The sequence below is a fragment of the Dendropsophus ebraccatus genome, chromosome 1, assembly GCF_027789765.1.
Source record: "Dendropsophus ebraccatus isolate aDenEbr1 chromosome 1, aDenEbr1.pat, whole genome shotgun sequence".
Classification (NCBI taxonomy): domain Eukaryota; kingdom Metazoa; phylum Chordata; class Amphibia; order Anura; family Hylidae; genus Dendropsophus; species Dendropsophus ebraccatus.
In genome coordinates, this window is record NC_091454.1 from 201,538,403 (window position 1) to 201,610,491 (window position 72,089).

At 43.2% G+C, this 72,089-nt stretch overlaps 1 protein-coding gene across 1 annotated transcript; it reads right to left on the bottom strand.

Annotated features, from left to right (window-relative positions):
• Positions 1 to 18,947: 18,947 nt before the first annotated feature.
• On the bottom strand, positions 18,948 to 60,618 carry GFRA2 (GDNF family receptor alpha 2). Its single transcript, XM_069944345.1, has 9 exons — positions 60,228 to 60,618; positions 29,893 to 30,186; positions 27,515 to 27,598; positions 25,965 to 26,304; positions 24,771 to 24,880; positions 24,545 to 24,685; positions 23,107 to 23,282; positions 22,953 to 23,000; positions 18,948 to 19,635 (listed from the first exon to the last, which is right to left on the bottom strand). Exons 1-9 carry the CDS (start codon positions 60,283 to 60,285, stop codon positions 19,513 to 19,515), a joined length of 1,374 nt encoding a protein of 457 aa, XP_069800446.1. The 5' UTR covers positions 60,286 to 60,618; the 3' UTR covers positions 18,948 to 19,512.
• Positions 60,619 to 72,089: the final 11,471 nt, after the last annotated feature.

Consider the following 72,089-nt stretch of genomic DNA (forward strand, 5'->3'; position numbering starts at 1 on the left):
TTTCTGGCAATTTTAACTTTATGTGTGAATGATCTTTTTGTAGTTTAGGTGTTTTTGTGTGCTGAACTTTTTTTTTACCCCTCTGCCATCACATGACCAAGCTGCTGGACCACAAAAGGTGACAGAAAGGCCTGAAAAAAAGCCATACAGTACGTACAGCAATGGTGTTTTTGAGGCAACCATCCCATTGAAGTCTATAGGAGAAAAAAACACCACAGTTTGCCAACAAAATGCCACAAACAGCATGCTGCGTTTTGAAAAAAAAAAATGCCACAGAGCCTCAAAAACACTAGAAAGGAGAAAAAAACACCATCCCAAATAAAACACTATGGGGGAGACTTATAAAATATGGTGTAAAGTGAAACTGGCTCAGTTGCCCCTAGCAACCAATCAGATTCCACTTTTCATTTCTCACAGACTCTTTGGAGAATGAAAGGTGGAATCTGATTGGTTGCTAGGGGCAACTGAGCCAGTTTCACCTTACACCATGTTTGATAAATCTCCCCCTATGTGTGTAAGTTAAATCATAAACTTCCGTTGACTTCCAGCTAACATCTGGCCACTGAAGTTTTTGCAAAAAAAAAAGCCATGGTGTTTTTATTTGTGTTTTTCCAGGATTTTCCAGGCAGTGTGAAGCCAGCCTAACTACAGTATCTGCCCTCATCATGTGTTTCCCAATCTAATCCCATCTCATCTCCTTTGATGAACTACAAATCTCATCAGACATATACAGACAGAATTGTGCAGCATTTCATAATCCAAAAATATTATATATATAATATTATCTGTAAAAAAAAGCAAAAATAAAACAACATACGTGCCCTTCAATTCCCCCAATAACAATAATCTCATCATACACTGGGCTTTGTCTGCACTTGAAGTAAATCTATAAGCTGTAATTCATGTTTCAGACTGCTGACATTGTTAGATAGCTGTTAGGTCTAAGAGACACATGGTACCCTTCATATATCAGTCTGTGCTTCCAAAAGGAAGACAAATGCTTCTATTCTCAGTTCCAAGTGTCAAAGAGGTGTTCACAATCTCCTTACTTTATGCAATCTGGAATGCATCATTGCATTTTAAAAAATCACATTAAAAAAACCATAATAAATATGTGTTTATTATAAAAATCTTATTGAATTCATATGTGATTTTCTAGTTATATGTTTAGTTTTAATAGTGTAAGATTTCTAGTAAAAGGGCACACAAACTGCACACAGTAATACGTCCCCCATACCTGGCACTTGAAATCCTTAAAGTGTGTGAATCCCTTTAATTAAATTGCACAAGGATATACATCTAATGTGATCAGTGCAGGGTAATGTTCCCTGTCACCACACAGCATCATTTACTGTCATGTTGTCACCAAGTGTTTGCCCAGGGCTCTGACAGACTACATACCACCCGGATAGAACCATAATCTCCGGAACTGTCTATCTTCATTCCCTCCATTGCCATCTGGACTCCCACCATCCAACTTCACAGACAGCAATATTACAAGCCTGTTACTCATCTTCCCTTTGACATGGTTTTCCAAGGCTAAACATTTGATAGCCTATTATTATGCTGCGTTTGCACGAAACGATAATTGGCCCGATCGTACAATTAACGATGTTGGAGTAACAATTTTTTTTTCATAACGATCAGCGTTTAGACGGTACGATATAGCGTATGGAAAATTCATTTCGCGATCGCTTAAGCCTATCTCACACATTGGTTAAATTGGCGAACGACTGTTCACACGGAACGATCTGCAAATTTTTTGCGAACGATCAACGACAATTTGAGAACATGTTCAAAGATCAAAATGAACGATTTGTCGCTCGTCGTTCGATCGTTCGCTGCGTTTACACGTACGATTATCGTTCGAATTCGATCGTTATCGTGCAAATTCACACAATAATCATTCAGTGTAAACGCAGCATTACTATGGGTCATTATTGTGTTATCAGTGGGGCCAGACCCCTAGGATCCCCCTGTTCATCATTGTGTAGTTTCCCACCACAGGTTGTTCCCTAAGTCTTTATACCACCCAGGTAAAGTAACTCTCTCAGGTGTCAAACCAAGTGATGTCAGCTGTGATTTACACTACAGCCACTAGGTGTCTCACTCCCCCTGTGCAAAGCTGCAGTATATGTGTAAAGGTTTTACTATGTTTATGTGTTTATCCAATCACAGGTACCTCATCACTATACTTCTACCCTCTCTATTCCCCCTCACTTCCTGTCACACCACCCTATATAGGATACAGGTTTCTTGTCAGGAGGGCAATTAAGTCTAGTCTAGAGAGTGTATGCGAGACAGACCAAACCTAAAAGTTCCTGCTGCAGTCACTAAGCGGGCCTGGCTTAGGCCAGAGCCCTTGACAGGGACTATACCTTTCTTCTGTATGCTGAGACAGACAGCTAGTATGCTGAACACTAGAGGTAGGGTAACAGACACTAGGGTCACCCTTGTCTACGCCGTGGATTTCCTCCAGACAGTCACCCCCAAAAGAAAGGAAGAGGGACTGATCCCCAGTAAAGCAAAAGTGCACTAAGCTTAAGCTGACACTATGCTCAACTACGTAGGGTAACCTTCACTAGTTAGCTCTATCTAGAGAAAAAGACCTGGGACTCATTGTAACGCCCGGAGTAGTGGATCCACTGGACCGGCACCAGCGATGGCACAAACCTCACCAGGGAGCGGAGTCTAAGGGGCCGCTGGTTTTCACCAGAGCCCGCCGCAAGGCGGGATGGACTTGCTGCGGCAGGCGACCCCCAGGTCGCTACCCCTGGCTTGGTTGCTGGTGTCGGCAGGCGAGGCGTGGCAGGAGATGGCACAGGCAATGGTCTGCAGGTGAGAGCGCACGTGACAGGCTGGACACGGGAACAGGCGGAGTGACAGGGAAACAGGAACCAGGAACAGGGACTTGGGACCAGGTAACGGACAGGACTCAGGAACAGGGACTTGGGACCAGGTAACGGACAGGACACAGGAACAACAGGGAGCTGGGCCAAACGCTATGGGAAGCATGTAGAGGCTCCAACACAGGGGACAGGGCATGCTGGGATTTATAGGGGAGTGATTAGGTGCAACTACCAATTAGGAGCGCACTGCCCCTTTAAATCTGAGACAGCCGGCGCGCGCGCGCCCGAGGAGGCGGGGACGCGCGCGCCGGCCGGCACAGCGGGAGACAGGAGCGTGGAGAGGTGAGGCGCCCCCCGGGGCCGAGGTGATAGCAGCGCCGGGTCCCCGACTATGGACACCGGCTGCTGCATGGGGCAGGAAGCGGTCGCGGCGGCGGCCCCGAACGCGGGACGCCCCCGCGGCCGTGACAGTACCCCCCCCCTTTGGCCTCCCCCTCTTTCTTGCCTGCAGATGGCACAGGAAGCCACAAAGTCTTTGACATCTTGAAACAGACTAGGCCACCAGTAGTGGCGAGAGATCCGTTGGCCGGTCCTACGGACTCCAGGGTGCCCGGCCTCCAACGAGGAATGACCCCACTTCAAAATACCTCTTCGAAGCGCAGGGTGAACATGAGTCTTTCCGGGGGGTACTCTCTGAAGCGAGGAGGTGACGACTGGTGCTAGGCGATCAGGCGGTAAAACATGGCACGGGACTGCGGGTCTGTGGACGAGGACCTTCTGTAAGTTCTCCCGGTGGTGAGAGGACACGACCTTAGTCTTGGGTACGGAGAGAGGGTACACCTCGGCAGAGAAGGCATCCGCCGAGTCTTGGTCTTCTGCCGGTAGGTCGGGTAGAGGCTTGGCTGGGACAGGAAACGACATAGTACACTTGGTCTGAGGTGACCTGAGACACTGGTTGGAACAGTCCTGACCCCAACTGAGAATCTCCCCGGTTCTCCAGTCCAGTTGAGGGGCATGTTCTTGCAGCCACGGGAGTCCCAGGAGGACCGCGGGGGAAGAATGGGGCAGGACGTAGAAGGATATCTCTTCTTGATGTAAAGGACCCACCTGGAGGACTAAAGGTGCGGTCTGGTAGTACACACGGTCGGTAAGAATTTCGCCTGTGACCGAGGAGATAGACAGGGGCCTGGCTAGTCGGGTCACGGGTAGCCGCCATCTTTGGACCAATGTTGCCGCAATAAAACTGCCTGCTGACCCAGAATCGAGGAAGGCAGTAGTCTGATGATTTCGTCCTGAGAGAGTCCGGATGGAAACTGGCATAGACAGACTTGGAATGGTGGCATTCACACCTAGGGACACCTGTCCCACCGGACCTAGGTGCGAGCATTTTCCGGATGTTTGGGGACGTAGGGGACATCCCAGCCGGAAGTGATCGGAACCACCGCAATAGAGACAGAGATTCTGCTCCAGGCGCCGGATTCTTTCATCAGGCGTCAGGTGAGCCCGTTCCACCTGCATAGGAATCTCAGGAGAGGGTTGGGACATCGAAAGGTCAGGATTCTGGAAAACCGGCGCCAGCTGGGGATGGCGACGGGAACGGGTTAGTAAATGTTCATGCCGAACCTCCTCCTCCCTCTCCGAAAAACGAGTATCAACTCGGGTGGCCAGTAGAATGAGTTCGTTCAGGGAGGTAGGCAGGTCTCGGGCAGCGAGCACGTCTCTCACACGACTAGACAGGCCCTTCTTGAAGGTGGCCAATAGGGCGGCCTCGTTCCAGTCCAATTCGGCTGCCAGGGTGCGGAACTGGATGGCGTAGTCACCAACAGAGGAGCTGCCTTGAGAGAGGTTGAGGAGAGCAGTCTCGGCTGAAGAAGCACGGGCAGGTTCCTCAAAGACGGAGCGAAACTCGAATAGGAAGGCCCGGAGATTGGCAGCAACTGGATCATCACGGTCCCACAGTGGCGTGGCCCAGGCCAGGGCTCTACCTTCTAATAGGCTGATGATGAAAGCCACTTTAGAGCGCTCGGTGGAAAACTGACTACTCAAAAGTTCAATGTGCATGGTGCACTGAGTCAAGAATCCTCTGCACAACTTAGAGTCCCCAGAGTACTTGCTTGGGAGGGCCAGTCGGAGTGAAGAAGAAGCGTCAGGAGGTGGTGTGCGCTGGGCAGTAGTCTGCTGCTGTAAGGCGGCAGTGAGTTGCTGGATCTGCTGTGACTGCTTCTGGATTTGTTGCGCCTGCTGAGTGACCACTCTGGCGACATCACGGAGATCAGGCACCTCGCCGGGATCCATGGTTGGAGCCTACTGTAACGCCCGGAGTAGTGGATCCACTGGACCGGCACCAGCGATGGCACAAACCTCACCAGGGAGCGGAGTCTAAGGGGCCGCTGGTTTTCACCAGAGCCCGCCGCAAGGCGGGATGGACTTGCTGCGGCAGGCGACCCCCAGGTCGCTACCCCTGGCTTGGTTGCTGGTGTCGGCAGGCGAGGCGTGGCAGGAGATGGCACAGGCAATGGTCTGCAGGTGAGAGCGCACGTGACAGGCTGGACACGGGAACAGGCGGAGTGACAGGGAAACAGGAACCAGGAACAGGGACTTGGGACCAGGTAACGGACAGGACTCAGGAACAGGGACTTGGGACCAGGTAACGGACAGGACACAGGAACAACAGGGAGCTGGGCCAAACGCTATGGGAAGCATGTAGAGGCTCCAACACAGGGGACAGGGCATGCTGGGATTTATAGGGGAGTGATTAGGTGCAACTACCAATTAGGAGCGCACTGCCCCTTTAAATCTGAGACAGCCGGCGCGCGCGCGCCCGAGGAGGCGGGGACGCGCGCGCCGGCCGGCACAGCGGGAGACAGGAGCGTGGAGAGGTGAGGCGCCCCCCGGGGCCGAGGTGATAGCAGCGCCGGGTCCCCGACTATGGACACCGACTGCTGCATGGGGCAGGAAGCGGTCGCGGCGGCGGCCCGGAACGCGGGACGCCGCCGCGGCCGTGACACTCATACTACCTCACAAGGCGGTCTCCAATGTGTAGGCAGAAGTTGGTGGGTACTACCACTCCTGGCCACCGTGACAAGTTGCCCCAAAACACCAAAGCCCACCAGCTGCACCCAAAACCTGCAATCAGCACCCTAAGCCACGGCAAATGGGAGTTCCATTACACCAGGGCAATATTTTAGTCCCCATGAGTATTTTTATCTATCTGCATACTACAGGTGTTATTTCATCCCAGTCTCTATCAAAGCAGAGACTGTTCACTGCCCATGCTATGATAGGGCACAGCTGTTTAGAGTACGTTGTTCTTGCCTCTTGTGAACTTGCAGCTTCCTGGACAGTCCGCACAGCCACTAACTATCATCATAGGTCAGTGCAAGGATGCTGGATTTCATAGTCGGAATCTGTGGGTGACTGGGTATCTGGAACATTCCTTACTGGCTCAGTATGTGCACAGAGGTTACTCTAGTGATATAGATGACTACGGGATAGTATAACTACTCTGTGGTTTTCAACCAAACCACTTACCCCATATAAATACACTGACTCAGGACTTTGGTGGAGAGGCCACCGAGGCCCCTGTATTAAATACCATTGTTAGATACAGACAGTAAATTATACAACATAAACAGCCATGTAATAAACATTTCACAGAAACATTTGTAACCAGATTCCAGAGTGTTCAGAATAATCAGCAAGAGGGGACGTGGAGGCATCTCAGTCCGCATTGTTATTAACCTTGAAAACTCAACGAGTCTCCTACTTTACCATCGTCCTGAGGAACCTAATCTGAGGGCATCATATTTGGAGACCTAGATCGTCCTTGCCCACAGGGAATTTACTGATCTTCTCAACAAAGTGCCTTAAAGGGACTTATCTTCACCCCAAAAGCCCTAAACTACAGTAATAAGTAAATAGATTAAATTTATCTCTACACATTTGTAAACTGCCCCGCTTAAGTAGATCTCTCTATAATATTGCAAGAAAATTAAATCTCTGGTTAAAAAGGTGGACGGAAAATGTTCCATGTTTGTACTACTTTAAAAGTGGTCCTGCCTTCATGAGCATGTCCTTTTATACCCTTTTAATTACATTGTCCACCTTGTAACGTTTCTGAACAAGACTTGCTGCCAAATGGCGCCATTGTCCTGATCCTGCACCTTCTCATCTCCATGCTGGTCCTGGGGGCTGCTGGTTTCAACCAGAGTCCATGTGCCTTTGCTTCCTTCTGATCCTTGTTGCAATTACACCTCTGGCCATGAAGGTGTGCGCTGGCACCTATTTAAAGTCTTTCCACCTGTACCCCCTTGCCTGAGCATTCTTGAATTCTTGCATTCTGCAATTTTGATGTATCCTGACCTGTGCCTGTTCTTCAGATTACATTTTTTGTTTGACCCCTCTCTGTCTCTTGTGTCTTTAGTGGTATCCGTAATACATTGGTTGAGTCAATGGGTAAACGTGCATACTGTGTATTTTTTTAGGAGAAGTATTTGCCAACAATCCACGTTGCCTTGGCCAGGGTATTTTTACACGAGGATAAGGTACATGCAACAACTCTGGTTTTGACCCTATAACTCCTGGCAGCCATTACTGGTGATCAGCTTCTTTGCTCTCACATATGAACATGTTGATCCCATAAGTATATACTGAAATACACCTTAGAGCAGCGTTTCACTGGGGTGCCGGGAGAACCCGCCAGGGGTGCCGCAGGATCCCGGTGGGAAATGTGCACTGTCTCTTTAATCATCCCGAGAAGCTGCGGCCGCGCATTCCCTCCCATAGGCTGCCGGCACTTCATACCAGCAGCCTATAGGACGCCGGGACGTGACCTCTCCGGCAGGCGTGATAATGTGACGCCATCACGCCTGCCGGAGGTCCCGTCCCGCAAGATGGAGCCCGAAGAGGAGGAGAGCTGCTTCCTGCAGCCATACAGCGCAATTAGGTGAGTAGGATGTTTTTTTTTTTTTTAGGGACACCTCTGGGGGCATTATTAGTTCATAGGGGGCACCTCTGGGGGCATTTTTAGTTCATGGGGGCACCTCTGGGGGAATTATTAGCTCATGGGGGCACCTCTGGGGGCATTATTAGTATATGGGGGCATTTTTAGTTCATGGGGGCACCTCTGGGGGAATTATTAGCTCATAGGGGCACCTCTGGGGGCATTATTAGTTCATGGGGGGCACCTCTGGGGGCATTATTAGTTCATGGGGGCACCTCTGGGGGCATTATTAGCTCATGGGGGCACCTCTGGGGGCATTATTAGTTCATGGGGGCACCTCTGGGGGCATTATTAGTTCATGGGGGCACCTCTGGGGCATTATTAGTTCATGGGCGCACCTCTGTGGGCATTATTAGCTCATGGGGCACCTCTGGGGGCATTATTAGTTCATGGGGGAACCTCTGGGGGCATTATTAGCTCATGAGGGCACCTCTGGGGGCATTATTAGTTCATGGGGGCACCTCTGGGGGCATTATTAGCTCATGGGGGCACCTCTGGGGGCATTATTAGCTCATGGGGGCACCTCTGGGGGCATTATTAGTTCATGGGGGCACCTCTGGGGGCATTATTAGTTCATGGGGGCACCTCTGGGGGCATTATTAGTTCATGGGGGCACCTCTGGGGGCATTATTATTGTATGGGGGCACCTCTGGGGGCATTATTAGCTCATGGGGGCACAGCAGGGGATCCTACATACAGGGGGCATCCCACATTCCTACTCGCTTTACTGCACATAACACCAAACAGCGCAGTTACTTTGGGAGCCGACAGGAGGGAGAAAAGGAAGGAAGTTTCTAGAAATGTGAGGAGCCTAAATTGTTTGTCTCGCAGGTTCTGAAAAGATGAAACATATCTGGAAGGAATCATCATGGAGGTCTGGGCCGGATGGAGAGGAAAAGGGAAAGTGACGCCTCAGATCACCTGTGAGTCACTGTATGACCGTTTTCCTATTTTGTAGAACATTATTTAGTAGGGGTGCCCCGAGCTAATTTTTTTTTCCAAGGGGTGCCCCGGGGTGGAAAAGGTTCGGAAGCACTGCTTTAGAGTAATGATACGTTTTCCAATCAGCATCAGACAACTTCTTCTTTTCCCCCCTAAATCTCCAGCAACATTTGATTCCCCTCTTGGTATCGAACTCTCCATCCATTAATTCTGATCCGATCCAGCAGATCCCAGGAGCATAGGTACTCTTAGTGTTACCAGATACGAGCTGTGTCAGTAACTCTGTTATGTAGAGTCTAAACATTGCCAGAAATAGCCGTATTCCTGGGTTTTAGCAGTGACATGGCGGCTGTGCGCACACAATGGGGGACAGTGTTAGTGTCACTCCGCAGATCAGATGTCAGCAGTTCCCAGCAGTGGAGAAGAGCAGATCAGTGCTAACATAGTTATAGGGAGGGGGTGATACGGAGAATGCTAGAAGTTAAAGGGTTTAATTATATAGGGACTGAAAGGTGATTGCAGAGGTATCCGCTCTCTCCCCCACTGTGTGTGCAGACAAGCTGCGCTCTATAGATCATTTCGATGTTTTTTATATTTTTTTACATTATTAATTCAGACCTTGTCCATATGAATAGTAAGAACATGTTGTATATACTTAACAGAGGGGAGGGAGTTTCCCACTTAGGACCTTACCTTAAGGGGTACTCCGACATCTTAAAAAGAAAATGAGCATGCTGCAGAAGCATATAGCATTGCTTATCTCTCTAGCCCTGTTCTGAAACCATAAAAAAAAATTTGGGGTAATAATTCTGCGCTTCCTGGTTGTACAATTACTTAGTTGTGCAATTCCCAGAATGCATTGCTTTCCCTCAGCTTCCTATGACAGCCCTTTCTACCTAGTCCCCTAGCACAGGCCTTCTGCTCAGAGCTGTTGCAGACTATTGCACAGTCAGTGAGGCTGCAGCACCTTCTGCATTTATTCCTTGTCTACTCTCTCTCTGTGGCATCATTCAGCATAAGCAGTGTACTGTAAAATACTCTTTCTAAATGCAACAGGAAAGCAGTGATGTAAGCTATAGAGGCGGGCCAGAGATGATGACATCATTTAGGGAGAGAGGCTCAGAGAAAAGATCAAGCCAACACAGACCTAATTTAATCCTCCTCGATGGACAATGCTCCAGCTCATTATTAGGCAATGAGGCTGCTCTAGACTGGGAGACCTCAAAGAGACCTCAAAGAAGGGGTTTCATCACACTGGGGGCCAGCTGTCCCACCTCCAGCGCTTCATGCCGGGCCGGTGCTTTGGAAAAGGTAGGCGCCGTGCATGGGAACTGGGTTCAAAAAAAGGACTGTGGCACTGACATCCCCGCGCCGGTCTGTTCGTGTAAAAAACACAAAGCGATGTACCTAGTTGTACATTCACTTTAATAAAATCTATATATCCTATAGATAATCTTTTTTTCTGAGTTTTATAGAAAGTATTACTTGCTTTGCTGGAAAGTTTCTCACAATTGCTTGACAATTAGATGACGAGGAAAATTAGATGATACAATATGATTGCACAGATTATACAGGAACAGATGCTGGCACAATGATGTTATATTACTCTGTTAATAGCAAATTATTCCATTAATTATTGCTCCCTATGGAGCCGCATTAGCTGGAGGAACAACATCAGCATGTTTAGCACCACGTACAGCAAAGTGTCAGCTACAAACCGCAGCCAAGATCCTCATACAGCTAAACAAAGAGATCCCAGCGGAATTGATCATTTTGGTGATAATTTCATCAGCTAGAACACCACTTGGTATATGTCACCGTAACAAGATGTTTTCATGTCTTCCTGTCTGTATCTGTGACAAATGACACCAGTCCCTGTATCAGTGACAACAAAGTCCCATCTCCCAACGGGCATGACTTTGATGGTCACCAAGTCATTCATATAGCCCCATACTAGTGGTTAAAGGGGTACTCTGGCAAAAAAGAAATTGTTCAGATCAACTGGTGTCAGAAAGTTATATATATGTTACTTCTTTTTAAAAATCTCAAGTCTTCTAGTACTTATAAGCTGCCGTATGTCCTACAGGAAATAGTGTATTCTTTCCATTCTGACACAGTGCTGCCACTTCTAAACATAATGACGGAATGTGGGCCCTATTACACGGAGCGATAAACGGCCAAATTAGGGCAATTCTTGGATTATTGGTCCGTGTAATAGAGACAACGATCAGCCGTTGACAGCGATCATAGGTCGTTAGGTCCGGACCTAAAGTCATCGGCCGCCGACCGCGCATCAGTACGTGTAATAGAAATGCGCGGCTGATGGCTAACGATTGAATAAACTGGCATACATTACCTCTGCTCAGACAAACACTTAAGTTAAGTTTTTAATTGTCTTCACTTAAGAAAGTTTCCTAGAATGCCTTTTACACACACAGATTATCTGACAGATTTTTGGAGCAAAAGCCAGGAACAGAGTATAAACAGGGAGCAGGTCATAAAGGAAAGACTGAGATTTCCTCTTTTCCTCCTCTTTTCAAATCCGTTCCTGGCTTTGGCTTAAAAAAAATCTGATAATCTATCTGTGTAAAAGGACCCCTAGTGACCTCCCCGCCTGATAGTAGCTGGGGTGGGTGCACACAGTAGAAGCATTTACTCTATATCTGTGCACATCCCATATATATGATGCTAGTTATTCTCGCTCCCTCCGGATGCTCGGCAGACTGAATCTGTACGGTATTACGTTGGCTTGGCTCACACCTGAGCAATCTGTAACTCTTCATTACTTGTCTGTTTTTGTAATTATTGTCAAGGGCTTGGTTAGCTACCACTGAGAGCAGTAACTGACTGAAGCCTCCAAAATTAATTGAATAATGCAGCATTTTAAATGAAACATCTGCTTAGGAATACATTGTGCATAACGTGATCTATTATCTGTGGAGATCATCTTCTGGCATCTCTCCCAGATGTAAGTGGACCGGGTCCAGGAGAGATTCCATAATGGTGGCTGAAGGGGACGAAGATTGGCTAATTCCCAAGGGTCTGGAAATAGACTTGAGGGATAAGTGCTGGAGCTCTGGGTATCTGGGCTCCTGCCAAAGCTCCTCCAAGATAAAACACATGGCCTATGTGGAGACGGTCTGCTCTTCTTCAGCCTCTTGTTCTTAATGGAAATGATCCGTCCAGTACATGGTGAGTTGTACACAACAAATAATACGCAGCTTGGTTACTCACTGCTTGGAGACCATGGATCTCCCAATATCCAAGCTGTCGAGAGTTCAGGGTAAACTTTTATAGCCCACCATAGACATAATAAAAGTTTATAGAACATCCTCACTAGTAACATACATTAAATAAGATAAACAAAAAGTTAAGTGAACCCGACAAGCTCCTCTATATGGGAAGAGGATGCCCCCTGTTCCACTCCAGAGAAAGATAAAGCTCAGCGCTGTGGGTGATGCTTAAGATATTAAAAAGAAAACACATCCACATGGAACAATAGCCCGTGTGTCCAACATGTTTCAAGTATTACCTCTTATTCATAGCATGTGTGGCAGGTTTTGAGTATTACCTCTTATTCATAGCATGTGTGGCAGGTTTTGAGTATTACCTCTTATTCATAGCATGTGTGGCAGGTTTTGAGTATTACCTCTTATTTATAGCATGTGTGGCAAGTTTTGAGTATTACCTCTTATTCATAGCATGTCTGGCAGGTTTTGAGTATTACCTCTTATTCATAGCATGTCTGATGGGTTTCCAGTATTAAATTTTATCCATAGCATGTCTGATGGTTTTCGCATGTTAACTGTTATTCATAGTATAAGTGACTGAATTCAAGTATTAATTTTAATTCATAGCATGCCTGACAGGTTTCGAACATCAACTCTTATTCATAGCTTTTTGACTGGTTTTGAGTATTAACTCATTATTCATAACATGTCTGATGGGTTTGGAGTATGAATCTTTGTTATTAGCATGTCTGACTGGTTTTGAGCGTTAACTCTTATTCATAGCATGTCTTGCGGGTTTCGAGTATTGACAGTTATTCATAGTTTTGAATTAAGTTAATTACTCAAAATGCATCAGACACGTGGGTCACTGTTCCATATGTCTGTGCATGCTGTTTAATATATAATAATAAAGAAGACTGTTTTTAAGGGTCACCCACAGCGCTAGGCCTCCTTTTTCTCGGGATAAACATGCAGTTAGTTGTTCGCCAAGGCCAGCCCCAGGAGCTTTGATTGTATCCCCTGGATTGCTGAGAAGGAGTGAGGAGCGGTGGGAACTATATGACACTGTTATTTGTATATTGCATATTGTTGGGACACTCTGGCAGTGTTATGCAGACTCTTTAAGAAAGTACTATTCAGATCATGGATGGGGAACCTTCGGCCCTCTAGCTGTTGCAAAGCTTCGCTTCGGCTGTCCAGGCATGATGGGAATTGTAGTTTTGCAACAGCTGGAGGGGAGGGCCGAAGGTTCCCCATCCCTGATTTAGATGGTTGAACAATGTGGGTCATTTAAGGACTCAATACCTGGAATGAGAAGTCTCTGAAGTTTCCTCTTGTGTCTGATATTCCTCTTAGCAATTTATCTTCAGCTAAAAGATACTAGTATTTCCAGAGCTCATATTCACTAATGGGCACAATGGTCTCGGGAGGGAGGAAAACTTTTTGTTGGCATATAGATATAAATGTTATATGGATAGTTATAGTCTTACCTACTTTTTCTCTCCTGTTGCTCGACCTGTTACATTAATCATTCCCCCTCAGATAATATAGTACCGCATACATGACATATTGCTTATGACCTTTCATTGTGCTCCCAGTGTTTTCCCCCTGTTCTAGTTAATCTACTGCAATGTTCTCCAATATGTGGCCCTCCAGCAATGGATGACAGCCATAGGCCTGGACTGGGAATGACTATCCTTCATATAAAGGGTAAATATACCACAGAGGCAAGCCATGTGGCTGCTAGAGGGTCTCTGGATGAAGGGGTCCGGCCATGCATCTAAGTGACATACAGCTATCCCACTGACATTTCACAGATTTTGGTGCAGGTAACACATTCTGAGCAGTTACATTTAATTTTAGTGTGATGGTTACCGCTCTCCCACACTTATTCGCCACAGTCTCATGAATGGTAGAACAGTTAGAACACATGTACAGTCTCTTACACAGTCCTAGAGGACAGGCTGCATCCATATTGGCTCATGCCCAAACCATCCGTGCCATTATGAGTCTAGAGGAGGCTAATCCCTATCACAGAATGCCAATAAAGGGGCCAATGGGGTATTATTTCTCCTCGAGGAGAATGTCATAAGGATGTACAGAGACGTAAAGGCCATTCATCTATCAATGGGAATTTTGGCAAAACAATTCTAATGGCACTTTTCAAGTCAGTGCTGAAATTCCAACTATAAGGGTGGGTTCACACTACGGAATCCGTGCTGAGAAGTTCCGGCGGATTCTGTCGCTCGTACCTGCTCACGGCGGTGTGCATCTCTCTACGTAATAGGGGAATGCTACTATCTCACTGACTGACATTGACTGACTAACTGAAGCTAACACACTCAGACACTGACACGCAACATTTACAGCTGTCTTTTCCCTCTTCCTCTCTGTCTCTCCACACTGTAAGGTTGAGGACCTTGGGGTCATGTGATCCAGTCCTCCTTTTCTCTTTGTGCAGGTCCTGCTCCTGTGTCTTCTGATGTTCAGCCACTCACCGTGCACTACAGTGATCGGGCTGAACATTAGAACACCGAGCCCCTCTCCCTTTCTGGGCCCCTAGAGGTGCTGTGGGCCCCGGCTCTTGCCCGATTAAGCCTTGTGCTGACACCGGCCCTGCACAATGTACAAGAAGCAATGGTGGACACTTGCTCAGGAACCTTTTCTACAAAAAAACAGAAGGACCAAACATCTCAATGGTGAAAGGATGTTGTGATGAGAACCAGCACAAGCAGGGCCCCTCCTGTCTGATGTAGGGGGGGCCGTGGTCCCATGAACCAGCGCTAAAACCAGTTTCTAGTTGTTTTTTTGTTTTGTTTTTTTGCGATGGGATTCCTGATTCCTTCTCCTTGCATTCTCCTTGCAGGTGGTATCTTTTGGGCGCCGTACGTCACTATTTAGTGCTCACTATATGGTACTTTTCATTTGTATGGTAATAAGCAAAGAGGGAACTGTTCTGTTCTGTTCTGCAATTACGCTTTCCTATGCTTTTTATGACTTCTTGGAGCCTTATTACATCATCTGCAAATGTATCGTAAGATTGTGTTCTCTTCAGGCACAGATACATTTGCAGACCACCCTGCAGCTGTATAATACCCCCACAGTGCTCATTGCCTCCCAGCTGGGCTAGTGCCAGTGTGCCGCTAATGCCAGCCTACAGCTTGGAGAGGGCAGACCCCGAAATCTTACTGTTAACTCTTTCACGGTCAGACACTGAATATCCACACATATTTTCCAATTTTTCCATGTCTTGTGCATCTGACCTAATAATGCACTGGAAACTCAATTATCATGACTAATGACGGAAAGCCTGATAAGAATCCACGCTTAATTAAGATAAGATTAAAATAGAAGGGGACGGATTCAGAGCAAGTTAATTCGGAGCTAATTGCTTTTTTTTCCTTCAAAAATGCAGATGTAGAAGAGCCAAGAGGTAGCATAGCAGGTGGCATAGCTCAGTTTGTCAATTGGTACTGCCACCCTGTATCTCCGAAAATAAGACATCCCCTGAAAATAAGACCTAGTAGAGGTTTTGCTGAATTGCTAAATATAAGGCCTCCCCCGAAAATAATACTTTACAAAGTTTTTGATTGGAAGCATGCCTGCCAAACAGAACACCAGGGCATGTAGCCGTGATTCTTTTAAGCAGGGCAGCTGCATGCAGGACATGAAGACCGCCAACCCCGATGTTCCCCACTGCAGCCATCACTTGTAAATATGCAGGCAAGGCATCAAGAGGCCTGTCGCCTGCCGGCATCCCCATTGTCCCCTACCACCAGATGTACAGCTGCACACAGTCTGCTGTTATCCCGCCGCCTGCCACCATACTGTACACTGTCTCTGCTGTGCTGTACGAGTGTGATGTGGTGAGCTCCCTCTGGTGGCCGGAAGCTGGCATACTGTATGCTGTGCCTGCTGTACTATACGAGTGTGCTGTGGTGAGCTCCCTCTGGTGGCCGGAAGCCGGAATACTGTATGCTGTCCCTGCTGTACTGTACAAGTGTGCTGTGGTGGGCTCCCCTGGCGGCTGGAAGCCGCCATACCGTACGCCCTGTCCCTGCTGTGCATGTGACATGTGAATTCTTCTTCTTGGAAATATAAGACATCCCCTGAAAATAAGACATAGTGCATCTTTGGGAGCAAAGATTAATATAACTTATTAATTATTTTTTGGGGAAACACGGTAGTGATAGTTTTTTTTCCGCATAGTCATAGATGACATATAGCTCTGTGCTACTATGTGTATCCATGAATCTGGACTGTTTAATACTTAGCCAGGATATGCCATGATTTATTGACCTGTGGGGCATTAAAAGAACAGAGGAGAAACAGAGCTGGTTATCAAGAGGAAGGTTCAGCAACAAGGTGCTCTCCAATCCAAACATCTTTATTGCGTAAAAACATACGCTAATCCATATTTCACAACCAACGCATTTCAGGTACATAGAGACCTAATACCAACAACACTAGTGTTTGTTACAATGTGTCAGTGTACCTGAAACACATTGGTTGTTGTGACATGCGGACCGTGTTTTTATGTAATAAAGACGGTTGGATTGGAGAACACTTTGCTGAACCTACTTCTTGATTCTTACTTCTGGCCGCTCTCACCATGCGGGGAGTTCGAGCACAAGTGAATCCCATCTGGATGTTTTATCTACTTCATTATACCAACATTGCTGGTTAGGGCGCTAATGTTAATTCACAGATACTCCCAGCTATCTGCCATGCAGGGAGTAGAAACACAGCCCCAGTCACTTCAACGGGGATGCAATTTCCTGCACAAAGGATGACCAGGGAAACCAATACCAAGGTTTAATTATTCTCATAATCCCAGAGGTCAGACTCCCACCGATTACAATGTTATGGCATAGTCTAATAGTAAGCCATAACAAATATAGAATGCTGTAGTCTTCCAGTACTTATTAGCTGCTGTATGACCTGCAGGAAGTGGTGAATTCTTTTCAGTCTGGCACAGTACTTTCTGCTGCCACCACTGTCTGTGTCAGGAACTGTCCTGATCAGTAGCAAATCCCAATAGAAAACCTCTCTTGCTCCGGACAGTTCCTGACATGGACAGAGGTGGCAGCAGAGAGCATTGTGTCAGACTGGAGAAAAAAAATCCACTTCCTGCAGGGCATACAGCGGCTGATAAGTACTGGAAGACTTGAGATTTTTACCTTTATGACACCAGTTGATTTGCAAAAAAAAATTTCTCCAAAGTTCCCTTTAAATTGAAGATGACACCTGAAGTTGTTGCTTTAAACAGTGGTGCTGCCCATAATTAGCAGGCAATCATAACTGCTAGTGGCTAGCTACTGCCGCTAGCATTGAGATCCACTGCTAATTGTAGACCAACACTGTTTGTAGACCAAGACTGAGTTCACACATACTGGAATTGCAGCGGATTTCACACTGCGAGTTCTGCAGTGAGATCCGCTGTGACTCCTGGAACTGTCAGTTTAAATAGGTCTACATACTCACAGCATACTCTGCAAGTATGTGAAGCGCCATCCCCCTTAATCCTCTGTGCTCCTGCTTGCGTCTGTGGCTCCCGACTCCCTGACACCCTGTTCAGCCAATCAGTAGCTGCAGCAGGACAGCGCACTGATTGGCTGAGCGGGACGTCAGGGAGTCAGGAGCCATAGAAGCAGGTCGGAGAGGGGACGGGTAAAGTATTCACCGGGCCACAGCAGGGGTATACATACTGGCATCGGAATGAAAACTCAAACGATAATCGTTCTGTGTAATTGCAGGCAACAATCAAAAAATCGTTGATTTAGATCTGAACCTAAAATTATCGTTAATCGTTCGCTAATCGTTCGCTGCAATTCCACATTCGTTCGCTTAAGTTCCGCATTTGGTCACTAATCGGTCAGTGTAATTGCACATTGTCCATTGTTTTTCTGGGATCAGAAGGAATAAATGATCATAGTAACGATCCAATGACGATCATAGTAACGATCCAATAACGATCATAGTAACGATCCAATAACGATCATAGTAACGATCCAATAACGTTCGGAACTAACGACCGTAACTAACGACCATCGTTCTGTGTAATATGGTGAACGATTTCAGGTTATTTATAAACAATCTCGTTTGCGATCATTTATCGTTAGTCATTAATCGTTAAAAATCGCTCTGTGTAATAGGACCCTAAGTGTGAATCCACCCTTTGTACAACGGGCATGATTATTTCGAAAATATACATTACCTCTCCGTCTATGGGATCCCGGCCGGAGCGTATACACATTCAGTGAATAGCGGCCGCAGAAAAACCCTGTCAGTGCACACTATGGAGCGTGCGGCTCCGGCCGCCCGCTCCATTGTGTGCTGTGGGGAGTTCTGATGCGGGTGCGCATGGATGCGAACCCTGCGGCCGAAAAGATCATCCGGGATGATCTTTTCAGAGACCGGCCGGGTCACGGAACAACCGGTCTAATACTGCGTCTGAACAAGTCTAGGTGCCACCTGCAATTTGCAGGATCACATCTGGCACCTGTTGCCACTATCACTACATATAATTACATATACATTGGAAGTGAGGGGCTACACAAATAATCCTTGGATCCTTAGTATGGCCTATTCACTTTCATCATCCCGTTTACACAGGGAGATGTGCTGCTGACAAATGATGATCTATCTCTATCACAGCGATCCCAGCCAATAAGGGCCTTTCAGTTGTGCCCCCACTTTCCTAGAGCCCCATAGCAGCTGCGTAGTCCTCCTCTACCATACATATGCCCTTCCTGATCAATAAATGTCCAGTCCCGTTAATTACATCTGAAGATATGTGTCTCTCCGCAGTCTCTTTTTGTCCATTCACATCCCCCCCTCCTCCTCCCCCTCTCCTGTCTTCTCTTGGCAACGTCTAACCATTTTTTTCTAGTTCAATAATAAAATGAATGAGACTTTTGGGGTCAATACATTTTAATTCGTTAAATGAAGAAAAATGCAGAATTGCAGGAGTATAAAGATCTTTCTATACAGGAAGCTAGAGCTACAGATCTCATGGCCTGTCATCTTCACCATAGAGGCTGCTTTATTCTCTCCTGCGCAGGTTCCCTCCTTTATATTCCTCGTCTGGCTTCGGTCATCACCAGTCAATAAGATAGTAATATTTCGTCATAGGACACATATCTGCTCGGCAACAGTCTTTTATTAATGGATTTGTCCCAATTGGAATTTGCAGAGCATCATTCCGCTATGAATCTGCAGAGCGTCTCTCCCGCATTACGCTCATTATCTCACCCCATTCATTGTTATTCTATTTATACATATATGTAACTCACATGGTCGCGTCTACCCCACCAATAATTTATGTATCTAGAGGCGGCTGTGATGGGTGACTATACACAGTATATTATCAGTCCAGCACCACTCTTCTCTATCTGCTTGTCACAAGGTTGCTGGCTTGCACCCCTTTAAGGAAGGTTTGGTTGAGTTATTATATACAAGTTTTCAGTCCATGTTTTCCTGGGGCTTCTCAGAACGGGGTGGTGAGGTATACAGCGATGAGGATGGACAGCATGCTGGCATGGTGCTGAGATATCCCCGAGTTGGGTTCATCTATTCTTAAGTCCGGTGCAAGGTCTGAATTAAGCTGTGACTGCAAAATAGAAGAGATGGAGAACATATGTGAGAGAGCCATATGGAAAGTGCAGAATTCTATAGAAAACGTCAGCCCAGGGTTAAACCACTTCAGCGTCTAGAGCTGCGAGGCGACACAACAACTCATCACACTTAGTTTGTCTTCCTGATATTAACAATGTGACAGGATTGCAGCGACTGAAGTGTGAATGTAATCAGGAAACCACAAGGACGCTGGCGTAAGGCGATGTGCTCGAGATCTCTCTTCTATAAATGAGTAATATGGATCACTGTATGAGTTATCCTTGTGGGTACCAAACTGTATGCGTGGGTGCTGCATACCTGCAGGGGTACCGCAGAGGAAAGAGAGGAGGCCAGTCCCATGCTTGTATGGACTGACCATGTTTTTTTGCAGAAATCAATAGTCCAGGCGATTTTAAGAAACTTTGTAATTGGGTTTAATAGGCAAATATGCCATTATCTGCATTCAAAAAGACTTTCCCCAGGCCCCCCCCCCTTTCTCTCATCCACTGCTCATTATCAGGAAATCTCAACTCTTTTACATCAGTCCAGCCCTGTCTAATCTATGGAGGGGGGGGAGGGGGGGAGATTATTTGCCAGCAGAGAACAAAGGATTACACAGCGGGAGCTGTATGAAAGCCGGTATTCAGAGTTCAGAGAGGTCAGTGCTGACTTCAGTGGAGATAGCCCCGTGATGTAGCTGTAAATTAACTCTTTGTTGTCCTGTTTTCCTCAACCCCTCCCCTCTCCATAAGAGAACCATGAAGACAGGGGGGAGAGACTCAAACTGCTTTTTCATGATAAAAATGCATTTTTCGGGTAATAAACCCAATTACAATGTTTCTTAAAATTGCCTGGACCATTGATTTCTGCAAAAAAAATGTAAACGACAGTGACACCTTTAAGTGACATCCTCCTAGTTACTCTACGCCACTAACAGCGCCTTTGCTTATATACTGTATGCCTTGGACATGCACACTGGTTGGTTTCATTGCTACATTACAGAAAGTGACAGAGATTTGTAATTTACTTCTATTAAAAAAAACAACTTGTCTTCCAGTACTTATCAACTGCCGTATGGGCTGTAAGAAGTGATTAATTGTTTCTAGTCTGGAGAGCAGGAGAGGTTTTCTGTGGGAATTTGCTACTGCTCTGGACCTGTTCCTGACATGGACAGAGGTGGCAGCAGAGAACACTGTGTCAGCCTGACAAGAATACACTTCCACTTGCTGCAGGACATACAGCAGCTGATAAGTACTGAAAGACTGGAAATTAAAAATCTCTCGCACTTTCTGACACTAGTTGATTTGAAAAAAAAAAAAAAAAAAAAAACATTTTTGCTGGAGTACTGTTTTAAAGGGAACCTGTGGTCACTTTTAGTAGTCATCAGTGGTCTCTAGAAGATTTTACCTGCCCCACCGGCCTTGATTGATAAATTGCTCCCTGTTTAAGAGTATAAGGAAAGTTCTATCAATCACGGTCGATGGGTCAGAGAGAAGTCACCAGGGCCACTCTGATGACTGGAGGTAAAGGTTCCCATACACTATATACTAAAGTTGGCCAAACCTGCAGCGGGTTTGACCACCAGTATAAGGTGTCCTGACTCTGCAGGGATAGATGATGTCGGTGGAGATAGAGTTTGGACATTGGGTTGTCAACACCTGACCCTATTGTTCTTGGAGGGATAAGCTAGAGCCAGAGCTATTTTGCTGCGGCTTACCTCCCTGATCCCCCCAACCCCCCATACACCCTGATGGAGGCAACACATGAACGTTCAGTACTGAATATTCATGCGTGTGTTGATGAACCAAACTCCCAGCATGCCTTTACAGACTGTCATTATAACGCCCAACGGGGTGTTGTTGCTGGAGAGCTCGAGGTTAGAGATGACTGTTCTAGAGCAATGAATATGTGACAAGATTCTTAAGATGGCCATACACTTTAAATAGATGTCGACTGAAATTTTGTTTGGCCAACAGCTATCTCTCCCAGTCTTCCAGTACACAAGAACATTCGGAACGACTGAACCTTCATGCGTCCTTTATAAAGAGGAGAGGGGAAAGACGCAGGCAGACAGCTATGGCAGTTTATCTATCCCATACATTGGTGGGATTGGCCAATTTATGTCTATGGCAGGGGTAGGGAACCTTGGCTCTCCAGCTGTTGCAAAACTACAACTCCCATCATGCCTGGACAGCCAAAGCTTTAGCTTTGGCTGTCCAGGCATGATGGGAGTTGTAGTTTTGCAACAGCTGGAGAGCCATGCTTCCCTAACCTTGGTCTATGGGAACCTTTAGAACAGCAAACTTAAGACACGATGAGCTTTTAGAACCTTGGATAAGGCAGGCTAACAATGAATAAAGTCAATAGTCGATAGGCTTATATGGAACCTAGGGTGACCTCCAGAAACATCTACTCAGGTTAGGGTGTGCTTACATAGAAAGATTTATCTGACAGATTTTTGAAGCCTAAGCCAGGAACAGTAGCGGATTACAATAGGTCCGTTTTAGGCGGTAGCCCGGAGCCCTGAGCTTCTGGGAGGCCCATGTCCACCCAAACAGACTTAGGGTATAAACCCACACACCGTATACGCAGCATACTTACTGCTGCGATACGCAGCAAATACGCAACAAATACGCAGCAGAATAGGTCTAAATAACTGAACACAGCATCAAATCTGCACCATCAAATCTGCTGCGTATTTGCTGCATATCTGCTGCGTATACGGTGTGTGTGTTTGTACCCTTATACTTTCAGTGATGTATTGTCTCCTGGCTGCAGTTCTGACAAGATGTGCAAAAATATCTATCCCGTATCTATGAGCACCATGCCAGTGCTGCCATAGTTACAGTGGGGTAGGGGCCCAAGCTTGGTTAACAGCCGGGGGCCTATGGTAAAGTTAATCCGCCCCTGGAAGAGACTATAAAAAAAGAACTGTCCATAAGGAAAAGACTGAGATTTCTCCTCTCTTCGAATTCTTTCCTGGCTTTGGCTTCCAAAATCTGTCAGATAAATCTCTCACACCATTAGAAAAACATGTCTGTTTTCTTCTCTCAGGAAGGAAACAACGACATTTCCCCTCTATAAAACACTGGGTTACAGGATAGAGGATAAGTAGACTGCAGATGAACGGTGAGTAAGTTAATGGAACATATAGAATCCGGGCAGCTAGAATCTAACAACAGATAAAGCTATGTCTGACAGCCTAATAGATGACTACATATAGCAATGACGAGAATAGACAACAAAGTATATAGCTAAAAGAACACAGACCACCTGACAAGTGAAAAGATGGCAAAGAGGAAGACATATTACCTCAGAAACACAGATCCTAATGGGGGACGAGCTGTCATTCTTCTTGTCCTACAATGAGAAATTGGACTCATCATCTAGAGGCCTAGTCCTCCCATCAGACACTACCCAGATATTACCTATATCACCAGGATAGGGCCCGGTTATTGGCTCTTACCTGGATTGCATCGCATATGTCAGGGTTCACCTCATACAGCGTGTTACTGTCACTCTGGTTATCGGGCAGCACGTGCCTCTTCTCAGTCCGTGGGGAGATGGTGGTGAGGGCAGGTCGGGGGGCGCTCTGCTTGTGTACAACATCTGTACCATTTCCAAAGGCATAAATTGCATTTCCTATAAGAAGGTATAAGAAGACATTTTAGAACAGATCAATCTATCGCTAATGTCTACCTATTAAATTATCACCCCCCGACCATCCACCTGATATGCCTCCTTTCTAGGACCCATCCATCTCTTTCCCTATAGTAAATTAATCATCTGCATGAAACAAATCCGAGAGGCGATGGATTCCCAAACACATTTTATCGGACCGCGCTCTTTCATGCATTTCTAATGCCGGTGCGTACACACAATTGAATTATCATGAGGGTCAATGTCACTTGGATCAATCGGCAGGCATCTGAGACATACGTGGAAAATGTTTGTGTATTCAAGCCTAGCGTGTAGAGCGGGAAACATAGACTGGTGTATGGATCATACTCACTGGTGGATTCAATGGGGGAAACTAGGCTTCTAGGAATCACATTCTGACATTTAAAAGGGGTTTTCACCACCCAAAAAAATTTCTTTTAAATCAACTGGTGCCAGAGATTTGTAATTCACTTCTATTAAAAAATCTACAGTCTTCCAGTACTTATCAGCTGCTGTATGTCCTGCAGGAATTCATGTATTCTTTTCAGTCTGGAGAGCAGGAGAGGTTTTCTATGGGGATTTGCTACTGCTCTAGACAGTTCCTGACATGGACGGAGGTGGTAGCAGAGAGCACTGTGTCAGACTGGAAAGAATACACCACTTCCTGCAGGACATACAGCAGCTGATAAGTACTGGAAGACTTGAGATTTCTTAATAGACGTATATTACAAATCTCTGGCACTTTCTGGCACCGGTTTATTTGAAAGAAAAATTATTTTTGGTGAACAACCCCTTTAACGTAACGTACGCATTGCCAGTCCATTGACTTTATAGCATCTAGTGTACACTACTAGTGGTTGCATTTAGTCTTTTCCCTTATGTATACTTTTTTTTCATAATAGATTAGTACTGGTAAAGTCAATGGGTAGACTGCACTTTAATTGCCAATATTTAACGGCGATGTACTCCACAAATGTCATGTGAATGGTGCCTGAGCAATAGTAATGGTATAAAGTCTCCCATAAGGGCTATTCTCACTGTAAGATAGATGGAACCAGTATGGATCCCATTATAAGCAAAAGAAGTCTGCCTATTATTATTGGATCCATCAAATGATGTATATGTCTTAGCATCATGACATATGTTATAAAATTAAAAGTCATAAAGACAATGTGAACATAGCCTAGGTAGTCAGCTCAGCTTATAATACTCTTTCCATGGTTTACCCCTATCCCCGCACTCACGTAGGCAGCGGTTCTGGGTGAACTCCTTCAAGTACAGTTCACACATAGATTCTTGTGCGCCACTGCCGCTGCAAGAGCACCAAGGTCCTATGGAAAGCGAATGGGGATCGGAGTCCAGGAAGTTTAGGGTCACATCATATCCTAAGGGAAAGAGAATATGGAACACCAATTATTATAGAATTAGATAATGACCACTATAGCGATTGCCAAAAAGCCAGATACTCACCGATCAGCCCAGCATATGCCCCTAGACAGGCTGCGTAGTTATCCCGGACACAGCCACTCGCAGACTGAGGGGAACTCTGACAATTCGTAACAAAATCCGCCAACCTGGACCTAAACACCACAAAAATATAGAACCCATGATATAGCTTGTTGGCTATCTTTTCATTGGCTTATTCCCACTGTGCTGAGTATGCATGTGTACAGAGGGAATGGAGGATCACTATTAAGCCAAGGGCTATCTTAGAGGTATGGCCACCTTAACCCCTTGGTGACCCATGTCAGGGATCACATGAGCTCAGCGGTCTTACAACTAGAATGATGTATCACTTACATTGTTCTGTGTAGCTGTTTCAGAGATATCTCCCTGAATAACAATGACTCTAAGCATGGCAAACTAGTCCTCTCCATAATGTGCATGTGCTCAGTAGTCCTGAATATTCATGAGCTCCAGCTGATTGGCAGTTGACTATCTATACTCATCATGGAGTGGAGTGGCGCAATACAAAGCCCATTCCCTTCAACTCCTTACAAGTCACAGTAAAATAGTCATCATAAAAGATAGGGAGTTTTCCGTGTTTAGTTCCCATGGGTTCCATGGCAGTTGGGTGCCTTATGAAGTACCCCAGGTGTACCTTACAGTATATATCCCTGAATTCATGCTCCCAGTGCTGTGACCACTTGGCATGGTCACCAAGGTGTTAAGAGTATACCCCAGAGACCACATAGGGCTGGCCTTTGATTAGATCCCTATGCAATATATTCTACTTATAGTATTTCATATAGTGGCCAAATAATACAATGGCGCAGGACACCTATACCATACCATGCCTAAAATATGGTGCTAATACAACCCAATCAATAAACTAGGAAATAAAACTAGATCCAGTACAATTGCCTTCCTATAAGTTAGAGGGATATGCAAGTCTACTAAAACAGGGAAGACAGTGGGTCACTGAGTAGGACCCCTCTGGACTCCTTAACTCAGAATGAGCAGGGATTTACAACAATAAATTACTAGTTATGTTAATCTTTTCCTACAAAACTATATATCACTCTGCTTAGCTCCTCCTGCTCTATAACATGCTGCCTGCAGATTTGACGCCATTTTAAACATGACAGGTTCCCTTTAAGAACACAGAAAAAGGTTTAAACAATAATATTACAACAGCCGCTTGGGTATAAAATACTACATTACCTGCAAATTGGGTCCTGTCTACAGGTGGCCCACACCTCCAAGCAGTTAGGAACTTCCGGAAGATTAAAAGAGCAGCTTGGCACTATGGTTTGGCGGCGCCTTTCTGCACATGGCTTGTCCCCACAAGGACAGAAGAGAAGGGGGTAGGTCAGGTTCGAAGGTATACGCTCCATGAAGGTTCGCAGACTCTTGTGGCACTTGCGACGGGGACAAGAATCCTCACCCCCTGAGGCGCAGACCGAGATGAAAGTGGAGCGTAATCTTTTACAGGCATCATTCACATTGCAGAACTTTGCTGCATCCAAGCAGGCGTTTTGTTTGATGGCGGATGCCTCTGTGCCTGTGGGGTGTAATATAGAAGAGATGGGACATATAATCAGGATATATTATGATCCCAGATGATCATATGTTTATCTTAATAATTCCACAGTAAGCCCCGGCAACATCAAAACAAAGGTGCAGCACAAAGCTACTTTCATTCTATAACAAATTACCATATTGATCCTACTTTTTTCTCTGCCAAAGTGGGAGGAAAATGTTAGTGTGTCTTAGAAAAACAAAGTTGAAGTGACCTGCACCACCCCTTACTTGATACTTAGCACGTCTGAAGCTGTTCAACCCTTTCCGAGATGGCGTCCACTCCTCTCGTCACGTTGCTGGGACTAGAAGAAGGGGGTGGTGCAGATGCGCTGCAAGCACCCTACTGTGACCTAAGAAAGTGGCGCAACTGCGCCACTAAGACGGAGGACGCCCACTGAGACGGAGCAGTTTAAAACAGCCCCAGCAGTTTTACAAGATAGGAGCGGATCCTTTCTTTACAACTGCAGATATAATATCAAAACACGAGGCGGAATAGTTGTGGGGGTGGCCAGCAACAGGGTATTTGTCAGCCACTTCAATCCATGCCCCTTATGTTGCAGAAGCTGAGGAGGATGATACAATTTAAATAGGAGACTTCACTGCCTAACTTTGCCTGTGCCATTGAGACTGAAAATCGCTCTTGTGACACATCTGTATCATCCCCTTCCACCACTGCAACATCATAAGGGGCATGGATTTTAGTACTGGATGGTGGCAGGGAGATGGTTAAAGGGACAGAAATGACACAACCACCAATGATCAAAAGGAACACAAGGTATTGCAAACTTGGCAAATTAACCCCTTTTATCCTTGATTGTCATCCCTGCCCCATTGTAAGTGTACCAGATCGCTGCTCCTGTCTCTGTAAGTGAAATCTGAAGAATTTGCTGCCAAACTTCTAAGCCCTATACCACCCTAAATGTCAAAGGACCTTATGCCCAACATTATGCCCACTTTTTGGTTTTCATATTTTCCTCCTCCTTTGTTTCCTCCTGGGTACGTCTTATAAACTCAAAAATATGGTACTCTTATTTTATATTTTTACGGCATATGTATGTTTCATAGGTCCTATTTCCATACATGAATCCATGTGTTGGTACATGTGTGATCCCTGCATCATTCCTCATTATAAGCTTCCTACCATGAATTGCTGTATTAGAGGGTTTACTATTTAATTTAATTTCACTCACCGGAGTTGATGGATGCCAGACGAAAGATGTCTGATAAACGGGAGGCTACAGGTTCATATGGAGACGACTCATAAAACTCATCGCCTGGGGAGACAGATTAGAATTATTGAAGGTTTTTACAATGTTCAGACTGTTCAGTATACTATATGGGGTGGCCCCTTCTCTCTTGCAAACCTTTATACATTTCCAAACAACCCACGTTCATAGAAATTCTCATAGTTTTAGCTTTTTTTCCCCTTGCATTGATCTGTCTGGTTTTTACAGACCTATTGATAAATATAATTTTCTTTGCTAGTTAGGGGTATGATTGATCTATATTGACTCCCATTCGGCTGTGAGACTTCTGTTAGTCCCAGGTTTTCTAGCTCCTTCTATACATTATGGGTTACATGCAGTAAGATCTACCACTGTGTACTGCCTGCGGCTGAATGCTGTATACTGTGCTCCTGCTAGTCATCTCCTGCTTGGATGACATCCCATACGCTTAACATGTGGTTATCTTCTCACTTTCCTTCCCTGCAGACCGGTAGTCACATATGATGTCTTAGCTGTTACCTCTGCTGCTCCTAAGCATGCCCACCTCCCTCCCTGTTACAGGAAGGATTGTGTTTTACATGCTGGGCAGCAAAGGGCAGTCTCTCAATAACAAATGTGTCTTGTTTGAAGACAGGGAGTAATTACAGCACTGTTAACAAGGGGTGTGCAGGCAGCTGTAAATACTATGGGGGGAGATTTATCAAACATGGTGTAAAGTGAAACTGGCTCAGTTTCCCCTAGCAACCAATCAGATTCCACCTTTCAGTCCTCCCAGGCTCTTTGGAAAATGAAAGGTGGAATCTGATTGGTTTCTAGGGGCAACTGAGTCAGTTTCACTTTACACCATGTTTGATAAATCTCCCCTATGTCTGCAGGAGCAGAAAGGATTAATTAGTTCTTCACATTAATAATTCCACCCACAGTAAGGCCTTATTCACATGTCTTGTAAAGTTGTCCGTAATTTTGAATCCGTAATTGCAGTTCAACTTAGAGCACATTGCGTTCCATAAAAAAAGGACATGCTCTAGTGCGAATTGTCATTGCGGTATGGATTACCAATAGAAATCTATGGGATCCGTAGTTTTTACGGACGTCATGGATATCACATCCGTGACGTCTGTAAAAAACACGGATCAAATATATGCAAACTAGTACTATTAACATTTTACGTAAACGGATGCAATACGGAGGAATTTATACCAGGCATGGGGAACCTTTGGCTCTTCAGCTGTTGGCTGTCCAGGCATGATGGGCATTGTAGTTTTGCAACAGCTGGAGGCAGTGTCGGACTGGCCCACCAGAGGAGCGGAGAATCCTCCGGTGGGCCCCCAGCTTTAGAACCTGCACAAACACTGACTGACATGTGGTTTTTCACTGGTTCTTCATTGGTGGGCCCCCAGGATTATTTCCTCCCCAGAACCCCAGATACCCCAGTCCGACACTGGCTGGAGGGTCGAAGGTTCCCTATCCCTGATTTATACGGACTTCGGAGTAAAAATAACAGGAGGTTTTGCGGTCCAGAAAAATTACTGAACGTGTGAATAAGTCCTAAGCCCTGGCAACATTAAAACAAAGGTGCAGCACAAAGCTAGACAAAATATTATAAATAATAATAATAATAATAATAATAATAAAACAGCTACTTCTTATACATAGGGGCATTCTATGTATAAGCTCACTTATTACGGCATATCGTAGGAATTATGCTTAAATTGCTATTGTTGGCCCGAATCTTTAAAGGGGTATTCCTGCCAAATAAACATTGATTACAAATCTATTGCACCTACTTTAATTATTAGAGCATAATGCCCCAGTACTCTGTGAGCCAAGGTAAGCATAAGTTTGAATTGAAGACACAATCCAAACTCCAAACTCTATAGTAGTGATGGAAACAGCCATGGTTGTGGACCTGGGGGAAGGAAAGGGACTGGGGTCACGCATTCTAGCAATCCGTTGGGGCCTGAGTAGTTATATACCCACCAATATAGAATTTATGATGTAGAACCCCATCTTTAATGATGCTGTAACTGACATGGGAGCTGTGGGCCCCTACTGCCCCCCAATACGAAAAAAGTTAGTCAATCCCTGTAGGCCATAAAGAACACCTCATGTATGATTCCTCCACGCAGTGCCGGACTGGCCCACTAGAGGACCGGAGGATCCTCCGGTGGGCCACCAGCTTTAGAACCTGCACTAACATTGACTGACATATTGTTTCTCACTTGTTCTTAATTGGTGGGCCCTCAGAATAATTTCCTCTGGTGGGCCCCAGATACCCCAATCCGACACTGCTTCCACGGCTTGTGTATTTATTATATTTAGGGATGATGAACTTTTCTCACCGTCTGTTAGGCCAGCATGGATCCCCCAGTATACTTGTAGGCATAGTAGCTCCTTCCTCATGCCCCTACGGCAGCGACACATGTAGAGGGCACTCTCCTGAAGTACCTCCAGGGCAGTCTTGCATTCCTGGCTGGATAGAAGGACGTCGCGGTCCCTTCCCGCTAGACACTGGCGCAGTGTACGGAGTCTGGAGCTGCAGGACTGGTCACTAATGCATTGCTCATTGGCTTGGATGCAGTCTGTGTGAGGCCAGGAGGCAGATGGAGGCCTAGAGAGAGTGAGGCTGGTCTGAGCTGGGGAGAGATGAAGCCACATTAACATGGATGACCTGTAACATATTATACCAAACAAGAAGTGACTACTTATTACTTAGTCAGTATAACATAAGTACCTGAACAGAGCTTCTAGTAGGTGAACGTTTTACGGCATTGTGCATGTGTAGCAGAGAGAACAATTACCTTCTTATTAATATTTCAGTCCATAATGAGCCCAGAGACACTTACAGAAGACTGAAGTACTCAGTTTAAAGGGTATTTCCATCCCATAAAGCATGACCACTAGGCCACCCAATGATTGGCAGATTTTCTTTCTGCACAGGAGTACTCATGACCACCTTGCTGTACAGGCAACTTTAGCCACTCCCATTTATATAAATGGCATCACAAGGCAGTTTCCTGTGTTATTCAGTGGCTGGACACCAATGTGCAGTGAGAGAAGAGAGAGGAAGATATAGTGCTTGTGCATTCATCTTCCCCATGATCAGTGGGGGGGGGTCAGACCACTACCGATATACATATTTTAGAGATATACCATGCCTTGATGAGATTTCTATATCCTAGCCTTACGTAAAGCTTAATCTTCATCTAATTGACTTTATGTTTAAAGAGACACTGTCAGTAGGTTTAGGCTGTCCTATCTCAGGGTGGCAGAAACTAGTGACAGAGAAAGTGAACAGAATGATGTGTCACTTACATCGTTCTGTGCAGCTGATTCATAGATATCCCCCTGAATAACAAGAACAATAACTAGTCCTCTTCATTATGTGTACGTACTCAGTGGTCCTGGCTATTCATGAGCACCAGCACACTCCACCCACCAAACGCTGATTGTGAGTTGTCTATCTACACTGTGTATAGGCAGACAGCTGTCAGTCAGCAGCTGGAAAGTTGAAGGAGTGGCGCAGCACAATTCTCCTGCATATCAGGAGAACATGTGAACAGAATGATGTTAGTAATACACCGATCTGTTAAATATTTTTGCCTCTAGTTTATTAGGAGCTTAAAGGGATTGTCCAGTGGGAAAAAATACAAAAAGGACACGGTAAAGGACATAGAGATATTGCAGCACAGCATCATAGGGGTTCTTTTGTATCGGGTACATTTAGTAATGCTGGCCAGACAAGAATATTTCCATAGAAAACTGTTGTGTAACTGTCCGGATCTATTGTAGTGAGCAGTTTTGCGGCAGGATAATGTTTAGTGCACCCTTCAGTAGGCATCATGTCATCATGGATACACTATGTTACATACATTGCACAATTCAGTGCCTTCCTATGGCAGTACAGCCTGAGGCTAGACATGAAATGTCATTCTTATGGCTGCCCTATTAGTTAACACGCCATACATTAAGGCGCAGCTATGTAAAAGAATTCACATTACATTTCTGTAAACTCTACATATTCTGAACGAAGCGTTGCCTGACATCCTTCCAAGGACGGCTTCACACCACGATTGTACATTTTGTGGCATCTGTATGTCAGCAACCTGTCAACATGGTATGCCGACATATGAACACGGACAGGCACAGGCCCAAATGACTTTAATGGCCTGAACATAGTCAGCTAGTCATTTTATGAATGTATAAGAGTATATAGTTTGCAGGGCTTTTGAGCCTGTGCCTAAACATATATACATTTGGAAAATAACCAGAACATAGTCATGAGCTGAATACATTTAGACCCTTGAAGCCTATAGGGCCCAGGCCTGTCCATTCACATATACAGCTGCATCCTACTTTGATATGTTGCCGACTAGCGTTGAGCGAACTTCGAGCAGACTCAGATTCGTCCGAACCCGATTGTTCAGCATTTGAAGTTGGATGCAGTCCTGGAAAACATGGATAGAGCCTATGGCCTATGACTGTATCCATGTTTTCCAGGCATCTTCAACTTCCTCAGCCACCAGTAATCAAACCATGAATGATCAGGTTAGGGTTCTCTACTCTATTGCCGCCATATACATGCCATGGAAGGTACAATCTTGGTGATTAGTGGGGGTTCCTATGGACGGACCACCACCAATCAGATACTTTCCACCTACTTTGCTAATAGGAGATATGTTTTGATCCTGGAAATCCCCTTTTAGGTGTGTAGCCACCTTAACAACCATGACTTGCATTCAAAATATAGGCCAGACCCTCACCCTTATTGTCTCGTCTCAGTCCCCCAGGGCTAATTCAGCTATTAAAGGGGTTATCCAGCCAAAATCTTTTCCCTACAAATCAACTGGTTTCAGAAAGTTATATAGATTTGTAATTTACTTCTATTTATAAATGTCTAGTCTTCCAGTACTTATCAGCTGCTGTATGTCCTGCAGGAATCAATGTATTCTTTTTAGTCTGACACAGTGCTCTCTGCTGCTACCTCTGTCCGAGACAGAGAGTATCTGAGTCCAGAGCAGGAAAGGTTTTTTTTAAAAAGATATTTTATTAAAGGTTTTTTTTTTTTCTTATAACTGTACAAGCATTAATCCGGTACATTAGGAAAGGGTTTTTTATGGGAATTTGCTGCTGCTATGGACAGTTCCTGTCTTGGACAGAGGTGGCAGCAGAGAGCACTGTGTCATACTGGAAAGAATACACCACTTCCTGCAGGACATACAGCAGTTGATCAGCACATGAAGACTTATGATTTTTAAATAGAAGTAAATCACAAATCTATATAACTTTCTAAAAACAGTTGATTTGAAAGAAAAAGATTTTCGCTGGATAACCCCTTTAAGAACCCCATCTAGATACATCACCATAGGACTGCAGTCACCTGTGCCTATACTCCCTATGGATTATTAGAAGACCATATCTTACGTGAAGATTGTCATGCAATCCAGGCTAACATAGAAGACAACCTATCAAACTGCCAAAGCTTCTCCCAATTAATGATGGATTCCTTGAAAAAAGGATGAATAAACATGGCCGCCTATCACCCCGAGCTGCAAACCAAACTGTTAGCATGTGCAATATCATAGAGAAGCCTAAATGGGTACAAGCACAGGAGACGTGGATAATAGATGTGATTTATGAGCTATTTTGGAGACTATTATTCTCCTTAGTTTCCATGCACAATCCACTTCCCGCAGAAGCTGCTGCAATTCATTTCAGTCCTGTCCCCTATATTAATATTAATGGATATTTCCTAGTATTATATTCAGGTGCAAAATTTCCACTTCAGAACTCGTGTACACGGAACTTAATAGCTAGACTTAGAGGGGATATCTGGATAAAACATCCATTTTTATAAGCTATTAGGACATTCTAAAATAATAAAGGGGAGTCCCCCATCTATTAGTCAGAGTGAAGCTTGATCCAGGGCCTGCGGTTACACTTGGATCCTGGAGACCAGTATAGTACAGATGACTGGTCGTGTTTGAGGGCCCTGTTACGGCTTTTGTCTTGGGCCTCGTTCACTGGAGCACCAGAAACATCCATCCATTACATGGACAGCTTTTACTTCAGTAGGTGCTATACTCAAATGTTCCTGTGGGGGCACTGCAGGAAATTTATTCCTGGCTGCCAAGTTACTGATTGCTGCAGACTCTATTGTCCTATTGTCCACTTTGGGCAAAATCTGGTTCGTCTCCCATCTGTCCGTCTGTGCCCCTATAATATATAATATAGCTGATCAGTGGGGATCTGACTGATAGCACTCCCACCAATTCCTAGAACAGGGACAAAATTGTTCTTTGGAATGGATGGAGTGCCCTGCGCATGCGCCACCGTCCCTCTACCTATTCCTTATGGAGCTTTCCTGGTATCATAGACAATGAATAGAACAGTGCCTGTGCTTTTACAGTGCACTCCAGTCATTCCAGGGACAATCTTCCACATTTAATTCCTGATGCCTTCCCGATCCGTGGGGAAGGAGGAGACAGCCCGGGTACCGCCTGGAATTCCAGGATACAGCCTATTACCTTCCCCACAGATCAGGAAGGCATCGGGAATCAAATGCTGAAGGTTCGACAAGATTCGAGTCCTATAGAACCTAAGATTTTTCCAGTGTTCGATCATCTCTAGATAAGGTTGGGTTCACACTGCGTTTTTGCAATCCGTTTTTTTTCATCCGTTTTTTGCAAAAAAAACGGATGAAAAAAACGGATGCATTTGTGTGCATCCGTTTTGATCCGTTTTTCCATTGACTTCCATTGTAAAATAAACGGATCAAAACGGATCCGTTTTTTTTTTTTACGGACACAAAAACGTAGCTGACACTACTTTTGTGTCCGCTAAAAAAAACGGCGCCACCTTGGGTAAAATTATATATTACACAGCTATAATGAACTCAAAATGCTTAAAGGGTTATTCCACTCAAACATAACTTTTGATATGTTGCTGCCCATGGTGAGACTAACAATTCCTTCCATACTTGTTATTATCTATTCAGTCTCCTTCCCCCAGTTCTCAGCTGCGGCTTTCTGCTGAAAACACAAAAATCTGTGTGTGAGCCTTTCTCTCTGTCTCCCCCCTTCCTTCTTGAGACGGTTGATGTAATCAAGTCCCTGACTGGCTGTATCTGCAACATTGTAACTTTTTTGTAATACTGGGAGGATTAATCACAGTGAGTTTATCAGCAATGTGACCTCCGAATAACCCTCCCAGCATTACAAAAAAGCTACAATGTTGCAGATAAAGCCTGCCAGGGACTTGTTTACATGAACTGTCTGAGAAGGGAGGGGAGACAGAGAGAAAAGCTCACACACAGATTTTTTTGTCTTAAGCAAAAAGCAGCAGCTAAGAACTAGGGGAAGGAGACGGAATAGATAATAAGAAGTATGGAATTCATTGTCAATCTCACCATGGGTAGCAACATATCAAAAGTTATGTTTGATTGGAATATCCCTTTAATGCCCAAGCACATTGAGTCCACTGCAGCTAGAGACCCTCTGTATAGCTGCTTTACACTCCAAATGATGAGGATCCTGAACTGCAGCCCTGTCTTATATCCTAATAGGGAATTAAAATGAGTTTTCCAAACCAGACATCCCCTTTAAAGGAACAGAAGTTTGTTTAAGACAAGGGGAATATTTCTCCATGGGCAGAATTGTTTCCACTGTTGGATGTAATAACTTATGTCTCGCTGTTCCTGTAGTCCCACATCCTGTATTCCTACCCCTTGTACTTTCAGCGTTAATGCTTCTTTGCAATGTTTTTCTTATTTTTATATTTATGGGATTTTTCCTTCTTAGTATTAGTGTGTTTTTAGCATGATAAATAGTAAAATTGAAGCTTGAAAAGTGTAACTGTCATTTAAAATCAGAAATTAATAGTACAAGCGATTTTAAGAAACTCTGTTTTAAGTTTTATTAAGCTAAAGAGCTTCCTTTTGTACTCAAAAAGCTGTTTTCCATTCCTCCCCCAACTGTTTAATATCAAGATAAAGTTGTCTACATTACAGAGGAGCAAAGTCGCGAAGACACGTTTGCTGTGTCCATTATAACCTAAGGAGGTGGAGGGGCCAGGGGGATGAGTGGGCAGGAAGAGGAGAGAACCTGCCCTGCAGTTTGGAGACTGTCTGGCCACAGAAAACGCTGGATTCACAGGTCAGACTGCTCAATGCTGGTCTGGGAACTTAATGAGGTAAGATTGCAGGATGTTGTGCTGTGCTGTCCTATACACAGACTGTTTCTCTTCTCTTCCTGATCACTTACCCTCTCTACCCCTCCCCCCTCCATAATGGACACAGCAAACCTGTCTTCACTGCAACAGATAAGAAGTGAAGGAGGAGGCTTGAAAACAGCTTATTGAATACAGAAGAAAGCTCTTTTGCCTAATAAAACCTTTTACAGGGTTTCTTAAAATCACTTGTACTATTGATTTCTGCAAGTTGTTTCTAAATGACAGGAAAACTTTAAAGTAATTTATTATTACAAAGAAGAACCTCAAAAATAGATTTTATTTTGTTCAGCACTATCTTTTTTATTATCGTTTTATTTTTACATTTAACATATAAGATTGGTGGCATTATTTTTATTATTTTTTTTATCGTTTTTTCTTTATATTTTTACTTTCGTTTGCTTCATATATTTCCTATGTAAAGACGCAGAAGAAAGACAGCTTACTCTGGTGCCATCTTATCCGAGGTAGTTTCCCTGCAAGTCAATACTTGGCCCCATAAAGAGCCTTGAAACGTGACTGATGAGTCATCAATTTGTAGACAGCTATTCCCGGGTACAGATGGATAACTTTTCCTTATGGAGGAGGGATCCGGCTTAATTGATACTTAGAGATGAGCGCAACTCGAGCATGCTCAGGTCTGTCCGAACCCAAGCTTGTGGTATTTGTTTACTGGTGGCTGGAGAAGTTGGATGCCGCCCTAGGGTGTCCTGGAAAACATGGATACAACCACAGGCCATAGGCTGTATCCATGTTTTCCAGGCAGCCGTAGAGCAAATTCTGCACGCTCGGGTTCGGGGGGCCCTGAGCGACATTACTTTATTAGTCCCGCTATCTATTAAAAGAGGACACCACCCTTATAATGGGGCAGTTTTCAGAAAAAGGGCTTAGCTGGGATCAGTTACAATAGTTAAAGAGGTTATCCAGCGCTACAAAAACATGGCGACTTTCTTCCAGAGACAGCACCACTCTTGTCTCTAGCTTGGGCGGGGTTTTGCTGCTCAGTTCCATTGCAGTGAATGGAGCTCAATTTCAAACCGCACCTGAACTGGAGACAAGAGTCGTATTGTCTCTAAAAGAAGGTGGCCATGTTTTTGTAGCACTGGATAACCCCTTTAAGCAACCTGCTGCTGCTGCCACCATACTAGATCACATGAACAGGACTGGTATAAGCTTCTTCTGCTTTCTTAAGTGGGATTGTGTCCGTCTCTGCGCCTGGATGAGTCTCCATGCTGCCGCCATTCTGCACCATGGTTTTTATAGCACCGCAGAATAAAGCTTACGTATAGGTGGTCATTAAGAGGTTAATTCATAGCGACCAAGAAACGTATTGAAGTAGGTTGGATAGAAGGAAAAATTCCCAGTGGTTTTTGTGCCATGGACATAATGATTATCATTAGCGATTCTTGCTTACGGTTGGGTTGGTAATGATTCTAGTTACGTCTATGGGCAGCTTTACTCCAGACAGATACACGGTAATTGCGTCACCTTTTCATATGGATTCTACACTTCCTGCCCCTCGTCCTCTCTCTCTCTCGTGTCCTATTTACCTCTTTGTCGTTTCATGGTTTCTCTGGATTTCCTTTCTCCTCTGTTGCATTTTCCCTCTCCCGTAAGAGCCTGTGGCGTTCCGCCTTTCACCGCTTTCCCTCAGTGGAGGTGGCTTTTTGCTATTTAGTCACCGAAGGGACGAAATTCAATTTGATAACTTTGCTAATCCAGCATTTATAAAACTGCTTTATCAGTTATCCAGGGAAGAGGAGAAGCGGACCATCGGGGGGGAGGGAGTTGTGCGGCATGACATAGGAGGAGGGAGGTGTGAGGGAGAATGGGCTGCTCTGTGTTGGAAGAACAGTTCATGTCGGGAGATATCACAGCACCGGGTTAGGCTGTACAGTCAATGAAACGCGGGGGGCTGTGATTCTGATTCCTACAGACAAGCAGGGTAAGGTCTGAATTATACTGGATTGTTAACTGCGGGGCAGGTCCCCCGAGGAGAATGACCTGGAATGGTGGTTAAAAAAAATGACAACTATAGCTCTGAGCCAGAAATGTGCTCGAAGTGGTTGTCACTTCCCTTCCTTCACCCGGCCGTGTGGGTGATCAGGGTTCTCCTAACCCTCGGGCAGTATTTCAGGGTCATGGAAAATACATTTAAGGATTCCCTTAAAGGGATGTTTAAAGGGATTCTGCGGAAGAGAAAAAGAAAGCAGCAGAGCATCGTCAGATTGTGGTCCCCAGTATTTCTTGCCTCGAAAGCCACAATCGGCACTGAAAGATGGCTGCAAGCCACATACTGTACGTAAAAGCTATGTAGGCCACAGTTTTTACTTTCTTGGAGGTAATATTGAAAAAAAAACCCTAATATACATGCCATGATTTTCTGTGGTGTCGTATAGGCATACCACATGATAAAACTACATGAGCACTATAGATTGGATATGGACACTGGTAGGGGTGTTAGTATATACTGGTACTATATCAGCCAATAGGATGTAAGGTTTGCACTGGCATAATTGTATTCATATATACAGAACAAACACAGGTACCAGGGATAGCGTTAGGTAGGTACCAGGAAAAGCATAGGTAAGCAGCTGGCACATGTGACTGGGATATAGAGATTATGGTGCTATTATGGTGTTTGTAGCTCCAGTCCATGGAGCAGGGAGCGAGGCCATCAGCATAAGTAGTATAGATTTATAGAGAGTATGGCTATCTACCTCAGATGGTGAGAGTCCGTCTGTGACATTAGATATGAGGGAGACATGTTGGGAGTTGCAGCAATGCAATATGTACTCCACCCACATCAGTGTCATAAAGCTGCCATGGCTGCGGCCTGTAATGCATGTCAGGCGCAGGGACTTTTGCATTTAGTATAGTGCTCACAGCCCACAAGCCGCACACGAGATACTTGTGAGCCACCTAATATTAGATTTAACCAGTTTGGCACCCACCACTAAAATGGTCTCCCCTTCCCACCAACCATCCCATTGCAGTGCAGAGAGCTTTGTATGGTGTTTTTGTTCCATACAAACTATAGAGGTGCCGCATGCAGCACTCATACCGTATCTGCTCACCCTCTACTTCATAGAGACTCCTCTCCATAACTGTGTGGTTGGGGGGGGGGACCAGAACCCCATGCTGGAGATCTGATAAATTGTCCAAATGATAAATGTTTCTGGAATAACCCTTTGGGTCACCATTACGATTCTGAGATGAGACGCGTTCTCTCTGTCCAGGGCAGTGGTTGTAGTATATAGCCCTTTTCTATTCTCGGTGGAGTTACACAGTGGCATGCTTGTCGGGCTCTGCTGAGCACGCATCTTATTTCTCTTCCTACATCTGTTAATGCTTACTCAGCTATCTTCAACAATCCTATAGGCAATGATTGGATTGGTGGACAACTCTGTTCACTGCTCGGAGTCCTACTCATGTAAGGTCCCAGGGGTCAGAGCCCTTCAATTATACACTTATCCTCTCTGCTAAGGTGTCCATGGTGGTAGAACTCTTTTAAAGGCAACTGTTCCTCCACCTATGGTACTAACGTCAGCTTCCTAATGGCATGGCCTTAAGAACGCCAATAGTTTCTACGTCCATGGGCAACAGTGGAGCTGCTTTCAGGAAAAAAATGCATGGACTATGGTGGAGTGGTGCAAATGCAAAGTGAGGCAAATCCTGTTCTTGGGGTTACACTCATACTTCTTTTTCCTCCAAACATGCGAGTGGAGTTGATACCAAAAGATTCCATTTTGGTCTCATCTGACCACATGACCTTCTCCCATGCCTCCTCTGGTTCATCCAAATGGTCATTGGTAAACTTCAAATGGGCCTGGACATGTGCTGGCGTGAGCAAGGGGACATTGCGTGCCCTGCAGGATTTTAATCCATGTCGGCATAGTGTGTTACTATGGTAATCCTGGAGACTGTGGTCCCAGCTCTCTTCAGGTCATTGACCAGGTCCTCCCATGTAGTTCTGGGCTGATCCCTGACCTTTTTCACAATCATCCTTACCCCACAAGGCACGATCTTGTATGCAGCCCCAGATCGAGGAAGACTAATAGTCATCTTTTGTTCAATTTTCTAATAATTAGGCCAACGGTTGTTGCCTTGTCACCAAGCTGCTTGCCTGTTGTCCTTTAGCCCATCCCAGCCTTGTGCAGGTCTACAATTTCGTCCTTGGTGTCCTTAGATAGCTCTTTGGCCATGGTGGAGAGCTTGAAGTGTTATTGGTTGGATGTGTGGATGGGTGTTTTTTATACAGGTAAACAAACAGGTGCAATTAATACAGGTAATGAGTGCAGGGTAGGATGAGCTTCTTAAAGGAAAACTAAAAGTTCTGTGACAACCAGTATAATTGCTGGTTGGTAGGCGATCCAATGCTTAGGGTCCTTTTAGACCTGGAGATTTCTTGGCTGCGGGCACCACAAATGATTGCTGATTAGCATAATCTGTTACATAACACAAGAAATTAAGTGCCCGGGCTGCACAAATGATCACTGTATCATTTGTACAGCCCTGGAAACTGACAGCACAGATGTGTATATATCTGTGCTGTCAGTTTCCAGATGATCACAAGTAGTCTATACTAACCATCCACTGTTTTTGATCCAGCATCTTGTTTCTCCAGTCCTCCGGCTGCCAGCTGTATCTCCAAGCCCCGCGTCGTCCGGCTGTCAATCATTCCGGGGGAGATATCCGCCTGAAGTGACGGCAAAGGGCTGGAGAAGCCAGATGCTGGATCACAAGCAGCGTGGATGTAAGTATACACTGCTTGTGATCTGCAAACTGACAGCACAGATACATACATATCAGTGCTGTCTGTTTGCCTTTATCGGTATCGGTTGCACAACAGACGATCGGCCGAGGATCTGTGTTTTCCACCTCTTCAGCTGATCGCTGTCTCTTTTACACAGGTTGAATATCGGCTGCAATATCAGCTGCAATTGTGCAATAAAATGCTAATTATTTAATAATTTTCTGGAATTTTTTATAGATTCTGTCTCTCACAAGTGAAGTGTACCTGCAATAAATATTACACACCTCTCCATTCTTTGTAGGTGGGATAACTTGGTAAATCATTAGTGTATCAAATACTTTTTCTCCCGACTGTATATACAGACGTTCTGCTATATCAATACGGTCTATTTATTGGGCTGTCAAAATTTTACACATATACCTGAAAAGTTTAGTAAAAAACATAGACAAAGGTGCAACTTTATGCATGCGTCTACGTCTTTTTTATGCATATATGTAAAGTCTTTTATTTAAAAATGTATTTTATTACTAAATTCAACTGGTGCTCTAAAGTGCTAGAGATGTGCAATTTACTTCTATTAAAAAAATGTCGTCTTCCAGTGCTTACTAGCTGCTGTATGTCCTGTAGGAAGTGGTGTATTCTTTCCAGTCTGACACAGTGCTCTCTGCTGCCACCTCTGTCCATATTAGGAACTGACCAGAGTATTAGCAAATCCCCATAGAAAACCTCTCCTGCCCTCCAGACTGGAAATAATACCGCTTCCTGCAGGACATACAGCAGCTGATAAGTACTGAAAGACTTGAGATTTTTTTAATATAAGTATATTACAAACCTCTGGCACTTTCTAGCACCAATTGATTTGAAAGAATTTTTTTTTTGTGAACTACCTCTTTAATGTTTGCATACGTTTCCCGTTGATTGTAAAAAAAAATGCATACATTGGGTATTAATTTTTCAAGAAGGACAGAAACGCGTGGTATGCTACACTACTTCATCCCTAAAATAAGGTATATAGAAGTAAAAAAGGTACAGTATACAAGCCTATTGATACGTCATGCATTTCTGCAGTCAATATATTCCCAGCACATAGCCAGCGCACAATGGGAATAGCCCTTATAGTCTTGCGGCCAACCTGGTTAAGGGGCCCTATGAATTGTAGTGAGGAGTCTGGCAGAGAAGGGGTTACACGATAAGCACTAATAGGTTTCATGTCTACTCCCTGGCTGGTCAGAAGGCTATTGCCTCTCAGCAGCATTATTATGTCAGGCATTGTTCACAGAATCCCCTTCTTCTCATCCTTGCAGAACAGCGCGCCTCCCTGCAGACCGCGCAATCCTCTCATTAATGCTATGCAGAGCGTGGCCCCTGTACTCGGCGCTGGCTTCTAATGAAGTCCTGTGGGGGCTCCGAGCGCTGATCGAGAGAATGGGGGCAGCGCCTGGACAGATGTGGGACAGACCGTGGGATTGGACGGGGGAAGAGATGATTGGGCTTTAGAGGTGACTTTCACTAACTATGGCTTAGACCAAAATCTTGCCTGCCAAATGCAGAAGACAGCTCAGGATGTATTGCCTGCCTGTACCGTGAGAGATGCACAGTTTCTTGACAAATTTAGCTCTGCTATATCTCACATATAAACCTTTCTTATTAAAATGTCCCTAAAATGTCATCTTTTATTCAGAAATTATTTAAAGGGGTACTTTTTCTTCGTTTTTCTTCGTTTTCTTTCAAATCAACTGGTTTCTGAAGGTTATATAGATTTGTAATTTACTTCTATTTAAATATCTCAAGTCTTCTAGTACTTATCAGCTGCTGTATGTCCTGCAGGAAGTTGGGTATTCTTTCCAGTCTGACACAGTGCTCTCTGCTGCCACCTCTGTCCATGTCAGGAACTGTTCAGAGCAGTAGCAAATCCCCATAGAAAACCTCTCCTGCTCTGGACAGTTCCTGACATGGACAGAGGTGGCAGCAGAGAGTACTGTGTCAGACTAAAAAGAATGCACCACTTCCTGCAGGGCATACAGCAGCTGATAAGTATGTGAAAACTTGAGATTTTTAACTAGAAGTAAATGACATTACTAAATAACTTTGTCAAACCAGTTGTTTTGAAAGAAATTTTTTTTCGCCAGAGTACCCCTTTAATTAGCTATGTATATATTTTATATAGAGCCGGGTGACAACCAATATGGCCACCTATGCAACTCCTACTATATTTACGGCCATTTATTAGGTGGTGTTGTATCACAATACATTCAGTAATCTGGAAAAGTTGAGTAATAAACCCTGGGGGTATAGCTAAGTGTCAGGGATACATGCTACACATGTTGTCTAATCTGCAGACATCATGTTATAGAACAGGTGGAGGTGAGCAGAGTCGTATACAGTTTTGTGGGAAAAGCTCCAGAATAACCTGTCATTTATTCATGGAAATCTCTGCCCATTCTGGGCTAAGCAGTCAATTGGGCGGTCCTACTTAAAACTCAGAATTAAATGGGTTAAACATATTTTCTATCCACGGGTTAAAGGGGTAGTGCGGCGGTAAAAAATTATTCACAGAATAACACACATTACAAAGTTATACAACTTTGTAATGTATGTTATGTCTGTGAATGGCCCCCTTCCCCGTGTCCCACCACCCCCACCCGTGTACCCAGAAGTGCGGCCGCGTCATCAGCCGCTGAGCCGCGATTGGCCGAGCACAGTTATGCTCAGCCAATCGCGGCTGAGCAGCTGATGATGCGGCCGGCACTCGGGAAGATCGAAGGTGTTCGGGCCGGTCGGCCGAAGATGACGTTTGGCACAAGATGGCGGACGCGTGTCGGCACGGATCAGGTATGTATAAAGCACTACACTTCCGGGTACACGGATGGGGGTGGTGGGACACGGGGAAGGGGGCCATTCACAGACATAACATACATTACAAAGTTGTATAACTTTGTAATGTGTGTTATTCTGTGAATAATTTTTTACCGCCGCACTACCCCTTTAAGGAATAAGCATCTATCCAATGGGGTCTAATTGCGGCGATACCCACTGATCATAAGAATGGGGGTCACATGAGACTTAAGGGGCATTCTGGGATTACAGTCTGTACACAGGAACATTCAGCACTGCCTGTGTTCTCTTTAAGGAGAGGTAAGCCTCCGCCAGACAGCTCTAATAGTGACTTATCTCTCTGAGAACAAAATGGCCTGGCAGTAAAATCTTATCACACCCAACCCCTGTCTCCACAGACGTTATCTGTCAGTGGAGTCTCGGGAGAACCCCATAAACTTTATACTGATGGCCAAACCCACCTCCAATTGGGGGTATGGTGGACATCAGTGTATGGGGACCTTTAGTCTACCAGAGATCTGAGATTGGGATGGAGATTCATCACATACTTTACAATAGTACCTAGAGATGAACCCGAAATCTCTGCATTTGATTACCGGTGGCTGCAGAAGTTGGCTGTAGTCCTTGGGAGTCCTGGAAAACATGGGCAGAGCCTAGGGCCTATGGCTGTATCCATGTTTTCCAGGCAACTTCTTCAATTACTTAAAGGAAGCCTGTCACCCTGGCTGCCGGGGTGAAGCCCGTCTGACCCATCGGTGAAGCCCCTTATACTTACCCCTTCCTTGAAGTCCCGGTTGGACCCCGTCCCGCTGCCGAGAAGTCCCCGTCGGAAGCCGTGCACACGCTCACCAGAGATGAGTCTGACGCCCATAGGGAATGACTGCTCCCCTTTAAATGGGGTTGTAGAGCATTTGCTGCTTTCTATCAGAAACAGCACCACTTCTGCCAATAGATTGTGTCTGGTATTACATCTTAGCTTCCTTTAAATTGGTCTAAGCTGCAATACCATAAACATCCTGTAGACAAGTGTGGTGCTGTTTTCTGAAGGGTGTAGTCATAGTCATGTATAACCTCCTAAACATGCGTACGGTAATAAAGAACCATTTTCCCACTATTATGGACCCTATCCGCATGTCTATGTTAGGTTGATGTATTCTGGCTGGGTGTTCTGCTTATATTCCAAAACTTGTATAATCTGCTTGTTTATTTATTGGATGATATAGTGGCAATTACGGCCACTTACTCTAGTATCACTCCAGCAAATGAGTCTGTAGTCTGACTATTAGGGTCATTTTTCCACGTTAGTTAGTAGATGGAGGTCAGAGATGGAGGAAGCCCTGACCCTAGGGAGACGGCAATTGTCCTCTTAATAGAAGCTGTAACATGATATGCACTACTAGGAAATAACCACACAGGCACCTGTTTTTGGCGGTTTGATGATAACCATTGTAGTATAGGAACCTAGAGATTTGTCACTGCTAAGGACCCTATTACACGGGGCGATTATCATGCAAAAAATCGTTATATCATTCCAATTTAAACGATAATCGTTCTGTGTAATTGCAGGCAACGATCGAAAAATCGTTCGTATGTCGTTGATCGTTGATTTAGATCTGAACCCTAAATTTATCGTTAACCGTTCACTAAACGTTCGCAGTAATTCCACATTCGTTCACTCAAGTTCCGCATTTGTTCACTAATCGGTCAGTGTAATTGCACATTCTTCATTGTTTTGTTGGGATAAGAAGGAGTAAACAATCTTAGTAACGATCATAGTAACGATCATAACTAATAACTATCGTTTCAGGTTAATGATAAACAATCTCGTTTGCGATCGTTTATCGTTAGTCGTTAATTGTTAAAAATTGCTCCGTCTAATTAGCACCCTAACTCTAACCTAGTAAACTCCAAGGACACCCCTATTGGTTGTGTAACAAAATATAGAAAGGGTATCCATTGACTTAAAAAACTAAAAAAAAAACTCCAGAGACTGTTTTACACTCACCCTAAGTTTAAAGGGTACCTGTCAGGACAAAAAAAAAAAAAAAAACCCTAGCAAATATATAGGTAATCCCCCATTGTGCTGCTTGTGCATTTCACTACATTTCACTACTTTTCACTCTGAGCCGGTGGTCAGACCCTAAGATCAGTAAAAAATGCAATGACAACATTGAAATCAAGAGTAAAAACACACCCAAAAAAATCTTTCAATATCTGGCTTTAAACAGCCTTATAAAATTGATGGTAACCTCAGTATTACGTTAGGTGGGTGAAAGTAGGCAAGTGCTGCAGCTTCTTCTTACCAGCATTTGTACATGCATCGCCTTACTATTAGTGGCAGTTAGCCCAGTAATTTTGTAAGGCTGGACAACCCAGCTCCATTCGCTTTAATAGTGCTGAGCTGCAGTACCAGTCCCAACCTATCCACAGGTAAGGCACTGTTTCTGGGCAAAAGTTGCCCTCTTTTCTAGTCTGCTACAACCCCATTAAAGGGGTCCTTCAGCTGGTAAGAAGACGCCAGCATTATCTATGACTTATGGTGCGTGTGAAGGTTGGGTGTCATATTACAAATTATACATTAGGTCCAGGTTATCATAAAACTTCATTCTAACTTTGCTGTTTTAGCTTTTGCACTGAACACTTTTTTTTTTTTTTATTTTATTTATTATTATTATTATTTTTTTTAATTTTCAGGAGAACATAAAGCTCCTGGGCTCCACCACAAAGCGAGGCATTTGCTATTCATAGCACTGCTGCTCTTTAATGTTGCAGAGGCCCACTGGGCTCCCTAAGGCACCAGGGCCCAGTGGCAAATACATCCCCCGCACCCCCTGTAGCTATGCCGCTGTTTTGTTGAACTCTTTCCAGGGGTAGAAACCTGTACCTGGAGGTGTCACTGTGAACGGTACTATTTAGGATGCAATGCTGCAAATTTTCTGCACCAGAAGTTCCATAGCAGTTCCCTACATAGGCCCACAGTGGCAACTAATGGGGATGTCCATGCCGAAAAACCTGCAACAAATGCGACCCGGCCTTAGAATATTCAGTCTATGCCAAAATTCAATTCACAACCTGCAGTTCTCCAGCTGTTGTAAAACTACAATTCCCATCATGCCTAAACAAACAAGGGGTATTCAAGCAAGATGGGAATTGTAGTTTTACAACAGCTGAAGGGGCGCAGGTTGTGCACATTGCATTCTTGCTGTCAAATGTGATAAGAACCTTGACAGAATGCGTAAAGTGAATATACCATCAGGTACATTGCTTAGGGTTTTTTACATGAATTGGTCAGCTCCGGCGAGGGGATGCCGGGGGTGTGGTCCTTTTTTTGAACAAGCTCCCAGTTGCCGTGCACGGCACCAGTCTATTTCCAAGCACCGACTGGGCATGAATCACTGGGGGTAGGCCCACCGGCCCCCAGAATGATGAAACCCCCTCCCCTCTGTGATGTGGCTCTATTGATTCTAATGTAGCTGCGTCACAGAGGGGAGATCATCATACTGTGGACCAGAAGGCTTTATGCGGGGCCGGCGCTCGGGAATAGATCAGCGCCATTCACAGGAACTAGATGTCGGTTCAAAAAAAAAAAAAAAGAACTGCGCCACCGGCATCCCTGCGCAGGTGCCGATCGATTCATGTAAACATTTAAGCCACCGGCATCCCTGCACCGTTGCCGATCCATTCATGTAAAAAATTTAAAGTGACTTACCTTATGGTACATTCACTTTAAAGTAAATGGCATAGTGTGAACATAGTCTAAGCTACATATAGCATGCTGGAGTCATTTGACTATCAATCTTGTAACTCTAAAGATTTGTTTACACAGAGGAAAATGCTGAGAAAAAAAAGAGGAAATTTCCTCTTTAAAAATCCACTTCTACATTTATTGCCGCCAACAATACACGACAAAAAAAAAGATTTAGGCCCGAAATAAAAACTTCATTGGAATATTTCCTAATGGATTCTGCCGCGAGATTTTGTCAGAATCAAATCAAATCAAAAGTAATAATACAGGTGAACTAAGCAGCGACTATTCCATTTCCTCTAGTGCCTCCACAGGGAAAAAGAAGTATTACATCGCATTTGTAATTATTATTTTATTGCCACTTGGGTGTGATTACACTTCTTTATTATTGCCATCCAAATACCTCTAGTCCAGATAGTATTACAAAACTTTTTTATGGGCTGCTCTGAAACAATGGAGGAATTAATGAGAATCAGGGTCTGGAAACAGGTCAAATACAGGGATCACTGACTGGCCTAATAAAAAAAACCAGCGGTTTACCCATTGGGCTTAGGTTTGGGGGACTAAAGGTCCAATGGAAGACAACCCCAATTAAAGCAGATTGGAGCCATGTACAATTCTTACAGATCCAATAAAAATAGTTACTGAGAACAAGAATGAAGAACCTCCAGCCCTCCAGCTGTTGCAAAACTACGATTCCCAGCACGCATGATGGTAATCATAGTTTTGCAACAACTAGAGGTTCTTCATCCCTGATTCAGAATACTGATGAATATTAGGCACACACCACTTTTATCTATTGCCCGGGAGCCCTTATAATGGGTCCATTGTTGCCATGTAGAACATTGACTTCCCTAAATTTATTGATTACGCAGATGGGTGATGATCCCAATGCTCTTTATAATAATGGTAGCGCATTATCTCAGACGACCCCTTGGTCGCCAAAGTCAAGGTACAACCACCACCTAACACCCCTTATAACGTTGCCCTTATATAACCCAGTAGTGACCTTATACACAGGATCCGTCCTCTAAATCCACCATATGGTATGGTTAAACAATATAAAAAGTTATTACAGGAACCATACAACTCTTCCGGTAATGCGTCACTTCAGACACACCGTTGATTTAGGTGGTTTCTGGATTAGCATAATGTGCACAGCGACCTTGTAAAATCTATCTAAATATATGAGAGTGAAGCAAATACAAACACGTCTCTACATTGATAAGCCCCATGCTGAATTTTTAGGACAGATGAGCCAATGAGCAAGACTACAAAGCCCTTGACCTAGATAGGAAAACAACATTGGGAAGAATTTGTTGTGTAATTTTTTTTTCACAAGTTAAGTGAATTATAGGATTGAGAGGCAAAAACTTCCAGAAGTATTCCCGTAGTTATTAGAATAAAGTGCGATTCGGTTAAAGCAAGATATAAAGTTGTATTATTTTAGGAACAGCTCCTTTCTCACGCTCACTAGAAGTGATGGGCAAACTTGCCAAACCGGAACACTTGATATTCAACCCCCGGTGGCTGGAGAAGTTGGAGAGAGTTCTAGAAAACATGGATACAATCTACGGCTGTAGCAGTGTTTTCTAGAACCCTCTGGGGCGGCCTCCAACTTCTCCAGCCACCTGGGGTTGAATATCAAGTGTTCCGCTTTGGCAAGTTTGCCCATCACTCCTAGTGAGCCAAAGAAAAGAGCTGTTCCTGAAATAATACAACAATGGGTTTGGATGAACATTGCCGAACCTAACCGTTCGGCAGGCTTGCTCATAACTACTCATTATATATCTCTTCCTGGCATATGAGGACAACTTGGTCCCTGGTAACTATCCTGCTATCCCTGATAGATGGGACAATGTTGGACTCAGTTATGTCAGTGTTTGAGCATATTCTTTGTGTACGTAGGAGTTCTTCACTAACAGGGCTTGAATTATCATGTCAATGCCCCATCTATAAACAACTCCTCTCTTTGTCCACGCTCTTCAGTTAGTGTCTACATTAGCCTTATTATCTGCTTTCCATAGACAAATAATGGGTCAAAGGGTCATAGCCATTAGTAATGTTACAGCCACAGAGACTTTACTGACTACTTTCCATATCAAGCGCCACACTACGTAACTTCATCTTCTTTCAACTAGTTGAAGTAACATGAAGTCCATCACAATTTTTTAGTAACTTATATTATCCCTGGTCACCATATTTTTTTTCCTAGCATATGGTATTATTTTGGGTCCTGTTCATCTTCTTCTCCCCAGCTGATAAGAACATCTTGCTCCCTATTCACCACCTTTTTCTCCCTATTACATGGGACCATCTTGTTCCCTCTACAAAATCTTCCTCTCCATGACATTGGGACCATCCCCAGTTCATAATTATCTTCTCTCTGACAGATTGGAACCTTGGTTCTTAGTCAACATAACCATGGCAGATGACAACAACTTAGTCACTGGTCTCTTCTCCCTGGAAGAATTGACCATCTTGGCCTGGTTCAAAATCTACCCCCCACCCCCTTGCTGATGGGACCATCTCGGGCACAGTTCATTATCTTTGTTCATGTTGCGTCCTGTTCATCATCATCTTCTCTCTTGTAGATGGGGCTATCTTAACTCCTGATCACCGCTACCCTAGCAGAACACATCTTGGCCCCTGTTAACTATCTTCCGCTCTCTCGCATTATAGACTATCTTGGACCATGTTCATCACTTTACGTTTTCTGTCTGATGGGATAAACTTGGTCCCTATCTTTCTTTCCCTCTAAACTAGAACAATCTTAGTCTCTGGTCACCATCTTTCAATTTCTGGCACCATCTTCCTATTCCTGCTGATGCTACATAAATACCCACAAGCCCAAGGATCTCAAGATCTCCATACCCTCCAGCCATGGCCTCCATTGCTAAGATCAAACCTACCATTTTTGGGCCATCATTGGTTCACTAGAGAGTTCCAGCATAAAAGAGACCCTCTTCCCATTGGTTTTCATTAACCTCGTCCCAGTTCTACTTTGGTCGATTGTTGTCTTCTTGATATTCCTCATTTACATACATAGAACTTTACACAATATTTATTAAACCACCTTCTTTTCGATGTAATAGAGTCATATTGTTTATACATTGTATTTTTATGTTACTTTTATTTATTCTAATTATTTAACTGTGTATTATGTACCTCTGTACTGTATGCATAGAAAAAAAAGCACTGTGGAATCTGTTGGTGCTATACAAATAAACGTATTATTATTATTATTATTATTATTATTATTATTTTGTAGAGGACACATGGCTGGCTTGATTATCTAATAGTAGTCTATCATTCTTAGGTCTATCTTAGGATTCTCTACACTCCCTGCCTTCACAGAGAAGGAAAGCTTAGAGAAGAGAACGCTGCGGGATTCAATAACTTTAGCTCGTAGCCTAACAAGTAAGAAGATTTAGGCTATTGATAATTTGTACATTATGCTAATATCTCGCGCTTATTCCTAATGAAGAGGATTGCGGAGGATTGTGGTGGAGTTTTCTACATACTTAGAACGCTATGAATAATGTACTATCCACACAAAGGTCACAGGTCACATTAGCCATTATAATTAAACATTAAAGGGGGCGTCTTATACTCTTATATGCGAAGGCTAAAGCTTTGGCTGCCCAGGCACAATGGGAATTGTAGTTTTGCAACAGCTTGAGGGCCCAAGGTTCCCTGATCTTAGGAATGGGAGGGAGCTACTGAGCATGTGTGACCACCAGCACTGGACACAATCAGTTGATGATCTGGGTAGAGACCACTAGGGGGCACCATAAGTATGGAAGAGGAATATATAAACACAGGATTCGTTTCTAAATTATTCCAATGGAAATGTGTTGTGGTTTGTTTAATCCAACCGAGAAATGTAATATTTAAACATGGGACAATCATTTTCAATTGACATTGCCGTACTAACAGCGCTCCCTTGTAAGTGGGAATGAATAATGCAGGAGAACAAGGTTTATTAGTTCTGCTTATTGCATTCAGAGAACACAGGCTGCTACAGACAATGCATGTATTCTGCTAACAAGTGCCTATAAAAATCTGCAGGGGATCTCATCTCCTAGGGTAGCTGTTAATGATTCCTTCATTTATATAGCACCGTCATATTCTGCAGCACTGTACAAAGCTTGTCATCACTTATGTGTCCATGTCCCATATTGAGCTAACAAATTTTTTTTTTTTACCTCTCAATATGTTTTTGGAGTATAGACGGAAACATACAAACTCTTTGTAGATGTTGCCTTTGGTCAGATTTGAAACCAGGATGCCAGGACTACAACGCAAACCCTACAAACTTCCAGGACCCTACAGCTATGCCATGAAAATGGAATCAGGCTTTAAATGCTATGAAAACCTCTGCACTATTATCTTTTATTGTTGACTAGTTTTCTGAATTCAAAATGACACTTATTTCCAAATAGTCTTCATTAGAAATTTTCTACCACTTAGCTGCTACTGACAATAATGAATCGAGTAACATGGACTTTTTGCTTTCTCAGTATTTGAGATGGCAGCAGGGAGAGAGAGGTTGAAAACTATCTTAGATAGGAGACAGGGAAGAGAGAAATCTTGGAGGACAGCTCACACAAGTTGGAGAAAGATAGATGCAAGGCAGTCTGTAGGGGAAGAATCATGTGTGTGCAAGCATTAGAGCTCATACAGCAAGCTGCAATGGGTGTTGAGGCAAGAATAAGCTTTTTATTTCCTTTGAAAATGACCTATGGGGGAAATGTTTAGTTGCACCATAATAAGTATAGAACAAGAATGAAAAACTGTTTTCAAAGGTGTCAATAACCTTTAATGAATAATCTTAGTGCAGTGTTTAAAGTCACTTCCCTATTGCAATCTCACAGACAGGGGCAAGAGAAACCTTGGAGGACAGCTCACACAAGCTGTAGAAAGAGAGGAGAGCAGACACAAGACAGTTTGTATGGGAATATTCATATCTGTACAAGAAATAGAGCTTATACAGCAAGATACAGAAGGTGTAGAGGCAAGAATAAGCATTTTTTTTAATAAAGACCTAAGGGGGAAATGTTTAATTGCACCATAAGTACAAAACAGGAATGACCATAGGTGCAAAAAACCTTTCCATAACCTTTCATGAATAATCTTAATGCAATGTTTAAATTGACTTTGCTATTGCAACCTCCGGGATAAATAGAGCCATTTAGAACATTAGTTATATCAGTGTATAAAAGAAAAGCATTCCATAGCCATATACTTAGCAGGTCTGTCTAATCATTCCCTAACACAACAAACATTGTCCCAGAATGGCCCGTAATATATAATGTCAGTGTTTGAGCATATTCTTTGTGTACGTAGGAGTTCTTCACTAACAGGGCTTGAATTATCATGTCAATGCCCCATCTATAGACAGCTCCTCTCTTTGTCCACGCTCTTCAGTTAGTGTCTACATTAGCCTTATTATCTGCTTTCCATAGACAAATAATGGGTCAAAGGGTCATAGCCATTAGTAATGTTACAGCCTCAGCGGCTTTACTGACTACTTCACATATCAAGTGCTACACTACGTGACTTCATCTTCTTCATTCAACTAGTTGACCTTAACATACAGTCTATAGCAATCGTCTAATAATTTATTATTATTATTATTTAATTTTTGATAATAAGGAAGGGACAGGGAAAATAAATCCTGCATAGCTTCCATTAAGCCAATTTGGAGACACAGGGGGAGATTTATCAAACATGGTGTAAAGTGAAACTGGCTTAGTTGCCCCTAGCAACCAATCAGATTCCACCTTTAATTTTCCAAAGAGTCTGCGAGGAATGAAAGGTGGAATCTGATTGGTTGCTAGGGGCAACTGAGTCAGTTTCACTTTACACCATGTTTGATAAATCTCCCCCACAGTCTATTTTACAGTTGTCCATGTGTACCGCCATATAGTAGAATATAAGAGGAGATTCTGATTCCGTTTTCGTTTTTTTTCCTCCTCGTGTTTAAAACGCCATAGCGCTTGCATTTTTTCCCCTACAGACCCACATGAGCCTTTATTTTTTGCGCCACTAATTGTACTTTACAATGCTAGACTTAATTTTTCATTAAAATACGCTTACAAACCAGAAAAAAATTATTTGTGCAGTGAAATTGAAAAAAAAAATGGAATTTGTTTTCATGTTGGGGTTTCGTGTTTACGCCATTCGTTCTATAGTAAAATTCAAATGTTATCTATGTTCCTCAAGTTAGTATGATTAAAACGATATGTAATTTATGTGACTTTTATTTTATCTGAAAGCTTTTAAAAAATTATTAAAGTGTTTAAAATTGCTTTATTCCCAGCCTTATAACGCTTTTATCCTTTTGTCTATGGGGCTGTGTGAGGTGTCATTTTTTGCGCCTTGATTTGTACTTTTTATCGGTACCTTACTAGCATATATGCAACTTTTTCATCCCTTTTTATTACAATTTTTCTGGATTTGATGTGACAAAAAATGCGCAATTTAGCACTTCTGGGGTTTTACGCTTATGCCGTTTACCATGCGAGATTCCAGAATGTAATAATTTAATAGTTTGCGTAATAGATTACACACGTGGCAATAGCAAACATGTTTGTTTATTTATTTATTTAATTTTATCTATAAAATGGGAAAAGGGGGGTGATTAGCATTTTTATTAGGGGAGGGGATTTTTTTTTCACAGTATACTTTTTTTTTCACAGTATACTTTAACTCTAATCCCCCTGGGGGACTTAGAGATCACTGCAGTATACTTTATACAGCAATGATCAATCAGATCATTGCTGTATTACTTTGATCTGCAGCACAGCAAATAGATGGATTGCCGAGCTGGGATCAGCGTCAGTCCTGGCTCGGTAAGGAGAAGAGTTTTGACAGCTGCATTTAAATGTATAATTAGCGTGCCAGGCGATCAGACCGCGCCCACTAATTGCTGCAGTCCCGGGCTACACATAGCACCTGGGATCACGACGGTTCAGAACGGGGTCGCTGTGCAACCCCTCTCTGAACCCCCCTCCCGCATCAGGATGTAAATGTACTCACTGATGCGGGAAGGGGTTAACACGGATAAGCAGTCAATGTGTGACCAGTAGGAGTCTGATCTTCGAAGCCCCACCATTGAAGTCATTGCGATGCTTCTTTGATGGCTGTGCATGATACTGCAATGTATTCTACCGTTTCTTCATTCTGCTGAGTGTTCAGAAAAAGATTGACTTTAAAGGGACCATTAAGCTCAATAAGAATTTTTTTTAACCCCTTAGAGGGAGCTCTGGGCTGGGGTTTTTTAGTTTACATCTCCAACATTCAAACTTTTTTAATCTTTCGTAAGTTTATGTCTCAAAGAACTGTGTAATGCTTCAATCCTCCTGTGGGGGCACTGCAGGGAAACTGTGCTCAGCTGCTCATTACAGCTGATCGCTAAGGATCCCAGCAGCTGGGCACGCATTGACTAAGGGACTTATTATACACAAAGATTATCATGTAAAAAATTGTTATATCATTCGAATTTAAGAGATAATCTTTTTGTGTAAATGCAGGCAGCAATCAAACGGCTAGAGAAAATTTGTTCGCGTGTCGTTGATCGCATCTTTTTGGGCTGATCGTAAATTGAAATCATTAATCATTTGCAAATCTTTCGGTGTATGTACACATTATTTGTTCGCTATTATGATCGTTCGTATACTAATATATATGAATGATTGTAATAATGATCGTAATTACGATCATAACTAATGACTATTGTTCTGTGTATTAGGCTATGTTCACATTACGTTTAACAGTGTCTGTTGCATAGCCGCCGGGCTGCATTCAGCACGTTCCTGCAGCCGATACCTCTGTATCAGGTGCAGGAACATTCATTTTTTTACAACTGACTTGCGGGCACTTCAATGTAAAGTGCAAACGCCGGCCAACTTTACATTGCGTGAACAGCTGTTATTTCCGGATGCTGCTCATTAAACAACGTCCTGAACTAATAGGCAGGTACATTATTTTAACACCCATTCTAAAAAATGGGCATTAAAATAACAATGTGTGAACACAGTGGGCGGCATTGCATTTACTTCAATGCAATGCCGCCCCGGCAGTAAAGAACGGACACTGATTCCATTGCAATCAGCGTTTGTTCTTTATTGAAATATAACGTTGTGTGAACATTGCCTTATGATGGATGATTTCAGGTCGTTTGTAATCGTTTATTGGAGAAAACGAAAAATTGCTTTGTCTAATGGGACCCTAAGTTATCTTTTGAAGAGTTTGCCAACAAAAAACAATCCTCTAAAAAGAATGGTGCTTCCAAAGGGAATATCCACTCTTGAACATCACTGTTTTACTTTTTTTTATATCGACTGTATATCAATTGTCTTTTATTTCTGCATGCAAGGCAGAGAGACAGGCGGGAACTAGTCACCTTGTTGGTGACGCATCTTTCAACACACTTTATGGCAATGATTGACAGACAGAGAGACCCAATTGTGGCCTCTCTGCCTTTCAATCATTGCCGCAGATATACAGATACTGCTGAAGGTAACACAAATATGGGAGAAGCGTAAGTTGTATTAGATATCAGCTGGGAGCTATATAAGTACAACCGTGCTGACCACTAGAGGTGAATTGGGGTCTTGTGTCATCCTTTGCACGTGTTCAGTCATCTACATCTACCCAAACTGATTCAAAAAGACAGACAGAACAGAACACTCTTCCATTGACATCCATCTCCACGAAATTCAATGTAAAAATTTGAATGGACGTTTTATTTCAGTTTGTGGTCCGTTTTTTTTTTATAGAAAAAATTGTTTTGTATGGTCATAAAACAGATCTGAAATGGAACAGATAGAGTGGACGTGAACTGAGATGAAGTGATTCCCCTGGTTCCCCTCCACAACCTCCACTTCCTGGTCCCATCTGAATAAACAGGAAATGGATGAAAATAAGGCCAGTGATTGGCTCAGATGGCATTTATTTCCATTTCCTGTGTGTCAGGATAAGACCAGGAAGTGTAGATCAGCGGGATCTACTGCAGTGAGAGATGGTGAGGTCCATAATGCTTATTTTTATTCTACTTAATGCAGTGTTACCCTTTTTTTTTATTTTTTATTAAAGTATTGTATTGCCCCCAAAAGATATACAAATCCCCAATATACACTTATTACGGGAAATGCTTATAAAGTGCTTTTTTCCCTGCACTTACTACTGCATCAAGGCTTCACTTCCTGGATAAAATGGTGATGTCACTTCCTGGATAACATGGTGATGTCACTTCCTGGATAACATGGTGATGTCACACACGACTCCCAGAGCTGGAGAGGATGATGGCAGAGGGTGCTCAGTGTCCCTCCAGTGCCCTGTGTCCCTCAGTGTCTCCCTGCCATCTTCCTCTCCAGCAGCCACAGCCCACACAGCTCTGGGAGTCAGGCGGACTTCTCCTTTAAAGGGAAATCATGCCAAACTACCTCTTTCAGCCTCATTGTTCCCTTTAATTGTTGACCGCCGGTAGCCAGAATTTTTTGCTTTCTCTTCATGTGAACAAAAGAGATCTGATGCTTTGTGCCCGAAAAAAAATGGGATTTTGACCACTATATATATATATATATATATATATATATATATATATATATACAGTATATATATATATTCTGTATATATAGAATATAAACCTTAACTAGATGAGATTGGCTTCACGAGAAGAAATCATAAAAGTAGCAAGAGACCCCCATAATATCCAAGGAGATGAGAGAATATCCACTGCAGACCTACACAGAGGATATTATGACCATATATACAGTACACTGCACATAAAACAGCGTAAAACAAGCGGATCACAGCGAGGGGATGAATAATTTATCCCTGGACTCTAGTGGGGAGAATACATAATAGATTACTCTATGGACACCACCATGGGAAATGCAATATTATACTATAAACCGGTTATTCTCAGTTCGGCAGAGGACACGTTATTTTATGTATAAGAGCTTCTTCAGGAGTCACTCAAAGAAAGGAGAGAAGAGGCACTATAGCAATGAGTAAAATGGGCTTCCCTTATGGTATGACTTAACATATCAGATGACCTCCTTGGGTTCATCCTCAACCACTGTTGACTTTCAGGTTTTAACGTTCTCACAATTCAGGTGCATCTTACCTGTGAGGGTGGCCTTTCTCCAGGATTAGACCGCTTTTATGTTGTGTATGATTTCATAATTTTTTTTACAAGTATACCTATAGTATATGCTGTAAAGTCTCCTAATAGAGTACTTTATGTCTTACTCATCCTCATCGTCTGACGCAACCAATAAAGAGGTTTTCATGGGGCCATCTATGTTCTTGCACCTTGGTTTTGGAGATCTACAAAAACTAGTGTCAGGACACAACCACCAAACCAGGACCTCCCATGGTGCTGATGGACTATTCTTAGTTCCTATGGTGATCTAAGCCTGACTCAATAGAATCAAGGAAAGTCTGAGTTTTGCGCAAATTTGGAATAAAGCTCTTTGCAGCATGGTTTCGGTTTATACCAGATCTGACTCTAGGAAGGTTCCAGTGGATCCACTTGACTTATAATGGGGTTCCTCAGATTTGAGTCTGGTTTTGACATTGAATTATTCACACCAATAATGCTGCAGTCCTAGAGGAACCTGGTAACAAAATAGAACCATAGCCAATGGCTCAACTTCTCTGTGTAACCACTGTACGTACTTTACTATTTCTAAGAAGTCATGGATTTTCAACATTTGTTTTCTAGAATATTGACCGGTATATATTTCTGTTTCAGCTGTATACACTACATGATTGACACACCCAATGTATTGTGTGTGTGTGTGTAAGAAAGTGTGTGATTGTGAGAGAGATTGATAGATAGATAGATAGATAGATAGATAGATAGATAGACAGATAATAGATAAATGTTAGAATTAGATTTGTCGATAGATAAATGAATGAATAGAAGATAGATAGATAGATAGATAGATAGATAGATAGATAGATAGATAGATAGGAGATAGATAGATAGATAGATAGATAGGAGATAGATAGATAGGAGATAGATAGATAGATAGGAGATAGATAGATAGATAGATAGATAGATAGATAGGCATATAGATATATAGGAGTTAGAATTAGATTTGTAGATAGATAGATAGATAGATAGATAGATTATTAGATAGATAGATAGATAGATAGATAGATAGATAGATAGATAGATAGGAGATAGATAGATAGAGATATAGATAGATAGGAGATAGATAGATAGGAGATGGATGGATAGATAGATAGATAGATAGATAGATAGATAGATAGATAGATAGATTGATAGTGATAGGTTATTAGATATATGGATGGAACTGATGACATAACCACTACATATCATAAACATTAGGGTTAATTAAAGCAGTTTGTAGTATATGGTAGTAGTAGTAGTAGTCTTCTGTAATTCTACTTGTACATTACATTGGATGGTGAGAATTTGTATTATTTTCCCCTCTAATTATAAATAGATATAGTGAGTATAAAATCGTGTACATTCCCACAGCCCACTCTATTTATATACACCCACCCCGGGGCCAAGTGCAGAAATTGTTGGAGCACAAGCTACGACTACAATTACACAAAGGTCACACTATAGCAGACAATCTTGTACTGTATAAAACGTGTAAAGTTCTGTTCACTTCATATATACTCCATGCTCATGTTCTAGATAGAGAATTCAAATCCTAACATTAGATTAGATTAGTGAGAGAACACTATAGATATACTCAAAAGAGAGATACAACTAGATAAATATGTGGATGGTTAGATACACAGAGATAGAAAGGGTAGTGGATTGAATAAATGGACAGATAGGCAGACATTAGATAGATAGATAGATAGATAGATAGATAGATAGATAGATAGATAGATAGGAGATAGATAGATAGATAGATAGATAGATAGATAGATAGGAGATAGATAATAGATAGATAGATAGATAGATAGATACAAAGATACAAAGATAGATAGATAGATAGATAGATAGGAGATAGATAGATAGGAGATAGATAGATAGGAGATAGATAGATAGATAGATAGATAGGAGATAGATAGATAGATAGATAGATACAAAGATACAAAGATAGATAGATAGATAGATAGATAGATAGGAGATAGATAGATAGATAGATAGATAGATAGATAGATAGATAGATAGATAATAGATAGGAGATAGATTCTAAGGTAGATAGATGTAATACAAGGTAGAGCTAGAATACTAAGAAGGATGTGGTGATATATGTAAAACAGATGAATGACTGTATAGGTAGATAAATAAGTAGATAAAAAAGAAACATACTATCCAGTATTAAAGTATATATTCTATATATTAAGTTGGAAACTGGTTATCCATACTGCATATAGAGGAATAAAGTTTTAGATAAATAGAAATATAGCTAGCATGCTAAATAGAGAAATAGAGACAGATGGGATAGATAGATAGATAGATAGATAGATAGATAGATAGATAGATAGATAGATAGGAGATAGATAGATAGATAGATAGATAGATAGATAGATAGATAGATAATAGATAGGAGATAGATAGATCATAGATAGATAGAAGATAGATAGATAGATAGATAGATAGATAGATAGATAGATAGATAGATAGATAGATAGATAGATAGGAGATAGATAGATCATAGATAGATAGAAGATAGATAGATAGATAGATAGATAGATAGATAGATAGATAGATAGATAGGAGATAGATAGATAGATAGATAGATAGATAGATAGGAGATAGATAGAAGATAGATAGATAGATAGGAGATAGGTAGATAGATAAGAGATAGATAGATAGATAGATAGATAGATAGATAGATAGATAGATAGATAGATAGATAGATAATAGATAGGAGATAGATAGATCATAGATAGATAGATAGAAGATAGATAGATAGATAGATAGATAGATAGATAGATAGATAGGAGATAGATAGATGATAGATAGATAGAAGATAGATAGATAGATAGATAGGAGATAGATAGATAGATAGATAGATTAGTTCCATTCTTCCCCACTCAGTACCAGTTCTATATAAGTTCTATATAATCCCCATCATGAAGTTTCCCTGTATGCAGGCACTCACCTAAGAAGAGGAGACTGTAGGGGAAGTGAGTGGCCAGCAGCATCTTCATGTCTCCCATGGACCAGATCCTAGTGACAAGAACCCCTAATATCCCAAATGGCAGTCCTTGTCCAGCTCCCACTGCAGTGCCCCCTCTATGTGCTGCTGGATCCTATTTCAGACATCCTCTACAGGGTAAAAGAGCTGATGGCAGGAAATCCAGGAGCAGGAGAGATGCTGAGTGCAGGGATTTAGCTACTGAAAGAAGAAGAAGAGGAACCAGGGAAGAGTTTGTGTGTGATGGGGAGGAAGTCCAAGAGGTGCTGATCACTGGAGAGGAGGAGAAAGAGGGATGGGAGAGCCAGAGAGGGAAGAGGTTATAGGAGGGAGAGGAAAGTGCTGAGGAGCCCACATACAGAGGGGACTGGGTATACATGGAGCTGAGCTAGGCAGTGCAGCAGGGCTGAGAGAGTCATCTGTCCTCATCCAATCACAGGGGGTTGTATGTAGAATCACTGTCAAACTTCTGACTATGTATAAATGATGTGGAGGGATAAGCTGTCCATATGTTGTATCTGTCAATGTGCCCAAAATATGACTAGTGATAGAAATGGCAATAATAATCACTGACAAGCTTCTACAGAGAGCTGGAGGAGAAGAAGCTCACCATGTGGTCAGTATGGGGTCTGCAGAGGATTGAATTATAGTGGAGTCATTTAGAAAGTTATTATTATAATGGGGGCAGCAGACTAGGTTATAGAGGGGATACGGAATGACCTGTAAAGCTGCCGTACTGTATGGGTAAGTAGGGAAGATCATCGCTTACAGGTACCTTGTAGTGACTAGGACTATCTGGGGTTGTTTTATTCTGCAGTATGCATTATCCCTGGTGGGATTGGGGGATTGGATAATATGGGACCATGGGAGGAAAAGAAGACAGTTCAGAGAAAGGCGTTATAAATGTGATTGTAAACATAATAATAGAATCGGGGGGGCTACCAGGGACGTTCTTTTCATTTCCTTTACAAATATTATGGATGTTTTTATCAACCCCTTAAATGACTTAGGGTCCTATTACACGGAGCGATTTTTAACGATTAACAACTAACGATAAACGATCGCAAACGAGATTGCTTATCGTTAACCTGAAATCGTTCACCATTTTACACAGAACGATGGTCGGTAATTACAGTTGTTACTACAATCGTTTACTCCATCTGATCCCAGCAAAACAATGGACAATGTGCAATTACACTGAACGATTAGTGAACAAATGCGGAACTTGAGCGAACGAATGTGGAATTATAGCGAACGATTAACAATAATTTTAGGTTCAGATCTAAATCAATGATCAATGACATACGAACAGTCTTTCGATCGGTGCCTGCAATTACACAGAACGACTATCGTTTAATTTCTCACAATAATTGTCCAGTGTAATAGGGCCCTTAGACAACCAGCTATGTTCTTATCATTCACTACCCCAGACCACTAGGTGGTTCTTACTATTTCCTTCACAGCCAGTATCACTAACAAGCCGTTCCATGCTCTATAAGAACAGGGATGATCTTATCAATTCCACTGCCCTAGACCACCAGGGGTGTTCTTTTTAACTCCATGGCCCTAGAATATCAGGGGTGTTTCTTTTTAATCAACTTAAATGCTCTAAATCAGCATAAATGCTCTTATCAACTATATTGCCATAGACCACTAGGGATGTTCTTATCAACTCTATTGCCCTAGACCACCAGGGATGTTCTTATCAACTCTATTGCCCTAGACCACTAGGGATGTTCTTATCAACTCTATTGCCCTAGACCACCAGGGATGTTCTTATCAACTCTATTGCCCTAGACCACCAGGGATGTTCTTATCAACTCTATTGCCCTAGACCACCAGGGATGTACTTATCAACTCTATTGCCCTATGCCAACAGGGATGATCTTATCAACTCCACTACCTTAGACCACCATCAATGTTGTTATTAGAGATGAGCGAGTACTAAAATGCTCGGGTGCTCGATACTCGAGACAAATATTTCACGATGCTCGGGTGCTCGTTTCAAGTAACAAGCCCCATTGAAGTCAATGGGAAACTCATGCATTTTTGCAGGGGACCAAAGCTCTGCACAGGGAACCTATTTATATCCCCTGTTTGTTACTGTATCCCATGCACAGTATCTGATGAAGAGAGCTTAGGCTCTGGAAACGCATTATATTTGTGCTATCTGATATAAACGCTTTCTATTTCTTTCACTTAAAACTTTGGTCCCATGACTTTGTGAAGACAGCGCTAGTGTTTCCAAGGAGTTTGGCAATTTTTTCTTTTTTCCTTTTCTGCACAGGGAAGGTTGCCTGAAAACCTGGAAACCTCAGAAAATGATGGAAACAACACGGAAATGGAAAGGAAACAGCAGGGGCAGCATGCATGGACGCCCCGTGGGCTGGCTCAACGGATAGGTATAGCTGAACTACAGATCCCAGCCAGCCAAGAGAATGTCAGCAACAGGATAAATTGACTACTGACAGCTGCACTACAAGTCCAAGCCAGCAGCCAAGAGTAGAATAAAATATGTTTTAAAAATTTGAAGCCCTTAGAAGGACTGTTGGGTTCTTTGTGTCGTATTCCTGCCTAACCACACACTAATTCCCTGCCTAACACTCTCCCTGACAGACAGCTGCTCTCTCCCTAATCTCTTCCAGCCTGTGTCTGACGCAAGCATCGCGGGACCTGATTCTTATATGCCCAGGTCATCTGATCTAGCCAGCCAATCGCTGCTATCGACATGTAGGGTTCCCACGTGAGCCTACGAGCTCTCAAAGAATCTCCTGCATGATGATTGGCTGAACAAAAGCCGCTAAACATGCAGGAAGAGGAAGATGCCATTGTCTCGAGTATCGCAAGATGCTCGTCTGAGTAACGAGCACCATTGAGTACCTGAACACTCGAACGAGTACCAAGCTCTAACCAGCATGCTCGCTCATAGTTGTTATCAAATCCATTGCCATAAACCATCAAGGATGTTTTTATCAACCCCTAAATCACCATGGATGTTCTTTACAAGACCTTCACTGCCATAGACCACCACTCTCTCTTGACTGCACTACAAAATCAGGGACTGTCCTAGACCAAAGAGATGTTTTTATTAACCCCAAACCAATGCAACTACTGCATTATTGATGGAGATCACCTCTGGCTATGCTGGCCCACACATCATTCTTGCACAAAGGCTCTGAGTTGTCTATGTCTGCCCATGGACCATAGAGGCTACCCAGCCCAAAGATTTGGTGCACATGATGACAGGAGTACAAAATTGAACAGCAGCCATTGAAGGGGTAGTTCACCCCAAAAATGTCTTTCAAATCAACTGGTGCCAGAAAGTGACAGAGATTTAAAATTTACTTCTATCAGAAAATCTCAAGTCTTCCAGTACTTATCTGCTGCTGTAAGTCCTGCAGGAAGTGTTGTATTCTTTCCAGTCTGGAAAGCAGGAGAGGTTTTCTGTTGAGATTTGCTACTACTGCTCTGGGCAGTTCCTGACATGGACAGAGGTGGCAGCAGAGAGCACTGTGTCAGACTGGAAAGAATCAACCACTTCCTGCAGGACATACAGTAGCTGATAAGTATGGGAAGATTGGAGATTTTTTTTTTAAAATAAGTCATTTACAAATCTCTGACACCAGTTGATTTGAAATTATAGATTGTAAGCCCTTGCGGTCAGGGTCCTCTTCCTCCATTTGCCTTCATGTAATGTGTCCTGATCTTGTACTGTTCCTGCTCGTTACCCCTATCTATTGCATAGCGCTCTGGAATTAAGGGCGCTTTATAAATAAATAATAATAATAATAATAAAAAATAATAAAATATTTTTTTTCCCGCTGAACTACTCCTTTAAATGAAATGACAAAATCCTGTTTGACTTCAGCCACCAATAGGAAGAGATCATTGAATACAGATAAATGCAGCTCTCACTGGGATGAGGGTCATTGAAATCAAATAAATCCATGGACTGAGACAATATGTATAATCCTGTGTAAGCCATATTGTAAATGTCAGATATCCGCAATGCTTACAATAATCTATCCAAGGAGTTGTAGAGGATAAAACAATTGATAGAGTAGCGACAGGATAGACTGTCAATAGTTCATTGGCAGGGTGCTGATAGCCCAGGAGAATGGAGCTGGATGCTTTTGTCTCCCTGTGTAGTTGCGCCACCAAGGTACTGCAGCCTCTGCTTCTAATCATTTGAATAGGAGGTAAAGCTGCAGTAAGCTGATGCTGCCGCTACACAAAAAGCAGAGACAAATACTTCTAGCGCTGTTCTTATTATTGTGTGTATAGGTTAGCAATTGTGTTAGGCCATGTTCACACAGCAATTAGACTCAAAACATTGTCCGTCACAGCCACCAAGCTGCCCCTTGTAACGTTTCTAAAGCTGACTGCCCCCTGGGTCTGCATTTTGAAGAGTGGTGCCATGGTGGGATATTCCTTAAAGGGGTTTTCCAGGGAAAATGTACTGAAGAGCTACAGACAAACTCCGTTCACTGTGTAGTGCGGCACCAAAGGTATTTTTGAAATACGATGTTCTGATGCCAGTATAATTCTAGGCAATATAGCATACAATAATAAATTATACCGCCAACAGACTTATCCCAATAGATAACACTGCCAGCAAAGTAGAACCTATAGTGGTAAATAGAATACATTTGCAGCAAGTTCCCCTTAGTGGCAGCTGCCAGCAAGTATGGACAGTGATCAGACAGGAGCACAATGCCATTCCCAAAAGTCAATTTTGATGTCAGAATTTGGAGCCTGAGAGAGGTTACCAGGTGCTACCTGTAGGGCTCTATTCACATCTAAGTCCAACACACACGTGAACAGAGCCTAAATGAGGGTACAGGGAAGGAAAGAGAATAACAATGCAGAGAGGGAAGACGTACACAGGAGATTGATGCAGCCCGGGAATGGTAAGAGAGCACTGACATGCCGGTCTCCAAGGATCAGCAGCATTTACGTGCGCTGTACACTAACACCGCCGCTCTCTGCAGTCATTGATAACAATCAAAAAGTAAAGGAAAAGAATCTGAAGGTTCAAGAGAAGTTGCAGTACAAGGAGGCGAACATTGTACAGAAACTTTACCGAAAACTAGAAAATAGTTTTAATAGGTGGAAAAAAAAAAAAAGAATATATATATATATATATATATTACATTACGTCTCCAAATCTGGGTGTCTTTTTATCAGTACTGATCTCTATGATCTCGGCCACTGCCGTTCTGATAATTAACGGGTCTCTGCTGATCTCCACACTTCATGGCCCCATCGCAATAGAAGTTAATGCCCACTAATCCAATCTCACAGGGATCAGCAGGGAACAAGTGAGCATTGGAATGGCAGAGGCAGGGGATCAGGGAATAAGGGCCCTATTACATAGGACGATTATCCGCAGAATCTGGCAGATATCAGCTTGTGTAATAAAGACAACTAATAGCCAAGGAGCCAATCGTCAGCTGATTGTTTTCTTTCCACATGTAAAAATGGCCAATGGCTGAGGGAAGGGTAAAGAAAATAAAAAAGATTAATACTTACTTCTCCATGTTCCCCTGGTGTCCCCCTGCTGACAGAAATCAGTGTCTGTGCAGCCTAGCACATGGATAGGCTTGGTAAGCGTGCACCAATCTGTAAGATTGTTGTTCGCTTACTTCGCGGGGTCGGACTGTCTAATACAGCCCTACGGCTTATGTTTTAAGGTTCTTTAACCATGTCACACAAATAGATAGATAAATAGATAGGTAGATGAATAGAGTTAGACTGCACATAGATGATATATACTGTAGATATGAGATAGATAGATAGATAGATAGAGATATGAGATATATAGATATGAGAGAGAGCTATACAGATCTCAGTTGACCTTAAGTCTGACTACATTAAAGTAGGGATCTAACACATTAAGTTAAACATATCTGGGTTGTGGGTCTGTATTGTTCTTGAAAGAATCCCACATGCCGGGGGAAGGGAACTTGCGTCCAGTATAGCAGGATGGCTGCCTCTCTGGGGACAAGTGACACAAAGAACTCATTGACGTCCCGTAGTGAATCACAGCGCGCTCCCTGGTACTTTGTGGTTTGACTGATCCGTATCTTCCTGTGAGATGGAAGAAGAAGGAGGAGGAATGATCTGGAACAAACATGGGTTCTTGTGTCTGAGTAAGACCTGTGTCACCACTCTGCGTCCAAGCGACCTTTCATCACCCTGCGAGTGTCAGACACTGACCTATTCTCCATAACCAAATTTGATGCGTAATATTTCAGATGACAGTAAAACTGTCACCTGCCCTTCTCATTGTGACGGGGGATGAGTTGTACTTTTACAATAATACTTCTTTTTCTTTTGACATTCTATTCTTTTTTTTTATATCAGAGAGAATGACATTTATCATGGCATAGAACTATGAAGCGCTTAAGACTTGGGGAAAATAGGCCCTCAGCCTTCCCCTAAAAACTGTGCCATGCTGGCTCAAAGTTCTTTGTTGCTTGTAAATAGTTTTAAAACTAGTCTGTATACGTCTGTATGCGGTGACATCCCCCTAGTGGCGGTTGTGGACAGCCAGAATTTTATTTTTTACGTCTATACTTGTGTAAAAAGACACCCAGATTTGGAGACGTAATGTAAGAAGATCTTATACAGAGCTGTAACCAGCTATTTTTGAGCCTATGTGACCACATACAAAAAGCTCAAGAATGTACAAAAGTTGTAGTTTATTACTGTCTCCATACTGGAAAGCTATGTGATTAGTCCAATAGGACGAAAGAGGATGGTCTAGCTATATAATGGCTGGAAGCAATTATCTGTTTTTTTCCATATTAGTTTTTACCACTATGTGAATTGAGCTCACATATGTTTCCTATAATCCAACATTAGGATTTTTGCAATTGTAAAAAATTGCAAAGCTTTTCTTCTCCATTGAGTCTTACCCAGATGAAAAGCTGGTCACAGAGTATCCCTCAGCAACCCACTGTAATACCTGACAGCCTGAAATGTCCAATTCCCCACAAACACCATCACAGGAAAAAATAGGAATTATAAAGTTCCCATTATAATCAATGGGTTGCTTATGAGATATATAGATGTGTTGGATTTTTCCAGAGCAAGAAAAGTTGCCTGGCTGCCACATTGCATGAGTTTGTTTGTAGTCTGTTACCATGGACACACAGATCTGCCTCTGAGCTGTAGCCACAAATGGTAGTATATTTTAATGAAAACTATTTAACCCTTTAAGGACATGGCCCATTTTCGTTTTTACGTTTTCGGTTTTTCCTCCTTGTGTTTAAAAGGTCATAGCACTTGCATTTTTCCACCTAGAAACCCCCATGACCCCTTATTTTTTGCGTCACTAATTGTACTTTGCAATTACAGGCTGAATTTTTGCATAAAGTACACTGCGAAACCAGAAAAAAATTCGAAGTGTGGTGAAATTGAAAAAAAAACGCATTTCTTTTATTTGGGGGAAATGTGTTTTTACGCCATTCACCCTGGGGTAAAACTGACTTGTTATGCATGTTCCTCAAGTCGTTACGATTAAAACGATATATAACATGTATAACTTATTGTGTACAACTATACAACTATATTGTATCTGATGGCCTGTAAAAAATTCAAACCGTTGTTAACCAATATACGTTCCTTAAAATCGCTCCATTCCTAGGCTTATAGCGCTTTTATCCTTTGGTCTATGGGGCTGTGGGAGGTGTCATTTTTTGCGCCATGATTTGATCTTTCTATCGGTACCTTGATTGCCCATATACGTCTTTTTGATCGCTTTTTATTACATTTTTTCTGGATTTGATGCGACCAAAAATGCGCAATTTTGCACTTTGGGATTTTTTTGCGCTGACGCCGTTTACCGTACGAGATCAGGAATGTGATTAATTAATAGTTCGGGCGATTACGCACGCGGCGATAGCAAACATGTTTATTTATTTATTTATTTGTTTACTTTTATTTAAAACCTGGGAAAAGGGGGGTGATTCAGACTTTTATTAGGGGAGGGGGCTTTTTACTATTAACAACACTTTTTTTTTTTTTTTACACATATACTAGAAGCCCCCCTGGGGGACTTCTAGTATATACACTGTGATCTCTCATTGAGATCTCTGCAGCATAGATATGCTGCAGAGATCCATGAGATCGGCACTCGTTTGCTTTCGGCTGCTGCAGCCGGAAGTAAACGAGTGCCGAGCCGAGGACGGCGCCATCTTGGACGCGTCCCCGGCCGGCATCAGTAACGGAGATCGCTCCTCCGGGACAAGGTCCCGGAGGAGCGATCTCCCCCACTAGACACCAGGGAAACGTTGCCTCCGGTAATCGGAGGCAGCTGTCAACTTTGACAGCTGCCTCCGATTAGCTAATTAGCGGGCACGGCGATCAGACCGTGCCCGCTAATAGCGGCGGTCCCGGGCTACACGCGGCACCCGGGATCGCGGCACTTCAAAGCGGGGCCGCCGCGCGGCCCCGCTTTGAAGTGCAAGTGAGGACATAGGACGTACCGGTACGTCCTATGTCCTTAAGAGGTTAAAGGGGTATTCCACTTAAACATAACTTTTGATATGTTGGTGCCCATGGTGAGTCTATCAATTCCTTCCATACTTGTTATTATCTATTAAGTCTCCTTTCCCCAGTTCTGAGAGGCTGCTTTCTGCTGAAGACACAGAAAACTGTGTGTGAGCTTTTCTCTCTGTCTCACCCTCCTCCCCCTCCCTTCTGAGATGGCTGATGTAAACACGTTCCTGCAAGGCTTTATCTACAACTTTGTAGCTTCATTGTAATGCTGGGAGGATTAATCTGAGGTCAGACTGCTGATGAACTCACTGTGATTAATCCTACCGGCATTACAAATAAGCTACAATGTTTCAGATGAGGACTTGTATACATCAGCTGTCTCAGAAGGGAGGGGAAGGAGAGGGAGACAGAGAGAAAAGCTCACAGTTTTTTGTGTCTTCAGTAGAAATCAGCAGCTCAGAACTGGGGGGAAGGAGACTGAATAGATTATAACAAGTATGGAAGGAATTGTTAGTCTCACCATGGGCAGCAACATATGAAAAGTTATGTTTGAGTGGAATACCCCTTTAAAGAGTTGCTTTTTTTCACTTTAAATTACAGTAAGATAAATATTAGCTGTAAAGGAGTACTTAGCTTTTAATTCCATAACAACATCCACCATATGTATAGCAAATATCTCCAATCCAAGCCATTCAACATATTGACTGCAGCATCTGAGGGGTAAGAGAGAGGGTGGGTACTGCCACTATGGACCCTAACAGATGTCACTTCAGCTATCAGCAAGGCTTCATGACAGGACCTTGGGCTGCACGTGATTTGGAGAGAAGTGCAGAACAGTGCTGCACACTGGTGAGGTTTTTACCAATGTGCACATACCCTTAAAGGGTTAACATTAAAGGGCCTGCCTGGATATAGGTTTCATGTCTTCATTTTTTACTGAATATTTTCTCCCTCTAAAGGTTATTAAATGTTTGTTTTTCTACCATACATGAAATTGACCTCCATGTGTCTTATCGTGACTCACATGGTGACATTTAATTAATATAATATTAGCCGTAGACCAAATAGAGCAGATTTATTTACTCGCTTAGTGTGCGGATTTCTGCAATCCCGCCTGTAACTCTAATGAATGAGAGAAAGCAATTACTTACATCAAATGGCCATTTCAGCGTAGCACTTCAGTCAATGTTCAGTCTCGTTGGTTCTTACCAAACATCCTACACACTGATATTATTATAGCCGCCCACAGCCATAGATTTAAAAGGACAGTCCTGCGAAACCTCCTAAAAGGGTTTCCTAACCCAAATACCATCAATCCTGGTTAGGCGTCCTCCGGAGGACAGCAACCACCAAAGCTGTCTCTTTTACAGTAGGGATAGGGTAGGGGTTCCCCACAAGGGGAAAAAATTGGACAAATTTTTCATGGTGAACAGGTGGAGGATTACAGCCTTTTCCACGGGACGATTATCGTTCAGATTATCGTTAAATTGTTCGAATCTAAACGATAATCGTTCTGTTGAATAGCAGTTAACGACCTAATGAGAAATCGTTGATAGTTTAAAAAGACATGGAGATATTTTTATCGTTGCTCTTTCGCAAATCGTTTGCATTGAATAAGACGTCGTTCGGTCGTTTGCAGTAGTGACGAACGCAATAGTGATGACAAGACGACCGCAAGAACGATCATAAGTAACGATTATTGTTCCATGTAAATGGGTGAACGATTTCAGGTCTTTCGCAATAGCGGTCGTTTGTATTGTTTCTCGTTAACGATTATGCAAACGATAATCGTCCCGTGGAATAGGGCCCTTAGAGTGCGCAGGGCCGGCGTAAGCACTGGGCTTTCCTGGGCAAGTGGATGGCCCAGAGAGGGAGAAGGGCCCGGTGTTCTGATGTTCACCCCGCTCACTGTTGTGCAGAGTGAGCGGGATGAACATCAGAGGACACAGGAGACGGAGCAGGACCTGCACAGAGAGAGAAAGGGTGAAGGACCTGATCACATGACCTGAAGGTCCTCAACCTTACAGTGTGGAGAGGAGCCCAACAGAGAGAAAGAAGGAGAAGACTAAGCTGTAAGTGCTGTGTGCTGTGGCCGAGGGCCTGCAAAAACCTGGGGCCGGCCCTGAGAGTGCTCATACCCTATGGAAGGTTCAGCAAAATTGTGTAAAGTGCATGGAGGCCTCCTGACTCTCCCCCAACAAATTATGTCAATGGAGATAAGGGTCGGTCATGTTGGTTTTGTATTGAGAATGTAGAGGTCGGGAATGATTAATGGCGTCCGACAATTATTAAAAGTGTATGGTCACCTACAGGCTCAAAAATTTACTGCAATAAATGGGAGGGTGCCAGTGTTTTGTTTTTTTTAGAAAAGGAGAAGGGGACAAATAATCTGGGTTACTTAAGCGGGCCATACACTTTATATAGGTGTTTGGCCGACTGTTATCTCAACCAATAACCCCATATCAATGCTTATTTGGCATGTGTTTTCAGTGGATATATTGGCGAAAGGATAATACAGCTGCAATACTGCAATACTGGCGGCCTATCTTTCCAAGAATAAATTAATCGGGCGGGTTAAATATGACTAATCGATCCCCCATTACTGAGAGTTGGGAGGCTGCAATACATATTAGATGGTCAGCAAGTCTCGACAATAATTGGCAGGTTTAGCCAACATTTCTCTGATGTATATGTCCAGCCTAAGTGATAGAGAAACTAGCTCTATACAGGCCAATATGGCTGCCAATGGTAAACTTCAGGGAACTTATTTCTTTGCCAAATTTTACAGAACCAAAGAGTAGAATGGTGGAAACCCTTTGGAATTGCCCAAAGACATCTTATAGGCTGGCCATACACATTATTTAGATGTAGGCCAAAAAATATTTCTTGGTTTTTCCCATGTTCTGATTTGGGAAAAGAGAAGTAAAGGAAGCTATAAGCATGCAATAGCTGTCTTTCGCTATCCCTCCATATACATTAATGCTTGGCTGAGTGGGTTATCTCCCTGAGAACAAAAGGATCTGGCAGTTGAACTCCAACATTGCCGATCCTTCTCTTGTCAGATATCATATGTTGAGTGAAAGTGGGGAGGCCTGATTCATCAGAGATTAATATGTATGATCAGTCTAGAAGCAAAGGGTCAGTATTCAATCCTCATAGCAAACCTCTTCTGCTCTGGACAGTTCCTGTCATGGACAGAGATGTCAGCAGAGAGCACTGTGTCAGACTGGAAAGAATACACCACTTCCTGCAGGACATACAGCAGCTGATAAGTACTGAAGATTTTAGTAAATTAAAAATCTGTACAACAATTTTTTTTTA

Bases quoted from the DNA above. Each gene is read 5' to 3' on its own strand.
- GFRA2 (XM_069944345.1), bottom strand. From the start codon at position 60,285: ATGGGAGACATGAAGATGCTGCTGGCCACTCACTTCCCCTACAGTCTC. The intron at 27,599-29,892 runs GTGAGAAAAGTT...CTGTCTCCCCAG, and splicing joins CCATGCTGGCCTAACAGACG to GCGATGAGTTTTATGAGTCG. The intron at 23,283-24,544 runs GTGAGTGCGGGG...ACCTTCTTATAG, and splicing joins CACCCAGAACCGCTGCCTAC to GAAATGCAATTTATGCCTTT.